We start from the raw sequence: 72,089 nt of genomic DNA, 5'->3' as shown, positions 1-72,089 counted from the left end.
AGGTTAATAGGTTTGCATGCCTAAATATGTAAGTCAAAGGAAGAGACAGACCCCCATGCAAGACTAGACTCAGTGCAAAACAAGGAGGAAAAAGACACCAAGAAGATAAGTTTGGTTCTTCCCCCCTCCCATCTAGAATAATGCACCTTTTAGGAGCTTAGGAATGAAATCAAATGCCTTGAACCCCAAGTCTTTCTTTACTGCCTCACTGTCTAGACTAGCCTCAGGAGAAGTCCTGGAGTTCAGATGGAGGAATCCAATATACCCCCCCCCATGAGAGTAGAAGGGTCTTTCCCACTTGGTCCCCAGTCCACCATCCCAATGAAGATCCCCTGAGACCTTTTGGACAGTGACCCTGGAAATTCAATCTTGCATAGCTCATGGACTCCCAGACTAAATGAAGGTTGCCTGGGATGCTTCTAAAGTGATGCTAAGGATGCTTGTTGTTGTATAGTCATTTCAGTTGTGTTCAATTCTTTTGGGGTTTTCTTGGCAGAGATGCTGGAGTAGTTTGCCATTTCCTTCTGCAGCTCATTTTACAGATGACAGAACTGAGACAAACAGGGTGAAGTGACTTGCCCAGGGTCACACAGCTAGGAAGTATCTGAGGGCAGATTTGAACTCAGGTCTTCCTAACTCCAGGCCCAGCACTCTATCCACTGCACCATGCTCAATACTGAGGAAAAGATGGGATTAAACTACAAAATTAAGACCTCCAATCTCAGAAGCAAACCTGAAATTAGAGACACTGCCTCCCACAAAGGCCAAGAATTTATGACTTGACCTCAAAGAAAAGTTCTAACATGACTCTCCAGAAAGATAAGGAAAGAAAGCAAGCAGTAGGGTTGATGTACTGCTGTCTATCCTGGGCTTGGACAGCATGAGCCAAGCTGCTGCACCATCACCTTAACAACTAAACTTCATTCCAGGCCCCCCAGGTCCTCCAGGATCTGCCTGGTGGGCTCTTGTAAGAGCCTTTATAATGAGCAGGCTTTTCCTGTGTCATTGTTCAATCTTTAGTTCACTTCCCTGTGTTTAATGGCAGTACGAAACAATGAACTTTACAAAGAGAATGATCCAAAAGAAGGCTTGAATGCATTCACCACACAAACAGGATAGAAAGCACAAAGAGAAAGGCAGAGTACTGATTTTTGTCATCTTCCTCCTCAACTTATTTTATTATCTAGAAAAAAAATTTTAGTTGCCATTAACCATGCTACTATATTAATCTCCATCCTTCAAAGCCTTTCTCAGGTCCTGCAAGAGGCCTTTTCTGACTTCTCTCCCCACCTCAATCCCTATTTGGAAGGACTCTGTCTCTTGAAAGTTCCTAGTAGGTAGGGAAGCTGCAATGTCTCCAAGCTAGGGCCCAGAAGTTCATCATTTTTGAGAAACTCTCATATCCGGCCTCATGAGCAAGCAAATGCAACTCCTGTTAATGTCCTTGCTTCAAGACAGGCACTAGCAACTTCTAATGGGGAAGAAATACCCTCCAATACACCCCACTATCACCACCATGACCCAACTCCACCCTTAGCTTTGCTGAACTCTCAGCATTTGTACAGAAGAAAGACAATAGGTGGAAAAGGGTGGAAAATGGATGAAAACCTGGGTATCTGGCTCCTTCCAATAGAGGAAAGTAGAGAGGTGTCTCCTCTCACAACATTCATGCCCCAGGAATCTGGATCAACTTACTCAAGTATATCTCATCAGTGAAACAAGACCTTCAGAATATTCCAAGCTGTACCCTTCATAGGAAGACACAAGTCCTAAAGACTCACCAATCAACAAATTCATTAAGTTAATTAGGGAAATTCCGTTGATAGCCTCCTACACAGTTCTGCCCCATCCTCAGTATTTATAATTCCTACAAATTAAATCTGGGTTTCCTTGGGTCCATTCCAAATCCCCAATTTTTGATAGCTATCTAGGTTAGTACAAAGAACAGTGTCAAGAAATTTACTCAGTGGAGTAGTTTCTGTTTGTTTGTTTTTATTACCACTTCCCTCTCTTATATCACACCAATCCCAATCTCCAATAGTACTCAGCAGTATCCATGAAGGGCAATTCTTTGGATGTCCCAAATTAATAATCAGCTATGATGGTCTGTACCACCAAAGGCCGGCTTGCAGTGTATAGCCACCAACAATTCCGCTGTACAAGCTTTCTCATAGATTCCTACCTGGAATGGTTTATCTGAAATTCAAACACCAACAAGCTATAAAAAAAAGTAAAACATATAACCAAGGAGACACATAAACACACACATGCACACAATATGTATATTTACACATGTAAATTCACATGTAAACATTATACATGCACATTCACATATATAATACATGCATGTGTATAGACATCCACATTTGCATTTCTATGCATGCATGCATATAAACACCTATATACTGACTCAAATACAGGTATATATATATATATATATATATATATATATATATATATACATAAAAATGCAAAGTACATACATTAGCACATACACACATGTATAATATATTCACACATGATGATGATGATGATGATGCTTGACACTTCTTCATGAAGACCATGACAAGCACATGAATTGGATTTGAGCATGGGGGTGCTGTACTAAGTCACCAGCCTCACTTTCTCTAGATATGAATCAGGATAACTAGAGATAGCCCTGGTTGTGAGGCAATTGAGGTGAAGTGCCAAGGTCACCCAGCTAAGAAGTGTCAAGTTTCTCAGACTAGATTCGAACCCAGGCCTCCTAACTCCAGGATTGGGGCTCTATCCAGTGTACTATCTAGCTAGGTGATAGAACGGATAGAGGACCAGGTCCAGAGTCAGGAAAATTCATCTTTCTGAGTTCAAAACTGGCTTCAGGCAAGTCCTAGCTACGTGACCCTGGATAAGTCACTTTATCCTGTTGACCTCAGTTTCCTCATGTGTAAAATGAGTTGGAGAAGGAAATGGCAAACCACTCCAGTATCTTTGCCAAGAAAATGGGGTCAAGAAGAGTCAGACTTAAACACACACATATACATACACACACACACACACACACACACACACACACACACACAAACATACAAACAGGTCCACAGCAACTAATTGACTTTCCATAGGTCAAATGAGTAACCTGATGCAAAGTGAGTCCTTAAACCCAGGTATTAAGATTGCAGAGCCAGTCCTCTTTCCACTCTACTCAGGACTTTGCAAATGCAAAAAGCATCATATATACGTTAGTTACTATGAATAAGAAAAATGGTAAGCTCATTCATTTGCTGAGGGTTGACCCAACTTTTATTGTGGCCCTGGACAAGTAATCTACCCTGTGGAGGGGAGGGAGAAGATGCCAGAGGCATGAGTCAAAGCAAGTGCCCGGAGGTTCATGGCTTTGTTCAGTCAACCTTCCTCCTCTAGTGACCAGAAACAGAAATAACTGGAAATCTACCAGACTTGCCCTTCCTGTGATGGAGCGTACTGACAAGACCAGGGATTAGATTCAGCCGTTTGCTTGTGGACGCAAAGAGGAAAATATCAGAAAGAACAAAGGACCTAAAACCCAAAGAAGATCCAAAAGAGACAGTCTTGACAAGCTGGGTACAGATCTTTTGTTGGGGAGGGAATAGGAGAATAATTTTTCATAACTGAGGGAAGAAGATACTTAAAGAAATTCAGTGTTGAACTATTCTTTTTTTGTTTTTTTTGGCAATGGGTAATGGGGTTAAGTGGCTTGTCCGGGGCCACACAGCTAGGTAATTATTAAGTATCTGAGTCTGAATTTGAACTCAGGTCCTGAGCCACCTAGCTGACCTGAACTATTCTGTAAAGCAAAGATTCTTTTGATGACATTAATGATACTGTGTGACCTTGGGCAAGTCACTGGTCCTTTGTGGCTCTTAGTTTCTTTATCCTAAAAAGCAAAGAGATGTCTAAAAATAAATCCTTCCTAATAAAGAATGCCTCTCTGAGAGGGGTAGAGGGAGGGATAGGAAGAAATTCAGGCAATGTAAAAACAAGATATGAACACAAATCTATTTTTTAAATGAAAGTGTCAGAATTGACCTAAGAACACACCCTAAGTTTAGGATCTTCTAATCCTAATTGAAGGGTAGTTTTTCATTTGGAATCAGATGACTTGGTTCCTATTCTGACTGTCATTTACCAGTTACAAGATGATGGACAAGTTCCCTTCAGTTTTCTAGGCCTTTATTTCTTCATCAATAAACTGAGTGGGTTAGCCTGAACAATTCCAAAGATCCTTTCCAAGTTGAAATCCTATAATCATATGAGCTAGGAAAGACTTCAAAATGACTTTGGGGGAATTCTGAATCTTAGGAAGTCTTTCCTGTAATTGTGCCTAAATCAGGGGACCTCCAAAACCCCCCTTTTGGCGCCAAACAGAAGAAATTGAATCCCTCTTCCATGAGACAGCTTTTCAAATATTTAATGCTTAGAAAGCCCCCAAGTTCATATTCAGGATTTAATTGAAGGGAACTACTATATTTATAGTCTCTTGTGGAATTTCAGTGGTCCCCATTTGGGAAGACCTGAACCAAAGGTTTTTTAAAAAATATATAATAATGCCCTCATTAGCATCAAAGGGTCTTGAAATCATCGAACCCTTAAGTCCTTTGTATTTCACTCTCAACCAAGAGGCAAATTTTTCAGAGAGAGACAAAGACAGAAAAAGACAGTTATTTGCCAGAAGTTACATGTGAGGGAATTGAGGGGATTAAAACAGCAAGTGGTTAATTGTGGGAACTGAGTGAACCACACTGACTCCATCTTGTGACTCAATTCTGGGGCTAGCTTAGTTCCCTTTCTATTCAATTATGGGTCTAGTCCAAATTCTGTCCTGTGAGAAAAGTTTATTCAATTGTGGGAATTGGGAGAATACTTTATTGTATTGTTTCAAACCTAACCCTGGGGGGCTGGGAAACTGAACCACCTCTCCCTGCCCTTTAGAGACCCTTAACCAAGGACCTAGTTTCTGCTGATCAGAAGCCCACTCAGCTCCAAAGACTGATGCAGGGAGTTTTCTCACAATTATACATCTCAAGCAACCCCTATGTCTTATCTGAAAACTGGCCCCACACTGGTCAATTAGTTATTGTTCCCCTGTTCCTTTTAATACAGACACTTGGGGGGAATGGGGCACTTCCTTTTCTTTTTTCAAGTAATTGTTCCTGTTCACTCTCCCTCTTCCAACATGGAAAGTGCCTAATCTTTCCTCCAATTAGAAATCAGGAGACTTAATGTTGTAACCAGATTGTTTTCTTTTAATTGATTGGTCTTATTGTAATTATTTTCAATGTATAAAAATCTGTTTCCTCCTCTTTTCACAGTCTAGTTCTAAGACAAGGAAGGGGCCTAGTCCAGCTCTGTTAGGCAACTGGTATGCGTTGCTTAAGTAAATCCCATATGCTAAGAAGATCAAACCTCCATTTTCCTCAGTTATTTCATCTTTTACAAACCATCACATGTCTCTCGTGGAAAATGCACAATTTCAACTTTCAGTTTTGTTTTTTTTATCAGTCAGTTATTTGTTCATTGTTTGTTTTGTTCTGTGGATGTGGGGTTTTTTAATCATCACCAAGTGAATGAGTTCTACTCCTAAATCTAAGACCATCAAAATGTATTGACCAAATAAATAAGTTTGCCCACATTGTAAAAGTCAAACTTCATCCGTTTTTATTGACTCCAAAGTTTCTTCCATTTCAAACATTTTAATCAAAAATTACAGAAATTTGAGATAGTATTTTGTCTTGTAAAATCCACTTCCTAAGAAAATGTGGTCATGCTGAGAGAGATAGTTTATGAACTGAACACTTAAGAACATTAAAACAAGCAAAAAAATCACACTTAAAAATGACACTCCCACCCTGGTGGAAAAAAAAAACAATAAAGAAACAAAAATTCCCATGTCATTCTATGTCATGGGTTCTTAACCTGATGTCAAATAAACTATTTTTTTAGAAAATATTTGATAACTCTATTTGAACATAATTGGTTTCCTTTCTAAAACTATACATTTTATTTGAGGTGTTTAAAGATATAATTTGAGAAGGGGGTTCACAGGCTTCTCAGATGCTAAAGGGGGATAGACCTCAAAAAGCTGTGGTAAGACTTTACCAATTCAGTATCTATCAACGCAAACCAATGTAAAACATAGAGCGTAAACATGGAATAATGAGTGGAGATTTGGGTCCTGACTCAAGAAGGCCTCACTTCAAGTCACCACCTGATCTTGAGCTCTCCAGCTCCTTCCAGGCTCCTTCGACAATATAGGTCGTCCTCACTGCCCACCCCACCCCCCAACAGTTGCCCAGTAGAATGGAAGTTAGAGATTGTTTGGGTTTTCCATATTTATGTCTCTAGGACTTATCAAGGTCAGTGCCTGGTGTAAGGAAGGTGCTCAATAAATGGGCAGCACCTGAACCTCTTGACATTTTAAGTCACAAATAAGTTGAAGGGAGAAAAGGGAGAGGTTCTATATCAGGAATTTTCCAGCTTGATGAAATCACAGCTCAAGAACAACAATAAAAGAATAAAACAAAGTCAACCTTCTTCAAACAGCTAGCATCCGCACTTTGATGTTTGGAATGCTTCATGATTCTATTCCACTAATGCCATAGATGAATACAGACACCTGCCTTCATATAAGAAGTGCTTAGATTTTCTTTCCAACATCTATGAGGAATTGACTGGATGAAATTCATCCTTTGTGACTAACCCCCTCTAGGGTCTTTAGCTTAGCTGATACCTATATGCATGACCTGTTACAAGTTCCCTATCTAAAGCTTTGGCCATGTTCACTCAGCTGGCACAGCCTTCAAGGATCTAGTGATGCCTTTCCAAGACAAAACAAAAGCAGAAGACAATAATAGAAAAGCTAGGTTCCCAAAGGTCTTCGATAAAATTATTAGCTCTAGTTTGATCATAAATGAGATCTAACTATATGGGACTATGGTTTACTTTCTGATTTTCTTTTTGGAGACAATTCAATGGCTTCCCCCACAATTATGGTTAGAGGTAGCAGTACTGACACATAGCATTTAAAGCCTTTAGGCTAGAGCCATTGTAGGAAGTTAGTAATTTACGGTCAATTACATGAACTCATGCCAGGCTTTCCTATTACCTCATCATGTGCCAATTTAAACAGGAAACTGTTTAAAAGCATCTTGGGTGATAGAGAAAGCATCTCATTCTAGATTTGGTTTCTTGAAATCTCATTAAGAAATCTCACAGGACAGTGGGAGCACATGTGAGTTATAAAAGATCAATTATAAAAATATCAGTTTGGTTTTTTGGAAGAAAAGAAATGGGGTTAAACATGCCCAGACTCCTTAAGCAAAGAGGCAGCATTGGGCATATAGGCTGGGCCAGATGAAAGAGGAAATACATCAAGTAAAGACAGGTATGTGAGCTTCCCCTGTGTTAGGGATTAATCTCCTCAGCCCTTCCCTTGGTTCCATTTCTGACTTAATATGCAAAGCCTGCAGCTTCCCCACTGGTGTTGCTGATCCTAAGAGCAACAACCCAGCTCTAACCTCTGCTCCTGGCCTTGTTTCCTGTTTACTGTTTCTGCTCTCTTCTGCCCTTTTAGAGTCTCCTTTTAGCACATGAAGGTAAGTCAGAGGCCATCTCATCCAATGCCCTTCTTTTATAGAAGGGGAAAGCTAAATGAAATGACTTAGCCAAGGTGATAAACCAAGTAGTAAGCATCCAAGGCCCTATATTTCAGCTACCCTAGTTATTGAGAGGTTCACATGAGATTATGCAAGTTAAAGCTAATTGCAAACTGAAAAGCATGTGTCAGTACATAAAGCACATTAATGAGAGGTAGACCCCACATCAGTGTGATGAGTTGTCCCCAATCAACAGGGTGAGTTAGCTACAAGCATCTGTGGATGTTGTCCAAAGAGGCACACTCATGCACTGATACCTTTTTGATTCAGCTTTAAAGATTCTGGCATGGTTTGCTATTTCCTTCTCCTGCTCATTTTTTCATGAGGAAACTAAGGCAAATAAGATAAATAAGTTCACACAGCTAGGAAGTATCTCACAACTATCTGAATTGAGCTCTAGTCACTGAGCAGCCTAGTTACTCCTAGGCTAAACCCCATTTGGTAATTATTTGGGTTCTGATTGGCTCAGAGTGAATGTAAATAGAAATTGATTCCTATTTTTGATTGGGAACCCTAAGAGTCTTCACCTCTCAGACTGATTTTTTTAACTATGCAAAGAGGTCATTCTTTGCTTCATTTCTTTTCTTACCCTGCCTAAGTCTCTTAAGTGGGTGTTGCTTTAGTGAACCTGAAACCTGTTAAAATACCTTAGCTTAAAAAGACCAAAGACTCCCTCTGCATCCAGAACCATCTCCAGTTGTCCTGATCCATATCTGGCCATAAGACCCAGATGACTCCAGAGAAGGAAGTGAGGCTCATGACTTTACACAGCTCCCCCTAACTTAAATCGAATTCACTTGCAAGTCATGGCATCACATCCCTGATGGAAAATGAAAGACAAACAACAATTACAATTCAGCTTCAGAGACTGGAATTCTTTCCTACTCAAGAAATAGTTGACTGAAGCTCAGGAAGATGATGCTGCCCCTTGGTTGTTTATGAGTGCAAGCCCTGTATGTATTTTTCTCTGGTGGGGGCAATATGAGGTGGTAAACTCAAAAAGCTGCCCTCATTCCCAGTTGCTTCCTTTGCTTCATGGTTTGGTATGATCAATACTGTACTTTAACCTGATTCTGATAAAAGCATTTTGAACAACAGCTACATGGGAGAACTGGTGGGGAAGCCTCTTGTCAGAAGGATGGTTGATTATGGGTACAGAAAGGATGCTAGACGTAATCAATGGGATGGTCTGTTTTGCTTAACTGTACTTTAACCTTGGTGGGCCCAGGGTAGAGGAAGGTGGGCAGGGGAAGAAACAGCTATGTATTTTTCAAAAGTACATTAATAACACACTTTAAAAAAAAATGGCTGCAATGGCTAGACTACATGGCCTCCCAAGATGACAGTTAGTAAGATGTATAAGTTCTGTTGTGTTTGTTAAACAGTTTCCTTACTTTCCAGCCATAGCTCATCCATGAAAGTAAGAGCCTCCAGACACTTGAACCTGGAAGAGAAAATGTGAAGAGGCCCCGGACCTATGGAAGAATACTGGAGGCCAGGAGTGTGGTCAGAAATGATGGAAAGCATAACTCGACTTCCTGGAATTAGGATTCTGAAATACTTTGTTCTCTTTCCTAGGTATCTATCCAAGTTGCAGAGTCTGAGTATTCACAGAATAAAACTGATTTATAAAATATGCTATTAATTTGGGAGGCAAATGTTGGTTGTCACAGAGAGGAAAGAATTTTGTAAATAAGTGACTCAATTTTTCTTTATCTGCTCTACCTCCAGTCTTCTAGTTCTCATTCAAGGACTGATAACATCTCTCATCATACAAAAGAATGATGCTGCCATGTCAACAAATGAAGAAGCTAAACCTGAGAAGCCCGACTGAGGCAGGCCACTAAAAGGATGACATTCTGTTCCATTATTGTTAAAAGTCATTTTCTGTTTGCCTCATTGTTTGGGGAAAAAAAGAACCTAAAGTCATATGGCTTAAGTACTTACTTCTGTGAATTTCAAACTAGGGTCTCACAGAAAGGAAAATCAATACCTCACAAATAGTCTCCCCCATGGTGAGAAGTTACCTGGATGAGCTCAGAACTTAGAAGTGGTGGGAGGCAGAGTAGCACCTGCCCATGACCATGCAGACAGGTCAGCATCTAGTAGGGATTCTCAAAAGTTGCCCAACTCAAAACCCCCAAGTTCGGGAGAAGCAAGTTAAGTCAGTCAAAAGGTTGACTGTTCTCCCTCTCCTACCATTTGGCTTCAGAATCTCCTTTGAACCTTTTCCAGCTTCAAATTCTTCAATCCACAGTTCAGTCATTCATATGTTTCATTATTCCCCAAAACTCTGGGAACTGACCTGGACTGGTTTTCAGATTATCTCTTCCCTGTTCTCTCAAGCCCTTCTGCCTCACTCTATTACATGGGAGGTGCTGTGCTATAGTATATGGGAAGGGGAAGGGGAAAAGAAAAGAGAAGAATTATACACAGAAGAATAAGCTAGAATCTCTGCCTTCATGGAACTTACACTTCAGTAGGAGAGATCAGGAACTGAGAAGCACACAAATAACTGAAATGCAATGGAGAATTTGAAAATATCTTAAGAGAGACACAATGATTACTTGTATCCCAGAGGACCAGGAAAGAGGTGAGCTTTGAACTGGATCTTGAAGGATGGTTAGAAATTAGATTTTTTCAAAAAATCAGTGAATCCTCTGGAGCCAGCAAAGACAAATGATCAACACTGGAGCATCTAAAGGAAAAATACCAGGACCTTAAATATACCAAAGAAAACTGTGATATGAATTTTTGCAAGTAGTTTTCTATTAAATTGTAGCCAGTTTGGCTCTCTAACAACTTCAAGCTAGTGAATGAATTATTCAAAAGCACAAATTAACTTTTCATGAATAAACTTGAAGTGTGGCACATCATCATTAGTTCCCTGTAGTTGTGACCCCAGGGTGGCAAGGCACAGGATCACAGTGTCTCAAAGTCCGAAAGGACCTCAAAGGGCAGTCAGGCCAACAGCCACCTGACTAAGAATTTCCTCTTCAAGAGAGACCTCCAAAGTGGAGACACCCACCTCTGGGGTAGGATAGCCCATTCATTTCACATATTTGCTTATAACTACATCTTTCCCATATTATTCTTCGTTCCAAATTCAATTAGTTGAAGACAACTAACAAGCTCATCTTCTAATTCAATCCAACAGTAAATTCAGTTAGATTCATGTTGCTGAACTGAGTAATGAGCATTCAAAGACCACAATCAATCAGATCCTGCTTTCAAGAAGTTTATGATCTACTGCAAGGCTACTGCTGAAAAAAAGGAAAGCAATAACAGAGGGTAGGGAGGAAAGGGAGAAAGGGAGATGTTGGATAAAAATGCTCTAAGAGAAATCCAGACAGGAGAGTACTCTAAGAACTGTGTGATCAAGGGAAGGCTTCAAGGAGTTGAACTTAAAAGAGGTTAAGAATTCTGACTGCTGGAGGTAAAGAGAGAATTCATTCTGGACATGGGCTTGTTTATACAAATACACTCAGTAATAACTAGGAAAGTTCAAGAAACAGTAAATAGTACAGGTTATCCGGAATATAATGTGTAAAGAGGAATGATATTAAGTAAACCCAAGAAGGGAGGAAGTTGTGAGCCAGATTTGGATAGAACTTAGGTGCCAAAGTGAAGACTAGAGATTTGGTCGTATATTCACTAGGGAGCCATGAACAGTTTTTCTGTAGAAGGGTGAAAAATGATAATACCTGTGCCTTAGGAAGATTCTTTTCTCAACTGTGTGAATTTTAATAAAAAGGCATTTAAACAGCTATGACAATATCCAAAGGGGGGAAATGATGAGAGACATCTGAGTTGAAAGACAAGTACAGATGAAAGAGATAGGATGAGGCAAAACAAAATTTGGGAGATGGGGGGGGAGAATAAGAAATGACCTACAGATTATAACTCCAGATGCTTTGAATGATAATTCACTCAACAGGAACATGGAAATATGAAAATCCGGGCAAAGACAATTGCTTCTCTTTTGGACCTGTGTTCTAGGTAGAGACCACACATCCAGGTAGACATCTCCAGTAGTTAGCTGGGGATATGGAACTAGAGCTCAGAAGAGAGACTGGAGCTGGATCTATAGATGTGAGAGTCATTTGCATAAGGATAGTAACTGAACCGAAAGCAGATGAGATTAACAAGGGTCATATGAATACCCTAAGGAGGCAGGAGATAGAGGTGATGGTCTAATGAAACTGAATAAGAAAGAGAAATGTCATGGAAGTCAACGGAGGAGAGAAAGAATAGAGGAAAAAGGTAAAAACCCCAGTGTTAGCCTACAGAATTCCCTTTTGGCCTAATCAGTGGACAAAGGAAGATTCAATCAGGGCTGAGCAATTATAATGGACTCCTAATTGCTGTTTTTGCCTTCAGTTTCTCCCCTTGCCAATTCTTTTTTCCACCTAACTGCCAAGCAGATATTCTTATAGAATGTCTAACCATGTCATTCACCTAAGGGGGCAGGAAAGCTAGGCCAGACCAGCAGAAAGATCTCTCAAGGCAGTTTGCCCCTTAATCAAGCTTATCTCAATCTGGATACTCATCCATAACACTAATGATAATAATTATGAGAAAGAAGATGGTGATGAGGATGATGATGACAATGATAATGGTAAAAACAGTACAAGGGATAACGTCTGAACCAGTGGGTTTATTAACACAAGGAATTCGTAGATGAGAAAATTCTGTCAATGATGATGATGATGATATTTGTCCTTTATTCTTGAAGAAGACCATGTTATCAGGGAGGTGATGTCATGGCAGGTACATGAATTGGATTTGAGTTGGGGGGGTGCAGGTGCAATAAATCACCAGCCTAACTTTTTCCTCCAGAGCCATCTGGGTCCAGTGGCCAAATATGAATCAAGATGACTGGAGATGGCCCTGGATGTGGGGCAATCAGGGTTAAGTGACTTACCCAAGGTCACACAGCTAGGTGCTTATTTAGCGTCCAGGGCTGGATTTGAACTCAGGTCCTACTGACTCCAGGGCCGGTGCTTCTATCCACTGCACCATCTACCTTCTTTAGGGAACTTGAAAAAATTCCCTGTCAATGAAAATCTCTGCAACTGATAATCTAGCCTAAAGTATTGAATGGTTAAAATTACTTACCCTGAGTCTCATGACCAAGAGGTCACAGGCAGAATTTGATTCCAGGTATTCCTGGCTTTGAAATCACTCTCTAACAAACCCTCTTCACTCTCAATCATTATAGCCAATACTGCTACAGCACTTGAAGGTTTGCCAAGTGCTTCACATATTTAGATATTCCCATTTCATCCTGACAACTACGTGAAGTGGATTTATTTATCATCTCTATTTTATAAATGAGGAAACAGGTCAAACCCAGACTCACCTAGCTGGTAAGTATTTGCAACAAGATTCCAACTCAAATCTTTCTAACTTAAACCTGCCACTAGTCCTTACAGTCATGTCTTGTAAGCAGACAGACTTCAAACATTCTGGCATTTGTCCCAGGGGCTCCTTGACCACAGCTGAATCGGAATAAAAAAAAAAATGTGGACCAGAGCTGAAACCACATCTATCCCAGGTCTAGATGAGAAAGCAACATGTAAGATTCAGGGCCAATTTGGCAAGCAGGCAGCATCTGGCACTGTGGGTATTATAATGCACCACCAAAGATTAAATATTATATATACATATATGTATATTATATCCTTGACTTTAAAGAAAAAATGTATTATCTGTATTTACAGTTCTTAGCCATTCACTTAGATCAATTCTGGGCTTGATTCAAGTAAAAACATTTTAGAAAATCAATCCAAAGGGATAATCCAATCCTCTCTGAATACAGAAGCTCATCTATACTGTTATTAATGATGTATTAAATGCTCTCATTGTTCTAAGCACATTATAGAACTCAGAGAGACTTAGTAATGCCATTGATCTCCAGTTGATGGCGGAATGGTAGATGGCACGATGATTTCATTGCTCATTTGATTCATTATGGCACCTAGGTACAACAATGAAGGGTAGTAGGGAAATGCACAAAAGATAAATAAATAACTTTACACATTATGGAATTGGAATTAGAGTGGGGTATGCATTTGATTTCCTGGCAAGTTTGAGAGAAAGTCTAGTTGTCCATAGAGGCTGCATGACCACCACCATATTTCAAATAAAAGAAAGAGATTTTGGATTTGGTTAATGATGAGCAAGTGCCAATAAGACAATGATGAAGATGGGAGCAGATGAGGCAACTCCTTCTATCACTGCATATCATTATGTTCTCTGCAACTTTCAAAGAATTGGAAAGTTGCCTAGAGCAGAGAGATTAAGTGACTGGCCCTGGGACACATATGAACCCAGTTCATCTTCCTGGCTCTGAGATCAGTTTTCTTTCTACCCTGAAATGCTTCCTCCATGCTAAGAGAATACGACAAGACCTTAAACAAAAGAAGTTATTACTACTTACTATGCGCCAGGTCCTGAGGAGACAAGTGCAAAAATGGAACAGTCTCTCCCCTCAATAAGCTCACATTCTAATGGGAAAGAAAACAAACCCAGGAAATGGTGGTCAGTCATTACTATCACATATGTAAGCTTTTCCATCCAAAGTGACCTCATTGCTGCTTTTATCACCATGTCTTTGCTGAGGCTATTCCCCCATTCCTAGAATGTACTCCCTCTTCATCTCTTTTCTGAAAATCCCTCACTTCCTTTGAGGGACAACTCAAGTTATTGCACACTCCAGTCACTAGTGTCTTTTCTCTTGAAATTACTTTCATGATGTTTTGTACATCAAAGTAGCCTGACCTAGTGAATAGAGGGTCAATAATGGAGTATAAATGAGCTGGGTTCCAGTACCTACCTCTGGGCCCTATTAGCTGTGTGACCAGGGCCAAATTAATCAGATCTCTAAGACTCAAAAGTTATAGATGAGTTGCAGGTCTATAAGTGATGAAATCACAGGCATAGATTGACTGTGTAGTCTATATGTCTTTATCTGTTTGCTTTCCCCCAGCAGAATGAAAGTATCCTGAAGGTATGGGAAGTTGCATTTTTCTCTGTTTCTCCTGCCCCTTGTCCATAGACTAGCAAAAAGGTAGACATTTAGTGCTTGTAAAAGTAATGATTGGGCAGTACATTCAGTTTCACAAGCTTTACTTCAGGCCCTTTATGCTCCTTCATTTTTACATCTAAGAGCTCCTCTTTTTGAAAAAAAAAACCACTTCCTATTACTCTGATCCCCTGGAGAATGGAGAGTTTCTTCCTCAGCACCTGGATCTTGTCTTCTGTGAAGGAAATTAGCCCTCCCTTTGGGTGGGACCAGCATCCACTGAGTCCAGGCAGAAAGCAAACAAATGCAGGTAACAGGAAATGTTGCCCAACTCCCAATGCCTGCTGTTCAAGAGACCTTCAGTACTTCCCTCTTCTGCCTGGCCCGAATTATCCCAGATCACATAGTTGGTATCTATCGGAGGTAGAATTCAAACACAGTCTTTCCTGACTCCAAGGTCAGCTTTCCAGCCACAAAAGGGAACTTCCTAGAGGTTAAGTGACTTGCCCAGGGTCACACAACTGGCAAGAGCATGAGTCAGGAACTTCTGACTGACTTTTCATCCCAGTCCAGCAATCCTTCCAACTTCCCCAGAATCAGGCTGTGCAACACTTTTTTCCAGGGTACTGGTAGGACACTCCAACTGCCCCCCAGTGTACTAGAATTCAGCACTGGGAAGAAATAGGTAAATTATCTGGAATTATTAGTTCCAGGTGTCTCCACACAGACCCTAACCATGTCTCTGGAATTCTATGCAGATTCCAAAAGCAGCGAGTCTTCTGCAGGGACTCAACTGTTCTCAACTCCTTTGGGTTTCGGTTGTGGGGCAGGAAGGAACAGCTACTTCAGGCTCAAACTGGGGACAAACAGTAATGTCTTCTCTGGGTTCAAGCTTTCTGTTCTAGTTCCCTCACTGGCCCTGACCTTCACTAACAGCATTTTTATTTATTTATCAACAGCAACAACTGTTGGCAATTGCCAAGGCCTATCTCAAGATTTTGATTTAAAAATAAGGATAAACAACAGTAGATGTTCGGCTTGGGCATTTTCAAAGAGAAACTATAAATTCTTTCTCTCTGATAAATTTTCTGCAATTTGTAATTATAGACAGCCGCCATGGCCCAGAGCTTCATCTTTATAAAGGAGGCTGCTTCATACAGCCAGTGAGAGAGTTTTCCAGACAAATAACCCAAATCAATTTAGCCCTTCCCCTTCAAGGGACAAAAGAGAAATTTCTCTAGTGTTTCCAACATTGCTGAAAGCTGTCACAAGTCCAATTGAGAGGGAAACTTAGTACAAATTGTGTTCACCCAAGCAATCAATTGCCAGAGTTGTTTGTTCTCCCCTCCTTCCAAAAGCAGTGCCTTGCCTTTGGTGCCATTATTCTTAGGTGAATGCATTTGCGTAAATAGCAACATTTCCAGTAAAAGTTCTCCCCCCAAAGATTTCCCCAAGCCTTCAGTTTCCTGAACATTTCCTTGGGAAGAGAAACTAGTGAGCCAACAAAACTAGTGAAGAGATTGACTTGGGAAAGTGGTGATGAGTGGCTAAGGGACCAAAGTTCTATAGGAGTGGAAAAGCCTAAATCTCTAGGTTTAGCTATCCAAAACATCCAACTAAGAAAAGTTCAATTTCCCAATGGATCAATGGAATGGAAATGTGCTGACTTTAGAATATTTGATCTCAGCAGAGAATCAAGGAGCAAGAGAGTACATTGGGAGCAGGACATTGGTTTTCCTTGGCTCAACTGCAAAAGAAAAGTAAGCAGAGGTGAGGGTTTGGGACTTCTGCAAGACAGACTCCTGGACTGGGGGTGGTAGGGTACAACTTCAACTTCCTCACATAATCACAGACCAAGATGATGTAGGCAGTCTAAAGAGGAATAACAGGGAATCCTGTCTTTGGACTTCAGGTTGCTTTTTGACCTTCTCTACTTCAGCCATGATAGCCACCCTTGGAATCTTTTACAACTGTGAACTATACACAAATGGCATCTGTATAAATCTAAGTTTACTTGTCTATGTAGGGCTCAACTAGAACACGTATCCTAAGGACATCCAAGCAAACATCATGGAAGCCAAGTCTTACCTGGCCAAAGGCCCAGAATATCATGGACAGCTTTAGAGGCAAGGGCCCTTGACCTAATTTGCACTCTTCCCTCTTTTCATCACTTAAATTTTTTGCCAAGGAACTATAAGACCCAACTACCAATTCTCCATTCGATGGAAGGAAAGAAAAAAATGTCCAAAGAAGGAAGTTCCACAGATACCTGCATCTCTGACCCAAAGTACTTTTTAACAGATAGGGTTACATTTTCTAGGGAGCTACAGTCTGCACCAAACTTTTGTTTTTTGAAGATGTTTCTCTGCTCTCCTCCTCTGATAAGGAATCATAGGAACATGAACACTGTCTAAGGAAATGAGAGCCTGCCTCTGCTACAGTGGAGCTCTATGACCTTAGACAAGGCACTGGGTCTCTCTCTCTCTGGGCCTCAGCTTCCTCCTCTTCCAATAAAGGGATTAGATGAGATCATCTCTAAGGTGACCTTTAAGTCTCTATGATTTCTCTGTTGTGTTGAGCTCTTCCTTCCCAATTCCTCTTCCTCTTTCTACATTTTTACCTCAAAGTACAAAGGGAAATGGAGAAGGCAACTTCATCTATGAATTTAAACCTCATGGGACGATCCTAACACCTAACTTGACCCACAGGAGCCATAATAGGCAAGAGTACGTGCTGCAGACATCTGTTGTGATCTCATCACCTGGATATTTGTCCTGAATTTCTAGGCATGGCTTTGAAAAATTAATTCTTTAAAAAGACCACTGATTTCTTCCTAGAAACTAGGCCAGTTTGGTACATGGATTTGCCAGTAGGGGAAAAGTTATGGATTAGCATTCAACCCAGGAAATTATGCTTTTTCTCTAAGTGTATTATATTTTTCTCAAAATAGTTGACATGCATAAATATTAATCATTAAACAATTTAGAGCAAGACTTCAAGAAGCACACATATCTCAGTATAATTAAATTGAGCCTTTCTCACACTGAACTTTAAGGGGAGCTAATGACACTTAGGAATCCTTAGTCCAGTCTAAGGAAAAACCTTTCACTTCTCCTTGCTGCTTCTAGGGAGTAGTGTCACACAGTGCATAGACTGCCAGGAGGGTCTCCGAGCCTGGACTTTTGATAGAAGAAGAGTCTAAAGAACCAAGCAGAGCCTGGAGGATTCACTCTGTGCTAACTGAAAAGTCCCAAACCTCAGACATAATTGTCAGTCATTCATTGTAACCTACTGCTCCTACTTGGGGCCTACTCAGCTTGGGCCTTTTGGAGTTTCAGAGCAGTGAGCATTGAGGGTATCTGTCAGGAAGGCTGCCTCCTTAACAATCTGGTGGTCAGATAATTTCTTCTAAAAGCTACATTTCCTTTCTGACCTGGTCTTCTAACAGAACAATACCCCTCTGATCCTTTGTCTTCTTTCCATCATTATTGACAGACAAACAGAGTCAGAGACAGAGAGGAGAGAGAGTTCATACATCTGCAGTCCCTGTGATCATCCTGTTTCCAAAAAACATGATTTCTCTGCACCTGATCCATTTTTTTTCTTGCTTAATCCCTTTTTTCTTTTGTTGCAAGAAAAATTAATTTGCATCAAATTGCTTCAGGTGACACATTCCCCACCTGGGCAGGGCATTTTGAGCCAATAGAAAGCAAGAGCCCCCATTGTCTTTGTAACATTTTAAAACTCTTTTAACAAAATCCACCTCCAGTTTTCCTGACAATAGAGCTAAGCAGTAGTGCACTCACTCCTCTCTGCACAACTCTAACACGTGTGTTACATACACACAAACACACTTCTCTTCAGGAGAAACAAAAAATATATAGAAACAAGTGAGCTTGGCAAGAGCTCTAAAGGCAAACCTTGTCATCTGGGGGAACATTTGGACTTGTCTCTCTTTTTCATGCAAATTCAAATGCCCCACAGCTTCAAGTCACATTGAATTGCTGTTTTTAATGAAGGGTTTCATGCAATTTCCTTGTGCCCTCTGACCTCATTCTGACTTTTGAAAAGTACCCTTCTGGCAAATGAGGCCGGCTTCTCTGGCTTCATCAGAGGATGGCAAGGACAACCGGTCAATTAAGTGAGTATCTCTTTATTAGGCGTCCACTTTGACCTGAGCAGTGAGCTAGGCAATGGGAGTCAAAAAACCCAAACTAGCAAGTGCTTATTCTCAAGAAGCATCCTAAGAGGAGAGAAAATATTTAAACAAAGAAATAGAGGACATTGTCTCTTAGAAGATAGTGCAAAGGGCTGCCCATATAGTCAGGATTTCCTGATGTGGTTGGAGTTGGAGGAGGTGCCCCAATCACTCTTTCAGTTGGAAAAGGGGGCAGATTCTCTTGGATGATGACATCCTGAGCCTCTGAAGAATGTCTTCAACTTCTCATGTATCCCTAGTTCACTCCCCTCTCTCTACTTGTTCAGTCATCACCCTGGTTTCGGATCTTATCCAAACTACTGCAGTGACCTTCTTATTAATCTCCCCACCTCCAAGCTCTCTCCATTCCAATTCATCCTCCACACAGCTGGAAATTATACAAATGCCTTCATCCCTGGGCAGTCTGGTCCAATTCACCTTGGAAATGGTATATAGTGTAGGTCTGGCCTAAACCTCAGAGACCAAAATGACACATTATCCCTTTTCCACCAGCAGGGTCTCAGATCTCTAAAGCCCTGAAAGTCTGAAGTATGAAAATCCATATTGATTCGATGCTCAGTTATCACAGAACTTAGAGGGTGAGTACCCCTTTATTTACTGCTCATTCCTTATCCTAGGGGAAATACCTTCCCAACTCCCATTCTATCTCTGGGCTTAAGGGAGCTCCTTGGAATAAAAAGCTTCTCTTCCTATAATCTCATTCTTATCCACTTCATCTCTATCCCTTTTTAATCAGTATCAACCTTTGCCTACAGCTATAGTAACTGATTCCTCTGTGGAACCCTCTGGACTCCTCTTGTTCCTGTTAACCATCTTCTTTGCCCTAGAGATCTTTACTTCACTCTGTCTGTATTATTGTTCTCTAGGGTATGTGGCTCTCCCTGGAAGACACTGCATCTATGGCCATTCTCTCTGAGATGCTGGGCTCTTCTTGTGTTTCTATGAAGCACTGGGCCAAGAAGAGAATTAAACAAAATTCTTGTGCTCTTAGACTGTCCCTTTGTCATCACATTTCAGAGATCTCTCTCTTTGAGAATCACTTTATCTTAATTGCTTTGTCTAACTCCTTGTTGCAGTCATCTGAAACCTTTTAGGCCATTTTTGCTCTTTTCTCAAGGAGTCCAGTAGTTCTCCTCTCCATCCCAATCCCTGATCTCATACTTTGGGACCCCAATATGCAGGTCAAACTCCCTACCTTACTCTTCATTAACATTCCAAACTCCCAATACCTCCATTTTCACTCTACATTAGTCACACAAGGGTGGGTAGACCCTTGAGCTGACCATCACCCATAATTATTGCACTTCTATGAACCAGAACTCTGAAATTTCTCTTTCCAACCATAGCTTCCTGTCCTTTGATCTCCCCTTCTGCTTTACCTCTCCTAAACCCCTTCTCTTTCCTTACCATCACCTTTAGTCCTTTCACTCTTGCCCATTCTTCCAATCCATCAACTACCTTCTGACCTTTCTTACTTTACTTCAGTCTTGACTCTCTGGTTGATCAATTCAACCATAGTTTCAGCTACCCTTGAATCCCTTACCCTCATGTCATGTTTTGCCAAACCCCAAATCTGGGTAACCCAAACCTTTTCTATTTCTACTCAAATGATGCTAAATGCAACTGCATTACAAATTTATACTCCCATTACAACCAGTCCCTTGCTACCACCTAGCAATTCTTTTTTGTTTTATAATTAACTCCTTTTTATAAGTTTTATAGCAATTAGTCCAAGACTTCTTTTTCCTCAGACCTCCAACACAATAACTTCTCCCTCCTCCTCAGCAGAGAAACTTGCTCCCTATTTTTCTAAGGAAATAGAGACCCTTCATCTCAAGCTCCCTCTTCTTTTTCCACTCCATATTTTAAAACACCTCTTTATTAACTGCCATATTATCATTTCTTTGCTCTATTCTCAGATAAAGAGTAGCAACAAGTCCTCCATTTGTGGTCATGATGCCATTCCTTCATTCTTGAAGCTTGTCCCTAAATTATTTCCTCTCTTCTCTTTCATCTGCAATCTTTCTTTATCCAGAGGCTCCTTCCCTTATATCCATGTACCATCTCCCCTGGAGGATGAGGGATGAAGTTGCTTTCCTTCTTCCCAACTTTAGAGCAGGTGGAGATCTCCTCTTACTGCATTCTCTCTGCCTTAAAGATATTTTTACTTGACTGATAAGCTAGAACTCTGGGATACACTAAAGGACCAATGCCTGCCCTTCAGTCTTTTCTTCCTAATGGCCTTGAGGCAGAAAAAACAACTCTCCCCTCCTTCGGTGAGTACATAACCTCCTAGGCAAGCCTGTGCATGAGATGGAGCTGAAACACATTTATCTTCTTTTCTTGTATGCAAAGCCTTGTGAGATCTCAAAAGGTGACTGGCATCTTCCCTTCTCAGATACTTAACTAACTGGTCCACTGAAGGATAAGGCCAGACAAGAAAGAAAGAGTTGCCCACAGAGACAAAGTACTGAGAAGAAAAGAGGCCACTTGAAATTTAATGGGTGGACTCAGTAGAGGGGAAATGTAAAAGAACTAATGAGCATGCCTGTTCCAAAGGACCCAGAGGGACCTGCATGTTAGCCTCTCAACTGACTATAATCACTCTTGGAGTTTTGATTACTTACTTTTCTGTGCAAGAAAAAAAACTACTTGATTCAAGTCTGTATTTTGGGGACTTGTTTAGTTCTCTCCCATCCCCAATGAAAAGAGCCTTCAGAAGAATGGGAAGTGGGAGGGCATTTGGGCTCCCCTCCTGAGAAAGCAAGGAATCCACAGCAAACCTCAAGGGAATGGAAGGTCACTGTGCTCAGCTGATCAAAATTTCAAGACCTTTCCTTTTTGAAAAACAAACATTTGCTGGGCCCAGCTAGCTCCTCAAACAATACTTCCACGACTCCCTTTCACAACTCAAATTCTAGGAAGACTTGTCAGATTCCTTTATTTCCTCACCTCCTAATCATTTTTCATTTCCTTCCAATCAACTCGACTCCACACTGACTCTCTTCTCTTCAAGGTTACCAATGACCTTTTCATGTTGAGTCTAATCCTGCTCAGCCTTCCTGTAGCTTTGGACACTGTTAAACATCTTCACTCTTTTATCTCTGCTTCCTTGAGTTCTTTCTAGCCTGAACCACATGGTCCCCAAATGCTGGCATGCCCCAAAGCTTTTAACCTGGATCCTCTTCTCATCCCTTCTAACACTGGGTATTCTGATCAGTTGCCTCGGCTTCCATTATCACTGCTATGGAGGCGACTCCCAGATGTCGTGCCTTCATCATGCTCTTGAACTATAGCCCCACATAACCAATGCCTTGCTAGACATCTTCACTTGGATCTCAAAAGGAGTGTGTTCCAAACAGAAGTTATTATCTTTCCACCGAAATCCTGTCCCTCCCTCCTCCAAACTTTGCTCCTGTTGTTGTGGGCATACCATTCATCCAGGGCCTCAGTTTCTCAATCTTTGAGTCTCCTCTTACTCTTTACTCTCTCTCACTCTCTTATATTAATGTCAGTTGCCAGGTCTTATGAATCCAACCTTCACAACCTCTTGGACCCATCCCCTCCTACCCACTCACACTCTTTACCCTCGTTTATCACTGCTAAAATACACCACAGCAATAGTCTCATAACTGATCTCCTTGCCCCCAGTCTCTTCCTACCTCATGCTCCACATAGCTGCAAAGGTGACATTCCTAAAATATCAATCTGGTTCTGGCACTCTGCCACTACCACCACCCAAAAATTTTTCAAAGGCTCTTGGGATAAAATTCAAAGTCCATAAAGAGAAATTCTAAATCCTACATCTGGCTCTCACTGACTTTTCAAATCTTATTTCACATTTTCCCCCTTCACACACTCCACATTCCAGTCAAACTGGCCTACTAAATTGTTCCTCTACCTCCATGCCATTGGACCCTCAAGTCTGAAATGTACCTTCTCTTCCTCCTCTCTCCCTCCAAGGATCAAGTTGGACCTTCTACCTGAAGCCTTACTGCATTCATGACCACCTCTCTGTATTAGTACCATCTTGAAATTATACAGAATCATCCCTTCATTCTAGTTGTCTCCTTTCACTCTTGCATCTAACCTGAGCACCTGAGTCTTCAACTAAAAACTGGAGTTATGGACCATGTGAGTAAAATGCCAGTTGCTAAGCAAACTGAACTATGCATTCCTTAGAACTCCTAGGTTTGGAGTGACCTATATTATTTCTGGAAACTGTGTGGGTCTTGGAAAGGTTTTGGAGGCCCAGCCAAGTGGTAGATGCTTTATTAGGTATCATTTATGACTTTTAGGCCAAGAAAAAAAATACTGCACACTATCCAAACATGTTTTCTCTGTTCCTGTGGGAAGGCAATTGCATTAAGCCAAGGTCATGAAACCAGGGCTCAATTCAATACAAGTACAGAGGTGAGGGCTCAACAGCCAATTCTGATTGGCTAAATCCATAAGAACCCCACAACCCCCAGATAGTAAATTGGCATGGCCATTCAGAGAGATACCAATCTGGAGGATAGGCGGTCTTCTACTTCCTGAGAACCATAGAGAATTTTGTGATTTTCTAGAGATTCCATTTGACTGGATGGAAGAGTGGATCTGAGGACCCCCAACTCCTGAAATTTCTTTTTGAAATAAGAGCAGAATAATGGCTACCAATGCCAGAAGGTGATTAAACTTAAAATACAAACTCCTTAAGGACAGGGACTAACAAAAAAATTTGCAGAGAGTAGGTACTAAAAACACTTATTGGGTGAAGTAAATTGAACAAAAGTAAAATAGCACATAAACTCATCTGCCATACTGGAAGTTCAGGAAGGAAGTGTCATGAACTGCTGAAGAAACCATTTATGTGATTGTTCCAGCCTGAATGTGGTTGATAGAAAAGTCTTTATTGAATGAACTAGAAACCTGTCTATTTTGCTTCTACAGCAATTGATTAAGATAATGATATCAGCCAACCTCAAAAAGTACCCTGTTGTGCTTGGCTCCCAGTGTTCCCTGGGGCTCACTCAGAGCTTTTAACTTCAGTATCCTAGAATAGATTCCTCTGAGGAAAATTAGCAATTTTACACTAATAACATATTGTCCCTCGAATAAGAAGGGGAGACAGTGTGGTGCAGTGGAAATGGCCTTGGTCTGGGAAATGCCCAGGTGTCATAATTCTTATCCGGCTCTATCACCAAGGCATTTTACCTCTTCATGCCTTAATTTCCTCATTTGAAAAAATAGAGAAGTTAGTTGTCTAAGGTTCCTTCTACAAAGAGTCTATGAATCTTGTCCAGAAATGGGGATGAGATCATAATCTTTGACCCTAAAAAGAACCTCAGACTACAATCAGGAGAATCCCTTCATTTTACAGCTGAGGAAACTGAGGATCAGAGAGATTACATTGACAACCCACAGAGAAACAGAACTGGGATTTGCATCTCAAGGCACCCCATCCTAAATCCAATGTTCTTGAGATTTATGTGTACTCTTTGCCACTTTCCCTCTCAAGGTCAACAGTATAGATTTACAAAATGGTGGGCAAGCTTTTAGAAATAGTCTGATGCCAAAGAATAAAGAACTACCTAACCACGTATGTATCAAACATTCTGAAAATCAAAGGGAGCTGCTGCCCATTAGGTAGTGGGCTTCCAGTTAATTCAGCAAGAACATATTTGAATGCCATATATGTGATACAAGGACCAAATCAAAGCACCTCTTTCCTCAAATTCTGCTGGTGGTTACTTAAAGCATGAACAGAAGCAAATAAATACAAAGTAATCTCAAGAGTGAGAGAGCACTAACAAAGTGGAAGATGCAAAAGATAGAGATGGCACCTGAGCTCTACTTGGAGGGAAGATGGGAATAGGGAATACAGAAAAAATAAGAAAGAGAATTCCAGAGAAGGGGGGAGGCATATGGGAACAGGCAAGGAAGTGGAAAATAAAATCTCATTTACAGTAGAACAGAGAGGAAGGGAGGGGGAATGGAAAGGTTAGTTGGAGCCAGACTCTAGTCAAGCAGAATCTGAGATAATGTGACCTCCTGATTCTGCTGTATTCTTTGTAGGCCAAGTATTTGGGTAACAGCCCTAAACCTTTCTTTCTGGGATAAGAGAAAAACGAATGGAAAGCACTTGGTGATGTTAATGAGATTACTTTCCTTCCTGATTAAATTCAGAGATGTAGAAATGTGGCCTCCATCCCCCAAAGTGGCATCTGAGGCTTCATTCCTACTTTGATTTATGTCTCTCAGGATACTTCTGAAGTTCCCCTCACTGATGGGAAAACAAGAATGACATTTTTCATATGGTTATTACACTGAAATTACCATCAGAAAATTAATGTATTTAATAACTGTCAAAAAAGCAGTGAAAAATGTGTCTGAAATCTGAAGACAACTAGATTTCTGAATCCCTCCAACCTCTCAGGAGCATCAGATAACCAGATACTTAGCATTATTCTTTTTATTCAGAACTCTCTTTCATTGGAAACTTAAGTGAAGAAAGGCTGTCTTCATTTAGCTGGAGCTGAGAATGCTGAAATAAATAAATAAGAGTCAAAAGCTATATGGTTTCCAGTTTGTTCAGGAGTGAATATCATTGGATTTGAAACATTTGAAAAATTAGTAAGCAATAAGCCATCACTGGAAGCTTTTAAAAAATCAGATCAGGGGCGGCTAGGTGGCGAAGTAGATAGAGCACCGGCCCTGGAGTCAGGAGTACCTGAGTTCAAATAGGGACTCAGACAATAATCACATAGCAGTGTGGCCTTGGGCAAGCCACTTAATCTCATTGCCTTACAAAAAATAAAAAAAAAATCAGATCAGATCCTAAAAAAGAGCTCCCAGGGTAGAGTGCCCAGGAAACCTTAGATTCAGTTCTATTTAGCAAGCATTTATGAAGCTTCACAGATATTCCAAGACCTGCCCTCAAGAGCTTACAATCTTTCTTTGGAAAGGACTGTATCCAGGGATGTGCTGCTCTGATAACCTTTTGGGTATGCTGGTAAATTTAACAAGCTTAGGTGGAAGGGGGAGATGAGGATAAGAGTCTCTGTCTGTGTGTGTGTGTGTGTGTGTGTGTGTGTGTGTGTGTGTGTGTGTGTCTGTGTCTGTGTGTGTGTCTGTGTGTGTATCTGTGTGTGTGTAGGCAAAGACAAGGAGGTGGAAAATAAAATCTCATATACAGAGTAGAACAAAGAGGGAAGAAGAAGAATGGAAAAGTTAGTTGGAGCCCCACTTTGCAGATTAATCTAAATTATAAACAGTTTCTTAATAATAAATCATGCATTGAATTTGCAGATTTTCATTGAAAATCAAACCATCCATTCCAACTGGTTCCTGATTGTACCCATTGATCTACTGTAGAATTCCTGGTTTCCTCTGAAGCCCAGCTCAGGAATGTAAGCTCCTTGAGGGCAGGGGCTAATTTTTTTTTTGTCTTCCTAGCACAAGAGTAAGTACTTTATTTAATGCTTATTATTTACAGAATTGTAAGCCATGAAATGGGTCAATGTGGCCACTAGGAAAGAAGTTCTATCTCCCTAATTTCTTTATCCTATCACCAAACTTTGACAATAGCAGGACAATAGAAAAATTTCCCCACCTCACTTCCAGATTCTTAGCTTTTTTTTTCCACTTTCTGCTCCCATATACAATCACCGCTTTATTTCAGGAAACCTCTAGGTTAGTTCCAGTTGCCTTTTCTATAGTCAAATATGGTTTATAAAGCAGATTTACTTGTACCCACTCACAGGCCATCAGGTTATTGCCTCTGATTTGACCTCCTCCATTCTGACCTGAGCTCACTTCTCTTCCCTTTCTTTACTTTCTCCCTTAATGATACCATCAAGTTCCACTGGTTAAATGATCATCTCTAAGCAGATGACTCTTAAATTGACATATTTATCCATTATCTGACTCCTGAATATGAACAAATCTCTCTCACATAACCAACTAGTCTTCTAAGCATCTCCTTCAGGCCATCCCATCATCATTTAAAACTAAAGGATTTTAAAAGTGAAAATTAGTTTCACAACTTCAGTCAATCCTTCCTCTTCGACTCCCCCCAACCATAACCAATTAGTTCTTGAGGTCATTTCTCCTATTAAGCCCCTTTTGTCCAATCAGATCACCTTAATTTGGCTCCTCATCAGTTGTTGCATGAACTATTTTTCTCCTAATTGATCTTCCTGTCTCTAGTCTGTCCTCTGTTCAATCTACTCTCTATACAGCTGCCAAAATGATGAAGTTAAGGCACAGGTCCGAACATGCCACTCCTTGGTTCAAAGGAAACATGACATCCATAAGTTTAGAGTACTCACCCCAGGGTACATAGACTATTTGTGCCCAACTTGTGGTTAGAACCCTCCGAGCTCATATTGATCTGATCAACCACAGTCTGACATACTGTCATTTTTCTTAAATATAATGATGTAACTTTGGTCTTCTTAGATAACAAAGAACAAGAACCAACCAACCAACCCTGGCTCAGAAAACATCTGTGCTTCTTGCTTGCCCATAGGGTTGTAAATGATGCCAGTTTAATTCCACATTGTTGCTGATGTTCTTTGTATTGAACAAGATCATGACATTAGCAAATTATAGCATGAACATTATGTTGATCATAGTGAGGGGGGTGTTGTGCAAAGACCTTCTTCTCACTGCCTTATCCAGAACCATCATCATCCTGTGGTCTAATATAGTAGGAAATAGGACTTCTGGGGATGGTCTGGATGCTGTGGACGTCCTTGGCCTTTAGGATGTGGGTCCCTCCCATATCAATGAGGCACCATGACTCTAGTAAGGCAATCAGTTTCAAGACCTGCTTGGATCTATAGCCAGAAGGGAGTGATTATTGGTGGAAGGGCTTTACTTCCTTGGTGATGGTGACTGTACAAGGTGAGTGTCCCTTGTTGAAGGCTATATAGAATGATAAGTAGGGGGCTCTTAAATTTGAAGCAATTAAAGGAGGATGGTTCAGGGCCAAACTCCCAATTTTTCAATGGAATTTGTTCAATTTTGAAACTGGTACCTTTTGTTGCTAATCAGTAAACATTTACTAAACATCAATTATATTCTAGACACTGTGTTAAGAGCCAGTAATAAAAAGAAGACAAGAGACAGTCTGGCATTAAGGAGCTTACATTTTAGTGAGAAACAATATGTAAACTACTATGTACAAGTTTAAGTTTTATCTGGGATAATAGGAGTTAGTGAATGAAACAAGCTATAGGAAGACTGGAAAGGGTAAATTATGAACAGCTTTGAACATCAAACAAAGGATAGTATAATTGATGTTAATAGTGATAGGAGGTTTATTGAGAAGGGAAGGTAACATGATTAGACTTGCATTTTAGAATGATCACTTTGATAGTTGAAAGGAGATCTGACTGTAGTGGGGAGAGACTTATGGCAGGGCAGCTTATTTCAATAGCCTGTGCATTAAATGATAAGGGCCTTCACCAGGGTGGGGGCAGAGTCAGAGGAGAAAAACAGATATATGCAAGAGATGTTATGCAAGTAAAATCATCAGTACTTGAAAACTGGAAACAAGATCGGAGGGGTGTACTGAATGAATGATAACACTTGGTTATGAGCCAAGGATAATATTTTGGTTGCAAATCTAAGTAACTGGGAAGGTGATGGTACCCTCAAAAGTAATGGGGAATGGGGGCAGTTAGGTGGCTTCGTGAATAGAGCACCAGTCCTGGAATCAGGAGTTCAAATCCAGTCACAGACACTTAATAATTACCTAGCTGTGTGACCTTGGGCAAGCCACTTAACCCCATTGCCTTGCAAAAACAACAAAAAAAGTAACAGGAAAACTACAAAGAGAGGATTTAGGGAACATGGTGAGTTTAAGATATCCATGGGACATCCAGTTCGATATATCCCAAGGGCATTTTAAGATGCAAGACTAGGTCAGCTAGGAAGTTAGGGCTGGATAAGAAGATTTGAGAATCATCAGCCTAGAAATGATAAGTGAATCCACTGAAGCTAATAATGTCATCAAGGGAAAAGGTATAAATGAAGAGGAGGCTCAGGACAGAGTCCTATGGGACACACACATGGTTAGCCAGCATGATTTTAAATGAAGCTCTGACCAAGTAGGAGCTTAGACATGGAGGAGAACAATGAGAAAATAATGTCAGGAAAACTTAGAAGAGAGTATCAAGGAGAAGAGGGTGACTGAAAGGGTTAATGGTTACAGAAAGGTCAAGAAGGATGAAGATTGAGAAAAGGCCTTTAGATTTGGCCAATAACATACTTTTTTTATTTTGATGGAGAGAGTATTTTGAATGAAAAGGTCAGAAGTCAGAATGTAGAGAGTGAAAGTAAATAAAGTAGAAGTTTCTATTGTAAATGACCTTCTGAAGCAGTTTAAGTACAAAAGGGAGCAGGAATATGGGATAACAAATTGGATGGATCAAGAAAGAATATTTTGAGGATAGGGGAGAGATTGACATATTTATAGGGAAGGAGCCAGTAGGCAGAGAAAGATGGAAGATTAGTGAGAGAGTGGGGATGAGAGAGGAGACAATCTGATGGGGAAGATGAAATGGAATTAATAGTATATAAAGGGAAGATGGCCTTGTCAAGGATTCCAGTCAGCCTTTGGACCAAGGTTAATAGTATCCTAGCTTAGCACCACACTCCTGTTTTGTTTTTAAAGAATATTTTCCCAGAACCCCCAACTTCCTTATAGAATTTATTGGCTTTCTTTTTCAAAAAACTAATACAAAGCCTGTCTTTCTGTCTTGTGATCTGACTCTGGTCAGACACAGAAATGAAAAGGAACCCTTGCCCATTCCAGCACATCATCTTGTCTTTTTATTTTTGCAAGCTGCTTTCTATAGGTTCCTTCTTTCTTTTTTCTCTATACAGGTATTTTGTGCTGCCACAGAGAATTTATCAGTGGTACCAAGGACTAGCCATCACTCTTTAGGACTTGGGTCTTTTTTAAACCTAATTTAGAGAGAAGGTTAAGGGGAGAGCATAATCGACTCCAATAAACTATTTCTCTTCACCCTCTTTTCCCCTCCCTTAAAAAGAACATTATGAAAACTAGCCCAAGGTACTGTTAAAGTCATTTTGTCGACTTCTCTCTGTGGTTAACACAGGCCAATGAGTTTTTGCTTGAAGGTCCTCATGCCTTGATTTCTTATTTTCTTAATTTGGGGCTTCTGGTTAGGAAGGTATTTAGTTTTAAAAAGTCACTTTATGTTGTTCATAAATCCTTCCTCATTTTCATTCCCAGACCCATTTTTCATCTATAGCTCATTTCAACCTTTAAGCCCTCTCCAAAGTAATCCTAACATACAGAAGCCAAGAAGCAAGTAAGCTTAGATCCTCTTCCCAGACTAGCCTGTATGTTAAATTCCTTTCTGTCTGGTCAAAAAAAAAAGAGGAGAGAACAAAAACCACAGAAAAATCCCAATCTGTCTATGGCCTTTTACTTGGATTCTTTCATCTTATTAATTTATCCTCAATAGGGTGACTAGGGTCCCTCAGTTGTGGTTGGTGAGTCCTGGGGAGATGGATCCCTCTAGGGTTGTGCCCTACTAACCATGTTGCCACCAAGGCACTGAGTGGTGCTAAGGTATAGATGACGATCCTTAGGTCATATTTAAGGAATCCTAATAAATTCTTGTAGATTGACTCTACAGTAAAAATGGAAGCCTCTTAAGGGGCAGGAACTGTTTTACATTTCATCTCTGTATCCTTTGCACATAGTAGGTGCTTCTTAGATTAGATCAGCTCAAGAGATAGTGACAAAAGATGCTTTTCTCCTGGAGCTCTGATTTCATTCTCACACTTTGTACATCCCACATGGGTAGCCACATTATCCAGGTAAAAAGTATGAAAGAAGTCATTCTTCCAAGCCAGAGGTGGTGACTGCTGCCTTCAGATCCCTGAAGAAGTATCCCATGGAAAAGGGACTCAATTTTTTCTACTTGGTCCCAAAGAGGGAAACTGGGGCCCAAGGAAGGATACATTTGTTCACTGCAAGTGTGACCCAGAAGTGAGTTGGGTGACCCAAGGGGTAATTGGCCTTCCATCCACTAAAGGACTTCTAAAAGAAGCTGGGTGACTCAGTTTACTGGGTATGATATAGAAAGGATTCCCACTTAGTCAGAAGTGTGTCTAGAGTAGTACAGTACAACTCAAATAGAAAGAGAACCATATGAGCTGTATGTTGACATAGAATATCATATTCACATGTAATTCACATCATCTATGATTTTTATTAATTTTATTAAACATTTTCCAATGGCATTGGAATCTAGTGAAGGTGGCACTCCTGTCTAAAGTTAGATAGCTCTAATTTAGCTGGCCCCTTCCAACATTAACATTTGGATTCACTGATTCTGTAAAAGAGGTTCTGCTTAGTCTTCAGGGATAACTTTTATTCCAAATATTATTATTATTGTTAGCAATAATAATAATATTTACATAGCACTTTAAAGTTTGCCAAACCCTTTACCTACGTTAAATCATTTGAACCTCCCAACAGGCTTATGAGATAGAGGCTATTATCATTCCCACTTTCAGAGGAGGAAACTGAGACTGGGAGAGATCATGTGACTTGCCCAGAGGCCCACAGTTGAAGAAGTGTTTGAGGCAGCAGCTAAATTCAGAGCTTTCTGATTCCAAATCCAGCCCTCTATCCATTGCGCCACCTAGTGACAGGTCAAGACTTCAAGGTGCAAAGCAATCCACTTAAAAACAGATGAGTTCACCCAAAGAATGGATTGCTAAGAGGGACTTTGGAAAGGGTCATAAAAATGAGCTCAGTCCTGAAGCAATTCCTCCTTTTAAGAGAGCCAGAGTTCCAGAAACTTAAGAAAAACTCATCTGGGTTTATGTTAGACCTGTCTAATCACAGCACTAATTACTACCATCAGTATTCAGCCCCCTACCTCCAAACACACAGATCCACTCCAAAAGTTTATCTGGAAAAATCTGAGTTGTCCTTATACCAGCTCCAAAGCCTTGGGATTTATTCCAACCTCAGTAAGAAATATGTAAGAAGCTTCTGAGCTGTGCCAGCATTTTCCTTAAGAATCAACAACACATTCAAGGCCTATGAGACCTTCACCCATTTGCAAGCAACTATTCCAAGGAGTCTAGGAAAAGCTCTGAATGATGGGAGCAGGAGAGGGGGGAGAAACACTTGCCATTTTTCTTCAAAAATGTTATTCCATTGCTTGATATAGTATATGGAGGTCAGAACTGATAAGAGACTGAGATTTTAGTCCTCTTAAAAAAAGGTACAATCTGGTATCAAACTATACTGTCAATACAGCAACTTCATACAAAGAATATTTTTATTTAAATTAAGGCCAAGCTGACTGACTTATAGACAAATACAAAGGGGACAATTTTCATTTAGTCAGTTAAAGAAATTTATTGATTGATATTTGTTCTTTGTTCTCAAAGAAGACCATGACATCAGGGAGGTGAAGCCATGACAAGCACATGAACTAGATTTGAGTGTGTGTGTGGGGGGAAACTGTGCTCAGTCACAAGACTCACTATCTCCTCCAGAGGCATCTCGATCCAGTGGCCAGATGGGAATCAGGATGACTGAAGATGGTCTTGAACACAAGGCAATCATGGTTAAATGACTTGCACAAGATCAAATAGCTAGTAAGTGGAAAGTGGCAAGTGTCTGAGGCCAGATTTGAACTCAGGTTCCCCTTACTCCAGGGCTGGTGCTCTATTCACTGTACCTCCGAGCTGTTGGTTAAAGAAATATATGAGCATGCAATCACAACCCAAGAACTTCAATATTCAATTTGGGACAAAATTGTGATTGAAATGAGGCACTGGTGAATGGAAGACAATGCAGTCTTACTCTGGGAGCCCAGACTCATCTGTGACAGTGGGATTTGGAATGAGGTTCCTCAGAGTGTACCTGAGCTACATAAAAAAGAGTCACACAGTCAACAGGAAACATATTAAGTTATAATTTATTGATTATAAAAGGATTCGGTTAGAACCTAGACCATCAACTCAACAAGCTTGCTAAGTGCTAGATTCTATGCTATTTGCTGTAGATATAGAAAAAGGCAAAAATAGTCTCTGCCTTCAAGATGCTCACATTTTAATGGGAGAGATGAGAGACAACACACACACACACACACACACACACATGCACACGAACACGCAACAAACTATGAATATCCAAGATATAGACAGGGAAAATCAGAAGTCAACCCAGAAAGATGGCATTATCTAGCATTGAGAAAGAAGGAAAAGACCTTCTGCAGAACATAGGATTGGAGATGAGACTTTAATAAAGTTAGGGAAGCCAGAGAGCAGAGTTGAGCCTGTACTGATTCAGGTTAAGTCACTACACTGAGAGGCTCAATTCTTTTAGGATGGCAAAATGGTTCAAAAGACTTCCCAGAATGGGGTTTAAACTGTGGTACTACATAAGCAGTGGTACTATAATGGACAGGAAGCTAGGTGGTGTTGCAGAGCATAGAGCCCTAGGCCTGAAGATCAGACTTGTCTTCTTGAGTTCAAATCTGGCCTCAGACACTTTCTAGCTGTGTGACCCTGAGAAAGTCACTTCACCCTGTTTACCTCAGTTTCCTCATCTGTAAAATGAGCTGGAGAAGGAAATGGCTAATTGCTCCAGTATTTCTGCCATGAGGTCACATACAGGTAGGACATGACTGAAAAACAAGTGAACAACAACTCTAATGAGCATTATACTAAAATATGGGATCCCATCAGAACTTGGGTTCACTGTAATGGTTAATAATGGGTTTATGCCACCCTCCCAGTCCATTCTCTACCAATAGACCAAGTAGATGACAAAAAAATCAAATAGCAAAGCACTTAATTAGAACCAATCGCAAGTTGAACAAATGGAAGACAAACATCTCAGCACTAATTCTTGATTGAGTATACCCAAATCTTTGAATTCTAAAGAGTAGCTTTAGGAGACAACATGGAATTTGTTTGACTGTGAGCAAGTCCTTTTTCTGGGCCTTAGTTTTTTCCTCAGTAAAAATGGGGTACAGCCTGATTCTTCCAGAACTATGTCTGGATATCTTGAAAACTCCTTTAAGACACCTCACAGCCCTGATATAGTGCAGACCTGTATTCATCTTCTCTCTGAAGATACTCCTGAGCATGCTCCGGAGCCAATCTATAACTAGATCAGACTGTCCAGAGCTTTGGCCCAAAGTGTTAACATCTAGGAGTACCCTTCGTCTTCATCGTAATTCATTATTCCTGGGCCTCAACATTATGGAAACACAGGGTTTAGTCCAATTCGAACATGAAATGATTTCCTTCTATCTCATATCCAAGAAATTATCATCCAGCCTTTGATCATCTGGACTTCTAAAGAGGAGAAACCAACTCTTTCCCAAGGCAACCCAAAAGTGTGTTGGTAAATGTTAACAACCAACTCTATGGGGGGGAACTATACATACAACACACTTTTATGGTTATACTGAATTTTTCCCACTATTTTCTTAAGTCTAGAAAATCCTAAACCAAGGCCTGATTTGTAACATTTGCATATTTTCAATATAGCAATGTTCATATTGAAAATTTAACAATCAGCCCTCTGGAGTGAGTTACATCTGGCTCCAGCACATCCTTGCTTCTAACTGCCAATGTTCCCTTGCCGAGTTGCAACTTTTAGTTCTTGTTACTATTTCCTTGGGGCTACACCAGTCCAACTCCTCTGCCTGGCATGAAACCATCATCTCCCTACCCTTTATAGTCCTGTCATGCAGGCAGCCCAGAAGCACCCCAGACTGTTACATCTTCAGAGGGCATGGGGTCTCAGCCTCCACCACCATCCCTATTACTGGAAAAGGTCAAAAATCCCAGCCACAGCTCTTTACAAAGCAGCCAATGACTTGACAATCTACTGTGTTCTCTCTGGCACAGGCAGTCAGGGGAAGCCAGTTCCATGGGAATCAAGATTCTGCTGGCACTCCCAGGCTCTGTGACAGTAGGGATGGTTCATTGGCTCTTTGCTGTCGGCAGCCTTGGTTTAGCCTCTGCAGCTCCTCAGCACTGCCAAGGAGGCTGCCCAGCTGCTGTACGCATTGCTACAGAAGGCTTCTTGGGCCTGGGCCTCTGAGCAGAGGTAACCCCGACCCCTCCAGCTGACTGCGGGCACAGAACTTATGTCCCCAGCTTTTTGCTACTGGTATACAAAAGATTGGGGGTATGGAGAGGAAAGAAAAGAATCTTCAAAAAGCCCAACTGCTTTCCCAAGAGACCCCACTGTATTACAAGGAAGGCCGGTATATTTCCAAACATAGAACTCCAGGGCCAACAGAGTCTAGATAGACAGACAGTTGACAAATAGTGGATGTGAAAGATACTAGATGGATAGATAGATGGCATGAACATTTATTATGGGCTCACTATGTGCCAGTTACTATGTTAAACACTGAAGATACAAAAATATAAGTAAGACAGTCACTTCCCTCAAGGAATTTACATTCTAATGGGCAAAGACAATATCTAAAATTGGGACAGACAATGGGGGAAAGGGGAAGTGTGAGAAGAGGCATGAAAGTCAAAACTGGCTTCTCAGGGTTCCAGGGAAGGCTCCAGGGGTGAAAGTTATGAATGTTGAATCACCTAGAGAAAGATGACTTGGTCCAATTCCTTTGGTGCTCTGTGGTTATACCTACTGATCCATCCATTGCTCCAGGTCTTTTTGTCTACTTGTCCCACCTCTTCCTACTACAGAAAAAAGATCCTAGTCTACCTGAAGCTCTTTAAGTTGATTCTCAGCAGCTGTATGGCCCACTCCCATCCCCCCACCCCCAGCCCTTCTGTACAGTGCAGGTTCTGGTAAGCCTTCCTGGCTTAGGGTCAGCCTATCATAAGAAGACTAGCTCAGCCAGGGTCAAAGAGGCTTATGGCCAAGTTAGCTGCAAGTGGCTGAGGTTCCTAGCCACTGCAACTCTAGTTATTAAAAGTCATTTGCTCATTGAAATGGCATCTAGAAGTTAATAATGGTGTTCAGTCTGCAAGAGAGCTGATCCTAGAGACATTGGAGCACTGATCCCTCATCCCAACAGGCAACTCCAGAAGGAGAAAATAAATACCTGCTAACATGTGGGCACAGTGGTCTCTGGACAGAGGTAAGGGAAATCCTAATCACTTTCCTTTGGTAATGGAGGGTGAGGGATGGTAAGTGGGAAAAGGGGGACTGAACTCAGGGGGTACCTCATCTAATTATATGTCCTTGAATCCCCCTCAGGTCTTCATTTAGCAAAATTTGGCCTAGTCACTCACACCCTCCCCCTAACTCCCTGTAGCAGCATGAGACATCAGTCCTCAGCCCAGCACGGTGCTTTCAAGAGATCTCTGTGCAGGCAAGCCTAGGCTGCTATCTATCAGATAGACATGGAGCACTGCCTAGAGAGAAAAGTTAAGCACAAAGTGCTCTACAAAGATGCTCACATGACGATACTTTGGGTAACCAAGAAAACCCAACTTTCCCTTCTTACAGTTCTCATAGGCTCCAAATCACAGCTATTTCTGCAAAGCACGTGCCTCCTCCTGAGCCCTTGGATGGCCCTTTGTGCTGAAGGAGGTCACTAGAACTGACTGACCAACTGACATTTCAAAAAATATATTTTGCTTAAGATGATTGTTATTAAAAGCAATTTGGTGTCCTCTTTTTCTCCACGACACACAAAAAACCTATTCTGGAATAATCATCCCAAGAAGGCAAATAAGTAAAACAATGCCAGCAGTAATCAAATCCCTTTACAGGGAAAGCATAAAATTGAGTTTTCCAATTTCTACTCAACTCTAATGTTTGAAAAAATTTTCAAAATTTTAGAGAAAGATAAAGAATGTGGTGATAATGACATTGTCAAAAACCATTTCCCAACCACCAAGAGGAAAAAGTGACAAAAGGAAACAGGAGAAAGAAGACTGGCCTGGAAGAAAAAGTAAGGATTCTAGTCTCAGTTCGCTAATTCACAATGCAACCTTGAGCAAAGTAAGCAATTTTCTCTCAATAGCTCTCCATTTCTATCTCCATGATGTAAGTAGGGGACCCATTCTGTGGGTCTATGTCACTTTCGGGCAACCAACCAGACTTTTCTAAATATTCAAGAGCTTGTCATCAGGCACAGAAAATATCTGGAAAAGTGGTTGACCTACTTTTCATCTGGGAGATGTTTGGATATTGTAGAATCATGGCCTTACGGTAGAAATCAAGCCCACTCCATATGCTCCAGGTTCTTTGAATGAACACTCTCCTACATGGTTTTTCTGATATCTATTTTTATATAGACTTTTTTCTATATGCTCTAAAATAATTTCTAAGGCAAAAAACTTGTTTTATATAGTTCAAATGGGTTCATACCAGTTCAAGCCAGTTTTGCCAGGCTGCAGGAGGTTCAAAGAGGTTTGCTCTAGTTCAAAATTGTTTTGACCAGTTCAGACAAATTCAGACTAACTGGATCAATAAACAAAATGGATGGCTGTTTTTTAAAGGTCAATAAAACTGATTCAAAATAAGGGAAAGAAAAAAATACCCAAAATGTGAAATGAGGAAGTAAAAATAAAGAAAATTAAAAAATGATTAGTCAGTCAATAGTAAATAAGCATTTTTTGAGTGCCTATATACTAATGTACATGTACCACCCCCCCAAAACCCTCTGAGATCCAAGAATATAAGAAAAATAGTCAAAACAGGGAATGATATAGTTAAATAAACCAATATCAGAAAGAGAAATTGAACAAACTGCCACCTAAGAAGCACTAGAACCAGATAGAAGCCCAAGTAAAGCTTGCCATGTTGGCGTCTTACATAACACACTTCCCAAAGCTGGCAGCACCCCTTTTCTTCTTTGTCCCAGTCACATGGGCAGGTTCCAGGAATTCCACAAGGTTGAACTCCCAAATCTGCAAAGATTCTGTCACCACAAATGCTCTAAAGTCAATGGGTCCAAGAACTGTGAGGGTGAGGTCAAAAGAAGAGGGAGTAGAAGAAAGGGAGGCAAAAGAAAAGGTTACCTGCTGAAGAAAAGGGAAGAGAAAGAAGACTCAAGTCTTGTTGTGGGGCTACAAAAGTAGGAATGGAGGTTTTGCCAAGCTAGTATGTATCAAGTGTCTGAGGCCACATTTGAACTCCTGATTCCAGATCAGTGCTCTATTCACTACACCTCAGATATATACTAGCTATGTGACTCTGGGCAAGTCATTTCTCTTCTTTTTACTTCAGTTTTCTCATCTGTAAAATGCAAATAATAGCAGCATTTCCTTCACAGGGTTGCTGTGAGATTCAAATGAAAGTATATTTGTAAAGCATTTATGTGAATCCTTGTACATAATAGGTACCATAGAAATTCTTATTTGCCCCCTCTTCTCTTTCATAATCATTTGCTTTCAGTTATGGCTGATTCTTTATGACCCTTTTTGGGGTTTTCTTGGCAAAAGTCCTAGAGTGGTTCCTTCTCCAATTCAATTTGTAGATAAGGAAACTGAGGCAAAGCAAGTAAAGTAATATGCCCAGGGTCACACAACTACTAATATCTGAAGCTGGATTTGAACTTAGGTCTTTCTGTCTCTAGGCCCAGGACTCTATCCACTGAACCATCTAGTAGTTAGATATATTTAGCCTAGTTATTCCCCTAGATACACCTAAATTCATAATTCAGTTGGAAATAGTCATCTATTCATATTTCTAGCTCTGAGCCCCCACTGATTATCTCCTCATAAAAGTTCAAGTCAGATAACACAAATTCAAAGCAAAAGACATTTAATGAAGTACAATAGCATCGTAATAATACAGAAGCAAATCAAGTATTAATTCAAGATGGCTGCTACCACATATCTTCCAGAAGTGGCAGTCTTGATCCCCAACTAACTCCTTAGACTCTTTATAAATAGTAGGGGAAAGAGACACACATCAACATGCTCAAGACTAGTGGATAGAAAAACTCACTGTGGCAGGCTCTACTATATCACTTCCCTTTCCATCCTGGGATAGCAGTATCAGAAAGAACATTTCCTTCTCAGCATGACAACCAGAAGTCTCTGGATATCTCTATAGTACTGACTTCTTGGCATGGTAACCATATGAACACAGAAGTTCTTAGCTTCTTCACATGTCTGCTCCAAGGAGCTACTATACTGAGACTGCTATCATCTCTCTTCCACGTCAGTGCCAATCACCTGATAGAAGACATCCAAAGAATTCTGTGACCTCTAACAGTATCCATGTTGGCTCTGTAGGGAAACTAAAGTTGTACCTAAAAGCTCCCAATTAGGAAAATGATTTATTTTTAAATCAGGGGCAACCAGTCTCTGAACCTTTTACATCAAAAAGCTAAGATTCAAGACCATATCTCCATTTTCCCCTTGATTCCTATTCTCACAAGCCCTCATTCAGGAGCCCACAATAACATGAATTTCCATAGATCTTCTAAGCCAGCAAAATAATAAATAAATAAATGATAAATAATAAATAAATAATAAATAATAAATAAATAAAATAATAAATAATAAATAAAACCCAGCTTCCTTAGGCTCCATTTTGCTCTTCATCATCACTGTTTCTAAAACCATTCTACCTTAAAATAAGGGAGATAAGACAGCATTATAGTGTGAAGCGGGAAGATATGTAAAGCAACAAAAACTTAGATGTTCACTTTCCTTCCCTCTGAAATGCAGTTGAGCTTAGCTTCAGTCCCTTCCTTGACCAAAACGGACTCATTGACAAGTGAGAACAACTATTTGGTTTTTCCCAAAAGGTCTAAAAATGAAAAAGTAGTTGGAGATGTGGAAGGGTCCCCAGGCCACAGCTTTCCTTCTCAAGTATAGTAAGAGAAGTCAACACTAGTTCAGTAACAGGAAAAAATGTAGAGAGGTTGCAAGAGGCACAGGGAACCACAAAGGACAGTGTAGTTTGTAGAAGACTTATGGAAGACAAGAAACAACACTTCACCTTTACAAAAGCTTTGAGCTGGAAAACACAAGAAAGGAACTGGCAGGATTTTGCAGGTCATTTTCTATAACAATTACCATTCAATTAATTTAGTAATTTAGAGTAGTGTTTCCTAACTTATAGATTGTGGCATCCCAAGGGAGGGCTACAGAGTTATTTCAACTGGTCTGCAAATCAGCATGTGGAGCAAAAGATGCCATTTTGCCCTTCTATATTGTGTCAATTTAAAACATAACTAGCATAACTTCTCTCCTATGAGGATGGATCTTGACATTTTTTGACATTGAAAAAGGATGACAATACTCAAAAAGGTTTGGAACTACTGATGCAAATAATTGGAGTATTGTTACCATAATTATTTTCTATTATAGTTTATAATTAAAGTCTCAAATAAATTTTAATAACTTTCCAAGGATTTTCAGCAAGTTTTAAAATTCAAATGAACTTCTTTAGATAAATGTTTATTTGTATTTATGCAATTTTGATTTACATTTTCTAGGATCCATCTCTTTTCTTTCTTTGCTTTTTAAAGTCAAAGAAATACTCTTTATCAATCAATCCACAAGTTTTTATCAAACACAATGTATCCAGTGTTGAACTAGGTGCTGGGAATACAAATAAAAAAGGAGATTCAAGAAGCTTACAGTCTCGCCAGAGAAGATACATTTACAAATAAAGGTATAAACAAAATTGTTATAGGGTACCATTGGGGAGAAGACACTAGAAGCTGAAGGGATCAGGAAAGACCTCATGGAGAAAGTGATACTTGACCTAAGGTCTGAGGAAAATTAGGAATTCTGAGAGATGAGGTGAAGAGGGAGTCTATTCCAGATAGGGAGGACAGTCAGTACAAAGTATAAAAAGTAACAAAAAGGCCAATGGGAATAAATCACATTATGGGGGTGGGGTGCGGAGGAGAGAGATATGATGTACTACTGGAAAGGGTAGAAAGGTAACTTGTAGTCTGTGCATAAAAGGTTTAAATGCCAAAGAGAATAGTTTATATTTTATCATAAAGGTAATATGAAAGTCATGGATTTTTTTGACTAGGGGAGGAGCCTGGTCATATTGCACTTCAGGAAAATCTGTTTGGCAAGTGTTAGAAGGATGGATGGGAGATGGTGATCAATCTGGAGCGGTGCACCCCAAGGGAGTAGAGCTTGTTGAAAGGGGAGGGCAGAGGGCGAATCAGAAAAGAGCAATGGGAAACAAGGATTATTCCAAATCCTATGCCAGGAGCTACTGTGTCAAGGAGCATGAAAGAAAGGGAAAGTAGCACTGGAAAGCAAGGTCAGGCATCCAGCATTGCTTTTCATTTTCGGAGAAACACTACTGCTGAGTGGTTATGACTTTCCCAACATAAGGAAGGAGATCTTCAAATATGCTAGTTTAGTGGCAGTCATAGCTATTTATAATATTAAATATAATATTACAATATTAATAACTATAATATTAAATTATAATATTATAACATAATATTGAAGATATTTAATTTCATCCCAGTGCCTTAATTCTTAGCTTTGTGTCCTACATAAATGCAGTATTTTAAAAAAATATTATGGCAGCTAGGTGGAGCAGCAGCGGCTAGGTGGCACAGTGGATAGAACACCAGCCCTGGAGTCAGGAGTACCTGAGTCCAAATCCGGCCCCAGACATTTAATAATTACCTAGCTGTGTGACCCTGGGCAAGTCACTTAACCACAGTGCCTTGAAAAACAAACAAAACAAAACAAAATATATGTTTAGCTATTTTAAAAGTGTTTTTAATAGAGCAAGAATATTGAGGTGAAAGGGGTATGACTCCATTTTCCACATCTAATGGGAGTTGAACGATTCTGACAAAGTCCAAAGACAAGGCTCCAATACATCCATCAGTAAATGACTTCCACATGATGAACATCAAGCAACTAGAAGGAAATGGGCAGCTTAATGATACTAACCTGGCAAACAAAAGTCTATAAGACAATGGCAAATTTGCCAGGATTTAAAGGCCCCTAAGTTTCTTTGAGTTTGAAATGGTTCTCTTTTGTATCATCACTGAGACTGCTGAAGGCAGAAGAGGGAGTAGCAGTGACATTACCTTGATCTTCTCTGTATTAGCTACTGGATGGGACATCTGCCATTGATAAATGGACCTTCTCATTAGATTTCCTATCTTCTGGGTCAAAACATGATTTAAGACATTATATCAATTGATAATTTTGGGTGAGGAAAAAAAAAAACTTTGAAAATTTGTTGCTATCCCAAAAGAAATTCCCATAATGAGTAAATGATTCATCCTTCTTCTCTTTGTCCCTTATATTACTGGCAAAACCATGTGATCCTTAATCCTTGAGAATGTGAGATTGTATAATAACTTAATCATACAGTATGAATCACAAAATTTGAAAGTTAGCAAATGAATATTTATGTATTGCTAGTTAGAAAGATAGAGCGATCGATCGATCACATGATGCTAGGTCAAGATTAGCTAGAAAATAATTGGAAATATTTGAACTGATTTCTGCAAGATATTTTTGGTTGAATTTGAGTCTTCAATGTGAGCAGAGAGAAATGATGACCTTTAAATATCCTATTCATTTTAAGCCTGCAGTAGATGATTTTAGACCAATTAATTATAAGCATTATAAGTAAATGAGTTATTAGCATTCATGAATTCTATAACAGCCAATTTGTTCCTGTTCCTAAAGCCTTGAAGAGGCTATTTTACAATTTCTTTGAGATGTAACCATAGGAACTAAGTGGTTGCCAACATAAACCTTTATAATTAATGGAGCTAAGTTTTCACCTTAGTGAGTCCTATTGCACTATGTACAGAATCGAGGAGATGGACCTCAGGACTAGGGTCTTAGGATAACAGAAAAAACAGAATCTAGTATTTCAATCTGGAAAAGGAATATCCAGATCATTCATCTAGTCTGGAGTATTCATTTTTGGAAGAGACCCAGATAAGGGAAATGATTTGCCCAAGGTCATGCAGGCAATAAGTGTTAGAGCTGGGAATTCAATCCAGACCCTCTGATTCCAAATTCAGGGCCCTTCTCATGGTATCAAAGCAAACATTGCCTGAATTTAAAGGTGTGTTTATTCTAACCAATATTTATCAGGCATTTACTAGGGTCATGGACCCTGAAGCCATGTCCTATCACATATACAAAACTTATTCATGATTTAAGTCAAATGCCACCATTTCCAGGAAGCTTTATTAGGCCCCACTTGGTCTTTCCCTCTTTGGAAAGACCCACCCCAGAAGTATCACGTATATGCTTCTCCTCTTTCAACATCTCAGCATCTTTTCTCTTTTCCTAAAGCATCATGTTATCATCTCAGTGCTGGAAGGGAATGGAGAGTTCAGCTAGAGCACTGCCCTTGTTTTATTATGGAGAAAATCGACACACATCAGGGAAACCATTTACTCAAGGTCACACACCTGTAGTAAGTGGCCAAGCTGGGATCTGAATCCACATCCTCTGCTTCCAAATCCAGTATTCTTTTCCCTATGCAAATTCCTCATGGGAAGATGTAGTAAATAGTTGACAGAATATTGAACTAGAAATTAAGTTCCAATGAGTTCCAATGCTGCCATAGACAACTACTAGCTATGTAAATCCAAGTCTACCAAAAAAGTGATTCCAGTTATGCCATTTCAACTATGTGAGTTACCAATGTGGTTACCAATAACACCAACCCTATAGAGGGGTTATGGGTGTTCTATGAAGCAGATGGATGTAAAGAACATGCATGCTTTGGAAACGTAAGCTTTGGTTATTTATTTATTTCATTATCCATCTCTGCATACATCACAATACCTAACATGCTACCTTACTCGAAGGTAGTTAAGTCAATGTCTATTTACTCAGAGGAAAAAAAAAAAGAAATACATACTCGAGAACATACATTAACAAAATAGAAAACTAAATGATTCATGAACTGAGTAGGTCAAAAAAGAATTTTAAAATCACCAAATCAACAAACTTCCCAAAAAAAGTACAAAAGGAAAATTATTGAAATCTAGAGGGAAAATAGATCAATTGAAAAACAAAAGGGCTACTGGACCGATAACACTAAAAACTGATTCTTCAAGAAGACTGAGAAAATCAATTAATCTGTGGGTAACCTGATTAAAAAGAAAGGGTAAAAATCGAATTAACAAAATAAAAAATGAACAAAATGAAATCACAACAGGAGGAATTAAAGAATTAGTTATATGCCACTAAAACTGAGAATTTGAAAGAAAGTATTAGACATTTCCAACTTTCCAACAAAATACCTAAATTAAATAGACCACCAAATAGACATTTTAAACCATCCAGTTTCAGAAAAGGACCTTGAACTAGCTGTGAAGGAACTAGCAAAGGGAAAAACAAAACAATCTGGTCCAGATGGTTTTACAGGAGAATCTCCTCAAACATTAAAAGATTCACTAATATCACCCCTATACAAATTATTTTCACACAAAGAGAAAGAAGATGATTTACCAGGAAAGACTAGAACAAAAGAAAGAGAACTAGAGATCAAATAGCCTTAATGAATAGTGTTTTCATTTTTTTTCAATCTGACAAGAAAGATGACTGCAATCCAACCAAATCAGGGTGGATTTCTATGAGGGATGCAAGGATGGTTCAATAATTCACACAAGTATATTAGAGACAAAATCATGGAAAGGCACATGATTATTTCAGTAGATGCAGGAAGAGTCTCTGTGAAAGCATAAAGTTTATTTATCAATCGACAAGCATTTAAGCACCTACAAATGCCAGAGACTTTTCTAAGGTTTAGGGATACATAGAAAAGCAAAAATACAATCCTGGAACTCACAGAGCTCACTTTCTAAAGGGGAAGGGGAGGAGATATAAACTATGATGTGCATAGAAGATATGGTGGACCCTGTAAAGATTTCAGAGGGAAAGGCAGAAGGATCATTTTAATATGATCAAAAGTCATCTATAAAACTAAAATCTAACAATCATTTTCAATGGAGAAACATTAGAAGTTTTTCAAAAGTAAATGCAAAAGCAAGAATGCCCCCCTTTTGTTTTGTATACTGTCACTTTACTGAAATCAGTCTCAATTTCTTCATGGATTCCTCTAGAATTTTCTAAGCAAATCATCATGTTGTCAGTCCCTGTGGATAGTTTTGTCTCTTCTTTGTCCAAGTTTATAATTTTAATTTTTTTCTCTTAGGTAAAAATACATTCAGTGACAAGTGAACTCAATAGTCCACTATTGGCTAAATCCAAGACTTACCTGAATTATCAAACAATTACTTGAGAAAGAACTCCCTATTTGACCAAAACTGCTAGAAAAACTGGATAGCAGTTTGGCAGAAACTAGGTTTTGATGAACATCTTATACTCCAGAGCAAGATAAGTTTAAAATAGAAAAGGATCTGCTTCACTTTTGTCTTTGTACACATAGCAGATGCTTAATAAATATGTGTTGCTTGATTGAGATTAAAGATCACATCATTAAAAAATTAGAGCAAAACTCTATGAGGGATGAATATGGGTAAAATTTTTTAACCAAATAAGAAATAAGGGCTAGAAGATAAAATATGTCATTTCAATCACATGAAACAGAAAAAAACCTATTGTACCAACAAAATCTATGCAACTAAGATAAAAAGGAAAGCAATGAATTAGAAAGGACTTTCTTAACAAATATCACTGACAAGTGTCCACTATCCAAGATATATCTCAGATCAAGAACCACTTTACAATGGATAAGTGATCAAAGTATATGAGCAAATGATTCTCATAAGTGTAAACTACCAACAACCAAAAGAAAGTTTTCTCCAGATCACCAGTCATAAAAGGAATGGAAATTGAAAAGCAACTCTAAGTTTCCCCTCACATTCAGCAAATTGTTAATGATGACAAAATGTGGAAATAAACAGTGTTCACCCTGGTCTCTTTCCAACTTATTCATGAAAAATATGCCACCAAAACAGAATTTGAAAGAGAGGATTAGCCATTTCTAGCTTTCTAAATAATAACAGTAGCTAGTCTTGATATAGTAAATCCTACAAAGGACTTTACAAATATTCTCTCCTTTGATCCCCACAGAAACCCTGGGGGTGGGAACTATTATACTCATTTTCAGATGAGGAAATTGTGATAAACAGAAGCAGTTAAGTGACTTTCACAGGGTCACAAGTCATGATTGTTTGTGGCTCAGGGTCTCCTTTTGATAATCCCAGCCAAATGATATGGGTTATCAGACATCTATTTCAATTGTTTAATTCTATAGAGGAGGAAAAAATCCAAGGGGGCAGTAACTCACTCAAATGGCAATGTTCTACAGTTAGCTTAAGAGGACTGATCTCACTACATGAGGAAAAGGAAACATGTAGAAAAAGAGAATATCTAGGATCCAGAGTTAGGATTCACAACTAGTTGTGAATTCATTAGCTGAAGAAACCTTTTTTCTTTTTTTTCGAAACCAATTCTGTCTGTCTCTGTCTCTGTCTCTGTCTCTCTGATCAGAAATTCAGTAGTCATTCACAAGCTTGAATCCAATACTAAAAATTTTAATCTGTTCTGTTTCCCTGACATAGCCTGGTTCACTTGTCCTTAGGCAACTCTCTTAGGTAACCCTCTGCTACTGGAGCTCATGATATCAGTGACAGACTTAGTTTGGACACCTGATCAACTTTAGCATGTATGCAAAGCAGAACGTCTGAACTCAGGTGATCCACCAGCCTCAACCTCTCCTAGTAGTAGAGATGCACAAGCCATCTCTTCTTCTGCCATGAGGAGGAGTGAATGATGATAGAGCTTGTGAAGTCTGAGGTAATCTCCTACCAAATGGACTTAAAGGACACTGTAGGCAAAGGTGAATAAAATGGAACACTAACTTGCTAATATTTCAAAGGTGCTAATTCATCCCTGTTCAGCCGAGGAGTTACTTCCAATAATTCTTGTATGTTCATATCCAGAAACTGCAGACTGAATCAGATTGCTAGAACTGCTGATAAACTAAGATCCCCAATTCTCTAGGACACCTTGAAATCAACACTATCTCCAAAATCACTAAAATTAAGAATGGCACCCAAAGTGATTCTTTTGGCAGGAGCCAAGGACCTCAGGGAATTTAGAAGGTGGCAGAAAAAAATCAGATCAATGAATAATGAAAATAAAAACAAATGAATGAAAACAAAACAAAATACATGTAATTACAAAAGAGATGTTATAATGAAATTGGATGTTCAAAACATTAGCAAAACTAAATACCATAGATCTCAGGTTAAGAATTATTGTTGAGATTTGTCTGGGGGGTCCCTGAGAGGTAATGGTGACTCGCTCAAGGTCAAACAGCCAATGTACCAGAGATAAATCTTGATCCCTGGACTTCTTGACTTCTGGGGTGTTTCTTTATCAAACACACCATGCTGACTCAAGATCCTGTGATTTTATGAAACAATATGCCAGCTAGTTGAAAATATTTTTGAACCAAAACAACTGTTGGATTACATTTTCTTCCTGTGAAAATGGTAGTTTTGAAGTGCTGTAGCCATGGCTACCAGAGCTGCCTCGTGACTGGTTTCTCTTGGCAGTCACCACATTTCCTTATACTGCTGCTGCCCACCCACCCCTTTTTGCCCCTATCCATGCCTTGATCTTCTCTCAGTTTGAGATTTAATTAAGGAAGAGAGCCAATGAAAAAGAGTGTGATAGCTGCACCCTGGTGACAGCTTGTGACTTGGAGATGAATACAGAAGCTTGGTGCTCCCAAATTTTCCAAAGAATTTATGTTCTTTTTCTATTTCTTCCAACACTAGATAATTGAGGATAGACACTTCTCTAACAATGTTTCCAACTTTGGATGGCCCCGAAACAACACTAATGATATGACAATTTGGGCTTCAGAATTGTATGGGCCCTCAGAGTGAAGCAGCATTGTATGGTATAGAGAGCTAAGAGCTTAGAGTTAGGAGGCATCTCAGTTCAAATCTTGCTCTGATACTTAGTAGTTATGTGACCCAGGGCAAATTACTTTGTTTCTATGTTTACCTGCAGGTAGAGCTGTAGAGCTTAGGACCTCCCTTTTCTCATTATAGCTCCTGGTATTGGTGGAAGGAATTCTTAGCTCCTTAGCAAAACCATCTAGGCTTTGGGGGGGGGGGTGTTTGAGCAATGCCAAATTTATTCCAAAGCACTTGATCATATGGACAGTTTGAGTTCTCAAACTACAACTACTAAAACTCATCCTCAACAGAAAGTGAATTTCATCTATCTTCCAATAAAACCTCAATACAAGGTCCAATAAATGAGAAAAATAAATGTGATACAAGGCTTCCATGCCACCTGGTTCACTGTCATCGGCAATGTTAACCAAAACTTCACACAAGAGGCTCACCCAGATGAAAGCAGATCAGCAGCACACTATGTGAATGCCAAAGAACTGCTATTCCAACTGTGAGAGTCATAGTTCTTGCATGTGTCCAGACAAGCTGGCATGGCCTGCCCTGCCATGCAATCAGTCCCAAATCCATGTCCTCTGGCTTCGTGATGAAGGGGACCTTTTCCAGGACTCTGAAGGAAGAGGGCTTTGTGGAATGTCAGGTAATCACCTGCCACCGTGATGGAGCTGTATGTTTGTGTGTGTGTGTGTGTGTGTGTGTGTGTGTGTGTGTGTGAGAGAGAGAGAGAGAGAGAGAGAGAGAGAGAGAGAGAGAGAGAGAGAGAGAGAGAATGCAGCATTCAATGCTGTGGAGGATGGCTTTTGTCCAGCCCCAGGGTTTTCCCTTCAAACTGGGAGATCACAGTTTCCTGGATATCAGACTGGTGGGCATTTCCTCAAACTCATTGCCTGCCATCATATAGTCACTCTAGGATGGCCCCATGTCCTGGTCATGGAGTTTGTCATGTCTGAAGACAGAGACCATAGGTCACCACTGAAGCCATCAGGTTTGGCCATGGACTTGCTGTCGGCAGTCATGTTGGAGGACTGATTCTACTTGCTCTGCATTGCTAATAGGTAATGCTCATCATGAGGGTCCTTGGGGGTCCACCTGCTTTCTCTGGGGCAGCGTGGTCATTTTCTGGCTGATAATGCCAAATGATCGCATCAGAGGCTATAATTTCTCATCCCCAAACTGAAACTAGCAAAGTAACATTGGGGAGTATGGGGGTCAGATCTGAAACTCGTGGTCTTGGAGGCCTAGGATGTTCTAGTCTATATGACAAAAGTTTTCTTTAAGTTTCTGCAGGAGGAGGTGTTCCATCTTGTTGCTTAACTAGCAGTCTTAATAAGGGAATCCAGCTCACTGCAGGAAGACATTGGATCCCCTGTAGGTGAGATAAAAATAAGTGTTCTGATGGGAAACTCCATCTTCCACACAACACACACTCGTCTTGTAGTCCCTAACATCTATGATGCAGGCATTGCCCAAGCCACTCCCAGAAGTGACATGCAGTGTCTTGATGGACCACAATGCCCCAGATACCCATCTTCATGAAGGTCATAAGCAACACTTGCTTCACATGTTGTTTGTTGCAAATATGAGAATTAATAAGGTGCATCTATAATATTTTAGGTCTTTCAGGGAAATTTCCAAATATTTTTGTCTTACATGTGACCATATTGCTTCCAGATCTGACAGGATGGCCATAAGGAAACCCACAAGTCTATGGTGAATATTTAACTGACCTCTACAGATAGGTCATGAATATTGTAAGGGTCCAGGGGATTAACATACAAAGCCTCTTCCCCTACTAAATACTCAGGGTGATGTGAATGTGTTTGTCTACTTATTACCAGGCAGTGATCTAGAACTGTTGGCCACATCTGCTCATTATCGAATCTAATTTGGTCAGGGGACACTGGGATTCTTCTTGCACTATTACATATCTTTTTGGACCAGATCACCTGGTCTACCATCTTAAGGTAATTTTGTCACTGCTCACCTTTTGGCTTACTGAGGCCTTCCTTGGGCAGTGAGCTATTCTTGTTCATGGGCTGACCTGGTTACTTGGGCCTCCCTGTATATGACAACATGGAGGACATTAATTGGGAGGGTGTCTGTGGTGTACCCCATTCTCAGCCAGGGTGGATCACAGTGATGAAGTTTTGTAGTTGATCCTGCAGGGATCCAGGTACCAGCTCAGGCACAATGGGCCACTTCAGGCCTGCTGCTCCTTTTTCTTCTTGCTGCCCTTTTCCTTGCCATTCTCTGGGTTTCCCCCCCTGCCTGGGTCATGGTTGTCACAGTTGGCTGTAGAGGGAGGGGAGGGGGAACAGGGTGACCTCACTGCACAGGTGTAGCATCAAGAAGCATCGATCTTTCTTGCAAATGACACCAATCAGTTTGTTGACTGAAAATAGCAGGAATAGAGCAATAGTTTGCTTTTTACATTTATTTTAAAGTTTCAAGTTTAAAGAAGTGCTTTCCAGAAACAGATAACTGTTGTTCAGACATTTCAGTTGTGTCTGACACTTTGTGACCCTATTTGGTGTTTTTTGGCAATGATACTGGAGTGATCTACCATTTAATTCTCCAGTTTGTTTTATAGATGAGAAAACTGAGGCAAATGGGGTAAAGTGACTTGCTCAGGATCATACAACTCCAAAGCATCCGAGCCTGGATTTGAACTCAAGAAGAGGAGTCTTCCTGTCTCTAGATCCAGCACTCTATCCACTGTACCACAGAGGTAGTTTTAGATAGATAAGTATCTATAGATAAATATTACATTTCAAAGCTGCCTGTCTCCTTAGAAGTAGTCTCCAAGGTATAACTGAAAAAACATATTTGCGCTTAATACAAAACCAAGCTCCTATCAGCATTTAAGGGAGAACAGGCTTGCCGTGGCTCTTCTGGTCCACTAAGGAGCTAACTCTAAATGAACAGGGGTGGACAAGTAGGAAATAAAAGATACAGACATGGTGGTGATTGCTGCTGCCTTAATCTTTCCAACAAAAACAATGAAAACTAGAAAAGCAAAAATGCACACAAGTCAAGCAATAATTAACCTTCATTAATACACATACTGCTCAGTAAGAAGGGATAGTCCTTTGCCCTCTGCCCTGGTTAGAATTCATCTGCAATACTGAGTTCATGATGAGTGCCATGTTTCTAGAAGGAAGGGCAAACAGGACAGTGAAGAGCTTTACATCCATGCCACACAGGGATTAGCTGGAGGAACTAGGGCTACTTAACTTAGAGGAATAAAGATTCCGGGTCTCAGTTGGTGTCAAGTATGGGAAGGGTCATCAGGTGGGTGGCCCCTAATCTTATCCCTTTGAGACATCACAATTACAGTTTTCTGGCTAGATTTACTTTGAAGTCCAAATGACATTTGGCCAAACACATACTATCACCCCAAGTGGGTCAAATAGCCTCAGTGTTTCTTTTCATTTCCCCTGAAAATCTCAGAAGTCTATCCTTGAGAAGATAGCTGGGTTTTCAAAGGATGAATGATAAAGAGGAAGGCAGTCAAGAGAAGTAATGAGAAGCTCCAAGTGCCCAGACCTTAGGCCAAAGTAATTGGTGATTTTTCAACAATCCTTAGACTTCAGAGAGCTGCAATAGATCATCTCACCCAACATTCAATTTACAGAGAGAAAGACACAATCCCAAAGAAGGGATGAGACTTGTTCAAGGTGGTGGTGGCAAGACAATATCCTTAGCTGTCTAGAGTTCTTTTCATTGCACCAAGACTCTTTCAAAGAAATTTTGAGAAATCCTGAGAAAGCAGTTGTTGAAGAAGATGGATAAAATTAAGAGAAAAAGAGTTACTTAGGTGTATTAGAGCAAAATCAAGAATATATTCATTTAAACCAATGACTTCTGGAACTGATCTCACTCCATCTCTATTCATCAATATGCCATCAGATACATGGTCTATCAAAGTGGGCAATCCCCCTGACATCCAGACTATTTCACAGCCATACCATTCTTGCTCATGGCCACTATTCAGTCTTCCTAGAGATCCCGTGAAATGCACTCTTTTTATCAGCCCATGGACAGCAGGGCAATATTCGAGCCTCTGTGCATCTCTTTCCAGATTGGCATGCCTGTCCAGACTCCTTCACTGATCATACATTGCCTGGATGGTAACTTCTTAAGTCATTTTCTGTACACATTTGATCTTCGTGACTTCCGAGAGGGAAGCAGAATTCCTATCATTAGCTCCATTAGAGGGTAATATGCAGAGGCAGTTGGTAAAGCAGTGGATAAAATGCTAGACCTGGAATTAGGAAGATCTGAGTTCAAGTCTGCTCCCAGACACTTACTAGCTATATGATACTGGGCAAGTCATCTAATGACCTCTGTCTGCCTCAGCTTCCTCAATTGTAAAACAGGGATCATAATGCGACCTACTTCTCAGGATTGCTTGGAGACAATATTTGTAAAGCAGAACTCAGTGTAGCACCAGACATCTAGTAGGTATTACATCTTATCTTCCTTCTTTCTCTTGCCCCTCTCTTCCCATCTCCTCCAATAGAGGAGGAAGTTAGCGTGCTCAAGATCACATAGCTTGTAAGCAATGGACTCCGCATTTTAATTTGGATTCCAAAGCCTGACTCTTCTGACTCCCTTCCCATCTCCCTGGTCTTATTTTTTCTTTTTCTCTGTCACAGTGTAACCTGGTCTAAGTAGCAAAGGATGACCAAAGGAAGGGACAGATCATGAGAAATTAAGAACCCATGTGACTCTGGAGCCATCAAAGCACCAGTTTTTGCTTTTTTTGTTGTTTTTTAAAAAGGGGCAGCTAGGTGCTACAGTTGATAGAGCAGTAGCCCTGGAATCAAGAGAACCTGAGTTCAAATCTGGTCACAGACACTTAATACTTACTCAGCACTGTTATCATGGGCAAGTCACTTAACCCCACGGCCTTCAAAAAATCCAAAAAAAAAAAAACCCCAAAACCCCCCCAAAACAAAATTGACTTATTAATGGCTGTCTCCCCTAGAGTACCTAAAGCAAGACTTTACACAGGTGCTCAAACAACTTTAATTGAATGAATAAAGCTTGTGAGAAATAGAGGCAGGTTTAAATGATCTCTCCTATTGGGAAGACAAAAATAAGGACACTGAGATGCCTCTTATGGAAAAAAAAATTAAAGGAAGCACTAGTAGGTGATTTGAAAGCTCTGATGAAATAAGGTGTGGTGTGTGAAAACCCTTTGCCAACTCAAGGACACTAGCCTCACAGAAGGCTTTATGATCCAGGATCTCCTTTCTTTTAAGGTTTTAGTTTAATAGCTTAAGCTCTCTGAGTGTCAGGGAGGAAGGAGCAGAAAGTCACTGTAGTTCCAACTCCTGTCATCCATGATGGGAAAGTACACTGTAAAAGAATGAACCTGCAGATAGTGGGTGTGTAGGGTTGAGGGAGGGGGGATTTATGCAGGGAAGACTTTTTTTTTCAAAATAGGGAGAGGAGAAATGTGAAACAAGACAAAGATGCAAGTGGAATACAGCTTTCATCTAGGTGACATTTTACCAAATAATTTCATGAATTTTTGCTTCATTATTTCGAAGAGCTTCCAAATGTCAGGTCAGGGGATTTTCTCCTTGATTAAAAAATTTCATCTGTCAGTATGTAAAATCTTCTTTGGGGGAGGCTTTGCCTGGTTCTACACAATGGTTTTAGCACTAAGAGGTTTTCATAAACAGTCATTCTAATGAGTATTGTTTGTTAGCAAAGAGCAGGAATGATAGGTAATTGTAAAAGATACCCACAGGGAGTTATAGGTAGACACAACCACTCAAGAAATCTAGAGGGGTTGTAAGCAATGTAGAGAAAATCCCCACTGTTAGTATAGGATCAAGGAGACTTCAGACCCTATACACACAGCAGGTTTGCAAGAAAAACCGTGTCAACCAAGACAAAAAGCTGAGCAGAAGTTCCTTTTTGTCTTCCCTCTCTGCAGGGAACTTTAATTTTAAGACTGCTCTAGATAAAATTGTAGAATCATAGTTTTAGAACTGAAAAGGATCTTGAAAGCTCTGAAGTTCAACTCCTTCATTGTATAGGTGAGGAAAGTGAAGGCCAGAGGGGTTCAATGACTTTCTAGGATCACTGTGCCTGGAAGTGTCTGAGTCTGGATTAGAATTCAGGCTTTTCTGACTCAGATTGGACCATAAAATCACAGGGAGAAAAGGCACTCAATAAAATTCAGTTAAATCTCAGGATTGGAGTAAGGAGAAGAGGAGTCTTAGAATTTCTGAGATCAAACACTGTCATAGTCAAAGACAGATACCTATGGTAACTATTAAGGAAATAGTAAAGAAGCTTAGAGGCTATTTAATATTTAGTAGAAAAGTCCAACTATTCCTGGACTCTCATGAACTCAGGTTCAAATTGTGAGGATGTTCAATTGCAATGTACCTATCTGGATCATTTCCCACCCCCCACCCCCAGTTGGAAACTGGAACTTTTTGATGATAATGTCAGTCTAAGTATTCCATTATTCACTCTATGTAACAGACTCAGACAAGAAATAGCAGTAAATCATTTTTATCAAGATAGAAATAAAAGATAAAGAAACAGAAAACTCAGAGTCATAGAGTTAAAGAATTGGAAGGGTTCTCCCCAGCCATCTAGCTGATAATGAGGTTGTTTTGTCTTTTGTTTTCAAAGAAGACCATGACATCAGGGAGGTGATGCCATGACAAGCAAGTGAATTGTATTTGAGTGAGTAGGTGCTGTGCTAAGTCAACAGCCTTACTTTCTCCTCCAGAGCCATCCAATGGTCGTATATAAATCCGAATTAATGGAGATGGCCCTGGATGTTAGGCAATCAGGGTTAAGTGACTTGTCCAAGGCCACACAGCCAGTATGTATCAAGTGTCTAAAACTGGATTGGAACTCCTATCCTCCTGACTCCAAAGTCAGTGCTCTATCCATTGCACTGCCTAGTTGTACGTTGTAACCCTAAGGGCTATATGGTACAGTGGATAAAGTATGGGCCCTTGGAGGCAGAAAGACCTGAATTCAAATCCAGCCCCAGTCACCTATAAGTTGTATTACACCAGAGAAAAAACCATCTAGTTGAATCCATACTCCAAAAGAGTCAGCTTCCTACCATACTTGACAAGTGATCAAACAATGTCTGCTGAAAAACCTCCAATGAAGAAGAATGAAAGCCAGTGTGGTAGAGGGGAAAGAATGGTTCCTTTGGTCTTACATCCTGCCTTTCTCTTTTACTTCCTCTGTATGTTATTTCACTTTTCATTTTCTCAATGCCCTTATTTATAAAATGAAGGTGTTATACCTCAGAGGTACTTCCCAACTCAAAACTGATGATCCTCCAACCTCTTTAGTAGCCTATTTCATTTCTGGACATTCCAGATACTTGAGAAATATTTTCTGATACGAACCCTAAATTGGCCTCTAACTTCTGTTCATTACTTTGTAACTTCTGTCTCCAGAGGTCGAACAGAACAAATGTAATCTTCCTTCCCCATAACAGACCTTCAAATATTTAGCCATGTGGGCATCATGCATGCCCTGACCCCTTAGTATTCTAAATATCTCCAGTTCCTTCAACTTACACACTTTGAAAACGGCCTCAAAGTTCCTTCACTGATTTGGATGCTCTACAGCTTATCAAACTCCTTTGTAAATATTGGTCCAGATCTAACCTGACCAGGATATGGTATAAAGGACCTATCAACTCCTGACTCCTAGAAATTCAGCTTCTCTGATGGACACAGCAAAGCACTCCAGTATCTTTGCATAGAAAGAAAACTCCAAATGGGGTCATGAGAATTCAGAAGTGACTGAAAAATAACAGAACAATAAAAAGCTTCTTAGTGCAGCTAATGATCGTATCAGATTTTTTTGGCTACCATATCACATTGCTGATTCAGATTGAAGTTGTGGTCCACTAAAACCCCTGACTCTTTCTCACACCTCCCTATGCTTCCCTTCAGGTTGCACTTAGGAACTAACTACAGCTTTACATTTCCATGTAAATAAACCCAGTTCATATTGGCTTTCATTCTAGAATAATCAGCCCAGTGCTCTAACCTGTCATGTTCATTTTGGATCTTTTTTGGATTCTCTCATCCAAGATGTTACTTACCCCGTCCAATTTGGTGTCATTTTAAGATTTGAAAAGCATAGCAATTACAGCTTTATCTAAGTCATTACTATAAATATTCAACGGAATAGAGTCCAGTAGAGGTGCCAAGTTAACCCCTTTTCCCTCAAAGTAGTTTGGAAAATAAGGCTCATGAATCCAAATATAAAGCATGGGCAAATTCTCTCTCTGCAACTGAGGGGAAAAGAGCTTTACTTTCTTACACAAAGCTTTGATCTCTATTAGGACTCTTCTATTGCTACTCTATTTGGACTCCTCATATTGCCAGCTTGCTACTTGTTGCTACTTGGTGACTCCCATTTTCCATGTAGTTCTTGTCTTGGCTTCAGGCAGCTCACTAGGAAAAATAGATTGGGGATCTCATCAGTGGGAGTCCTTCCTGCACCAATTCATACCATGACACACATGCCTTCTCATCCAGCGTAAACCTCATACAGACCTCCCCAAAATCATCTTCCACAAAGGAACTCTGTGACATGCTGGAAGCCTCAGGTAGAACACTCAAGTTTAGAAGGGATCTAGTTCCCTAAGTCAGTGACAAAATTCACTTTAAAGGTCATCTACTTAGAAAATACCAGATTGAGGATGTTTTGATCTTTTTGAGATTTGGATCTCCACTTATCTCCAAGGCTCCTTGGGTCTTCTCCAAGATTCTACATACTCTGGGACTAGGATAAGGGATTTGGGAAGGGAGACCTCTGGCCCGAGTCTTGATGAAGTCTTGGTCCTGGGATTAAAATATACAAGGGTAAGCCTAAGGTAAATGCATCAGGGAGTTTAACTTAAGTGACACACAATCCATCTCGTTTTCTAAAGATTCTAGAATCTAGAGCTTGCATAGGGATCCCTATTTGAAGGACAATGGTGAACATTTTTTTTAAAAATGTGGAACACCTACAGCACATACAGAAAGTGGAGCTTGCTAGGAAGGAGCTGACTAGCATTGAGAAAGTGGGAAGGGCCAATGCCCTAAGGATCTTCCTAAAATCTCTGCAAAAACTGAAAGGACAGGATGTGCACAATGGGCATAAGAAACTTCATCACTCTTCATAACTTTCCCTAAAAGCCTGGACCATTGTTTAGCTATAATTATTCACAGAAACAGAATCAAGCTTGTGGGACTCAGTTATAAGACCTTCCATGTGGATGGTGCTGATATATTGAGTCTCATTTTCTAGCATTTAGAAGCCTATCTCCTTTGGGCCTCTACCTACAAAGAGTAGTATACTTTATCCCCATGCAATCATGCTTACTCCCTAAGCAAAAATAAGAATCTTAATTTAAACAGTTAACCATAAACATTGACAATACTATGGACTACTTTTATAAAGAAAGGAGTTGAGATTAGAAAGCAAAATTTAAAGGATTGAAAATATCCTATAATTCTCAATTTTTATAATTCATTGCTATGGCTTCTCTGATGTCATGGTCTTCTTCAAAGGAAGAAGGACAAACATCAATCCCTATGTTAGAATAAGAGAGTTCTTTCAAATCACTTGAATCTTTTCACTGAGGGTCAAAAGTATATAGTCTATGCCTTCTGTTGGGAGTGGTGGGGAGAGGGGAGTGTGATTAAGGGAAAAATTGTAAAATTCAAACCAAATAAATAAATAAATATTTCCCAAAGGTATATAGTCTAGGGACAGCTATGTGGCACAGTGGATAAAGAATTGACCCTGGAGTCAGGAGGACCTGAGTTCAAATTTGACCTCAGGCACTTGATAATTGCCTAGCCGTGTGACTTTGAGCAAGTCACTTAACCCCATTGCTTTGTGAAAAAAAAGCATATAGTTTGAACACTAGTCCTGGAGTCAAGAGAAGCTGAATTCAAAGTCAGCTTCAGACACTTGAGACTGGATTTGTATGATCTTAGAAAAGTCACTTAATCCCCATTGCCTCACCAAAAAAAAAATGTATGCAGTGTGGGAAATTATTTACATGCACACACATACCTACATATACCATCTTGTACTTCCACGCCTTCATTTGTTGTCAAAATCCTTGATCTGTCTATGTCACTATGGAGAAGCAAATACTCAGACTTAATCTAAAGGTTATTGCTCTGTTTTTTTCTTAATTGCTGCCCTTCTTCTCTAAGACAGACTGGAAAAGGCAGTCTGGAGTCCCTATCTCAGATGTCCCTCTTCTCTCTCTTAGCTCTTCACCCTTTGAAACTGGGGGACCTGCCAGTAGTCAAAAGATCTCTTTCTCAATATCTCACACACACACACACACACACACACACACACACACACACACACACACTAGCCAAGCTTCTCAGTTATGATAGAACAGTCATTTTAAAAACTGAATCTAACAAGGTTCTTGAACAGAGCTATAGAGTACAAAGTCTCTGAAATGAAAGCACCCTTGAAAGTTGTCCAATGTACATTCTCTCATCAGATCCTTACAATGGCCCTGTGAGTTGAACTGGTTACTACTTCATTCCCTCTGATGACTCTCCCCACCCCCACCCCCAACACAGACACATACACAAACAGAGTTTCTAGGGGAGGAAGGCCTGAGGTCATGACTCCCAAGTCCATGTCTTTTTCCATTCCATATCCACTGCCTCCTACTCATCACTTGGCCAATCTAATTAATTCAGATGAATAACAGATTTATTGTTTACAGACCTCAAAAGCATCCAAAAAGTTCAAGACCACATATTCCTAATCCTTCTTTTAGTCCCAACACCTTTCCTTCCAAATGGACACATCATAATGTTAATATGCACAAGAGAGCAATAATGAGAAGAGACATCTAGCGATAGTCCAGGGCAAGTACATCTTGCCTCAAAAGACCTTATTCAACTACTGAACACACTAGAAACAGTTCATAATGGAGGATGGCTGAGAAAATGGATGCTTTTAATTCCAAATTCAGCTGGCAATTTGCAAATAAGAAATAAATCGACAATTCATCAACTTGCAACACAGATAGCTTTTGTTCAGATAGCGCTGCTGGGCAGGCAGAGCCATCATTGAAGCTGAACATTTTTTTTTCTAAAGGGATTTTTAATTGAATGTGCTCCTGGAGATGCGTCCGACATCATAAAATGAACACTCTGTTATTGTTGTCATTTGCTGCATTTGCCTCAGGATGCACCTATAATATGCAAATCGTTTTTCTTGGCCAGCCAAGAACACCCATACAGATTATCTCCTACCCTCACATACTTACTGTTGCTCCTGGCTACTGAAATTAGTCCAGTGAACTTCACAAAGGCTTTGTCTCTGTCAGTGTCCCTCCTCAGACTCCTCCAGAACAGTCAAACTTGACTTCCTGCAACTGTCCCGATCAGACTCAGCTCCCAACTCAATCATTATCTGAGGAAACTGCTTCACAAGTAGCCCTGGATGAGTAGTTTGCAGACCCTACTTAGTTTTGCTCAACCAGTCTTTAAGTCTTGTTATTCCATTCTGGCACCAAGTTGAGATTAAAAGGCAAAACCAGTAGGGTGATTTCAATGATTAATTCATCAGGTTTCAAAAACTGGAGAAAGTGTCTCAGAGTTCTTTTAACAGGTACAAGTAAGTCTTCAGCCTTTTCTAAAACAAACAAGGATATAAAATGCCTTTTATATGTCAGAGTCCCAACTGAGAAATGTAGAGGGATGGCAAAGAATGGGATGGAGTGGAGCTTGCACTGAATGTGCCAGAAGTTAGATGATCTGCATTTGAGGCCCAGTCAATTACTATCTGTGTGATGTTGGGCAAGCGACTTCACCACTCTGAGTCTCTGTTTCTTAGTCTCTGAAATGAAAGGTTTGGAATAAGTTGTCTCAGGATGATTGTAGTCCTAGCATTCTGCACCCATATCAAGATGCATGTTTTTAAGTCCCAGTTCCCATCCCAAAGAATCATTTCTTCTAGCCCTAGTCTTTGGTTATTCTATAGGGAGACAGGCACAAACACAGGAAGATTAAAATAGAGGACTAGAGGCTCTGGTTGGTCCTTGAAGAGTAGCACTGAGACTATTTTCCTCACTTATTACTCATCATCTACATGTCCTTCATTTTGGCCTCATACTTGGTAACATCACACTTCAGGATTAAGGAAACAAGACAGTTATGAGTCATGAAGCTTTCCCTAAAACTTCATTATGGATTATCATATTGTGGTTCATCACCATTATAACTATTCTTGATCTCGGGGCTTCTCAATTGTGCCAAACACATTTCTGAGGAGGTGGTTTTCACAGTCTACCCTTTGGATATAGACTGGCATCATGGAAAACTTGAAAATGCCTGCAAGCTAGAATTATTTTCTGCAAAATGAATCCTATTCTGCCAATCAGGCCTAAGGGCCCCACTGGCATCCTAAAAATCAGATTTTGAAATTGCTATATTATCTCCTACTTTGTGGAGCTAGGCTATATTAACACAACCCCATCTATCCAACTGTTTTCATGGCTGAATTAGTGGCTGCAGTCATCATTAACAGTCGTACCATCTGGTCAAATGTTCAATAGTTTGGCAATCTTTCCCCCAAATGGCCAGTTCAATCAATTGAGTTCACCCAACCTCGGGCCCCCCAAAGAACAATCCCCAGGTACTATGCATCTCCGAGATACAGATTATTCTAATGCTTCATCAAACTAAACATACCATTTTTTTCAGACTCCCATGGCAAAGGCATCTTTAATAAATAATGACAGTTCAGGGCTGATACTGGTTGAGTTCCAGGTTTTTAAAAATTAAAGTTCACAAAACACCTATGCAAATGATGTGCCAGTTTTGTACATTATAGAGATTAGTTTTCTTTGGTCATCCATAAAATCCAGTGTACATTTCATTCTATGACTAGAATCTTAAGAAGAAATGAGCCAAGCAATGAAAGCAGTGAGATATGAATCATGCTGAATTCTAAAAAGGCCATTATTGGAATATAGAACACAAAAGGAAAAAAAAACAACCAAACACTTCCATTGTGGAAAATTAATTATTTGTACACATAAACTTTTTGGACCATAAGATAAGGAATTTTTGAGACAGAATAGGCATTCTAGAAGGCACAAGCAGATCATAAAACAGTGATTGAAATCTTCTGAAAATTCAATGGAATTATACTGTGAGATAATGCAAGATAACAATAATGTGAATGAAAACCACACTAAAAAGGCAACCAAACTCCTATTTGTTCCAATGGCCAATTTCAGATGAGAGAAAAGAGGATATAACATGCTTCTCTCCTTTCATTAGAAAGAAGGGGAGCAATGGGATCAGGATTCTCCATATACTCTAACACATGCTTTATTGGGTTGGCCAGGTTTGTTTAAATGGTGATCTTGGCTACCTGGGAAGGTTCTATAGCAGAGGGTTGGGAGTTTGATAAATGACTGTGATGTGAAAAACAAAAGGCGTCAATTAAACTTAACAAAATAAAAGAATTCCATAGTCCTTTTTAACCATGAACCTATCTATTAGAACAAGGCTTATGTAAACACCATTTGTATTCTTTGCCAATGATATAGGGAGGCTACAATCCTCGTGCTGCCATCTTAAGATTTATTTATTAGGCACTACATATGTGCTTATGGTTGTTATCTCTTGTGAGGGAGTCGGGTGAGCAACATTATTTCCATATAAATTTGGAACATCCTATTTCACAACTTAAAACTGGGTCATTGCAGCCAGAAAATTCACCCCAAATTGCAGTTCCTGGACACACATAGGCAGACTTGTCAAAATATTCTCATCAGCTGAGTAAATTTTGCTCAGAGTAAAAACAACAGACTGGAAACACAAGTGCCCTGTAAGTTCTCAATTAGCCCACACATCAAGATGGACTCATGTCACAGAGAAATTGTGGCAATGGCATATTCAGAGAAATGGAGCTTTGGTTTGCCTCAGAGAAATAGCATTTTTAAAGGGAATAATCTTTGGCAGAAATCCTTCCAGATGGCTGGGAATAGGGCAGGAACAGCTTTTGTTCATTTCAATCCAAGCCCAAGAATGAGTTGCCTTTGAGAAAAGAAAGTCTTATGCAGTGCCTCTGGAATGGAGATAGTTACAACCATGCTTTCTCCTATCACTCAAAGATCAGGGTGAATTACTATAGGGAAATGAGCTGGAAGTTGATATGTTGAGCACTGGTATTCTGGAAGAGGTAGACAGGATGGATTGAAAGGGAACCCTTGAGACATTGAGACTGATTAGAAAGCTACTGCAGTAATCTGGGTGAAGAAGGAAAAAGGACTGGAGCAGGGACTGGCAGTAAGAATGGATAGGAAGTATCTATCTGAGAGATTATGATGAAAGAAAAATTGACAAGATTCAGTGAAAATAGGGGATGAATGAAAGGGAGGAGCCAAAGATGATTTCATGGCTTCAGACCCAGAAGACTGGGAGAAGGTATTTGGGTGCCTTGCTTCTTGCTTTGATTTCTCTACAGAAAAGGCTTAGTAGAGGTGTAACCAAGTCAAAAGTTATGTGTAAGTTAGTAAATAATATTTGGAGCTAAGTTTTAAATTGCTTTCCAGAAAGAGTGGACCAGTCACAACTGGGCCAACAGTGCCTTAAGGTACCTGTTTTTCCAGTCTCTGACATTTGTCACATTCCTCTTCTGTTATCTACATCATTCTGATGGTATGAGGAAGGACTTCAGAGTTGTTTTAATTTGCATTTGACTGTTAGTGATTTTAAAACATTTAAAACATTAAAAATCATGTGATTGTTGGTAGCTTGGGTTTTTTCCTTTGAAAAGCATCTGTTCATATCTTTTGACCATTTATCTCTTGTGGAATGGTACTTAGTCTTATACAGTTGAATCAGATCCTTATATCTTAGAAATGAGACTTGCTGCTCCAAAAATATTTCCCCCAGATGCCTGTTTCCTGTCTAATTAAACTAAATTTGTTTGTGCAAACACTTGCATAATTTTATAAAATAAAAATTGTCTATTTTCTCTTCAGCAATCTACTCTACAACTCATTTTGTTAAGACGTGACCTCAGGTGGCTAGGTGACACAGTGGATGGAGCACCGGCCCTAGAGTCAGGAGTACCTGAGTTCAAACCCAGCTTCAGACACTTAATAATTACCTAGCTGTGTGGCCGTGGGCAAGCCACTTAACCCCATTGCCTTGAAAAACAAGCAAACAAACAAAAAACCTAATAATAAAAAAAAAAGACGTGACCTCTTTCCCTATTCATAGACCCAAAGGTAACTTCTTCCTTTCTCCTCTTTTCATGTCTAATTCATATAGTCATTTAGACCTTGACTTCGCAATATGGTATGAGATATTGGTCTAGACTTAATTTCCACCAAACTGTTTTCTGGCTTTCCTAGTATTTTCTGCCAAAAGGTACAGATTAGGTGATTCCTAATGCCCTTCAAGCACTAAATTTTAAGATTGGGATAAATTTTTGTCACTGCAGAATAAGAACAATAATTCCTTAAATTGTCATAGAGCTATTTTCTTCCCTCTTTTGGCCCTTACTAGTTGGGGGGTGGGGTTCTACTGTACATATCTTCATAGTTCTTTCTCATCATCAAGTTAACCAAACAAATTTCAAATGCAATTCCAAACAACTTTTTACATCAGCACTTACCTTGGGCAGCAAGGTAGCGCCATAGTGCACAGAGTGCTGAGCTTGGAGTGAGAAAGGCTCATCTCCCTAAGTTCAAATCCAGCCTCAGAAGCCAACTAGCTGTGCGACCCTGGGTAAGTCACTTTAGCCTGTTCGTCTTATTTTCCTCATCGGTCAAAGGAGCTGGAGAAGGAAATAGCAAACCACTCCAGTATCTTTGCCAAGAACATCCCAAAATGAGGTCAAAAAGAGTTGAAAATGACTGAACACCACCTTGTGCAGAATACTGCACAGGAAGTTAGATACAATGAGGAAGTGAGGTTCCACTTCTGAACTCATAGAGCTTCAACTGCAGTTCATTTTAAGAAACTCAGAAAATCTTGTGCCTCATGCTATCTCTCTTATCCTTCTTTCTTCAAGTTGATTTATCCTTTTGGCCCCTCTCCTTTCCCAGATACAGTTAAACATAAATATACAAACTTTTGGAGTTCTGTTCTCCCATACAGGCTTTGTCTTCAAGAAGAAGACTTGGTTCTCTCCTCCTTCCTTTTAATAAGGTCCAAGAGAGACATAGATTAGCAAGGAGGTATGTAAACTATTCCAATGAATTTATTATTTTATGTTTTGAAGAAAGACAAAGAAAAGAAGATCAGAAAACAAGAGGGGGTAATGGAGATATGTGGTTTTCCAAAGAACCTTTCTGTTCTTTGTGTGTGTGTATGTATACATAATATATATTATTTCATTTATTATTTATACATGGCTGATAACAAGGTGATGCAGAGGATAAACTGTTGATCCTGGAGTGAAGAAGAATAGAGTCTAAATTGTATCTCAACACTTTTTAGTGGAATGGCTATACAAGGGTCTTTTAACCTCTCCAGCCTCAGTTTCCTCATTTGTAAAATAGGGATAATAATATTTACTTCACAAAGTTGTAAAAGAAAATCGATTACCTTTGCAAAGTGCTTTTCAAACCTTAAAGAGATATAAATTATTATCATTGAATGATCGTGTTTATTAATATTTGTCAAGTTCATAATGATTAAGAAGAAAAACAAGCCCAAAGACTATATTCTTAAAATCAAATTGGATATTAATTGTCCTTATATATTATCTAAAAAGGATAAAGTCAGAAACTTCTTTTCTTTATGTGTGTTAACATGCTCATTCTGTTCACCACCTTCCCCCTTGTTCTACTCCCATATTGTTGGTTAATTGGCTGTACCAGTCTTGAACTAAAACTTTTGATGGGGGTTATTAGGCCTCTTCCTCTGTTCTTTCTCCTGATTCATATTTTTAATCCAGTTTGAACTACTAGTTTGCTATGTTACATGTTTTACATAAAACCTGTTCCTACTGGTTTTTTCTTTCCTTTAAACTCTTAAGCATCTTATTAATATCCTTATGAAAGTCCTTATTCTCAAATCCCTAGAGGTCAGGAAGTAGATGAATTTCTCCAAGACAGGTAGGGGGCGCCATAGTGCACACAGTATTGGGCCTGCAGTCAGAAAGACCTGTTTAAATCTGGCCACGGAAGAGCTTCCTAGATGTATCATCGTGAGCAAGTCGCTTAATCTGTCTGCCTCAGTTTCCTCATTTGTGAAACAGGAATAATAATACCTTAATCTTTCAGTGCTCTAGACTCTATAGATGTCAAATAAGTGGCTAACAACCATTCCAGATTAAAATGTAATTGTTAACATTTTAAATTACATTGTAGATTAATGACACTGTAAATGCAAATTACATTGTAAAATATAACTAACATTAAATGTAATTCCTGGAGTAAGGAAGACCTGAGTTTAAGTTCACACTCAGATAACTGGTTGTATGACCCTGGGCAAGTCACTTAGCATCAAGATCCTCAATTGTAAAATAAGAATCATAATTGTACCTACCTCACAATCCTTGTGAGGATGGATCACAGCGGATGCTATGTATAAATGTTTAGCACAGAGTTGGAGACAAAGTACGTACTACATCAAAGGTTATTTCCTCCTCTTGACTAATTGAGAAAAACTGAACAAAATAAATAAAAATATAAGAGAACATAGATAATGTTAATATGTGGTTTTCCAAGTCAATCTGCAGTCACTGTGCTTCTCATGTACTGTTTAGTGGCGTGCATTTGATCCCCTGCTTTAGGCAACTCTTTAGATATTAGTTGTAGTGAAGGTGCCATTTTGCACATATAGAGGGAGTTTCTTCATCTACACCTAGTCTTTGTGGTTATAGGTAGCTACTGGAAGTTACTGAGTAGGAGAATGAAATAGACTGTTCTTGGGAACACAAGTTTGGTAGCTGCATAGAAGAGAGATTGAGGGAGAGAGAGGCTTGAGGCCAGGAGAACAACTAAAAGGCCATTGCTATAATCCAGAAGTAACAAATTCCTGAACTTAGATGGTAACCTAAGAGACAGAGTCAATGAAGAGATACAACAGAGGGAGAGTCCAGAGGTTACACCAATCTCTCCATTTTCAAGACAATAAAATGAGATCATGTTTATAAAATGTTTTGCAATGTTGTTGCAAATGTTGTGGTTCAGTTATTTCAATAATGCCTAACTCTCCATGACCCCATTTGAGGTTTTCTTGATAGAGATATTAGACTGGCCTGCTATTTTCTTTTTCAATTCATTTTACAGAGGAGGAAACTGAGGCAAACAGTGTTAAGTGACTTGCCCAGGATCATATAGCTACTAAGTATCTGAGGCTGAATTTATTCTCAAGACTTCCTGCTTCCAGGTCTGGCACTCTGTCTACCCCACCACCTATTTTCTCCATATAGATGCTAGCATCATCATCATCATTTTTATTCCAGAAATGGCAGTTTGCCAAACAGCACCCAAGAGCTGTCCCTAAGTTATCCCATAACAGGCCTGGCACCCAAATGAGTCAGCTATATGATTCAAACACTGCACTTACCTTCTAGACAAATTTCTAGATAAGTTGCACACTAGCTCTCCAAGATATGTGAGATCAGTGAACGGGCCTGGTGAGTCTGCAGATATTTCTGGAATGTGGGTACCAATGCTCAAAAGCAGCAGATCTGAGAAGACAGCCTTCTAGCTCTCTCCCATTATTACAGATTGAAATCACAAGCTAGGGAGTTGAGGATGGGCAGCACTCAGAGTCCATCTATCACCTAAGTCCTTTACATAAAGAGCACTAAACTTGAGCATCAAACCCTGCTAGGCCAGTGATTGCTTTTTTAGAAAATTCCCCTTCTCTTCCTTTCTCACCCAGCTCTAGGCTGCCCAAGATTCTTTCCCCAATCCTGGCTCAACGTTAATACTCAACAATCAACTAGAAACCCACCCAGAACCTCTGACCCAGGCATGTTGGAGAGAACAAAATTGAGCTCACAGGACAGGTGCCCAAGCCCTGCAATAATCTCTGTGTCTAAAACCTGGGCAGCCAGTTCACAGCTTCTCTGGTTAGTTAGAGTAAGAAGCCATTCCCAGGGGTAGGATCCAAGCACTGTAACACAAAGTCACATGGGGACAACAGAGTCCTGATTCCACACTGATTTACCTTACTGAACTCTCACCAGGCTTCTTTTCTTTACCACTCCCTCCTTTTCCATGTCCCTCTTGGTTTGGGTCTCAGTTTCTCTGTTTGTAGCTCAATCAATCAACAAGAATTCATTAAACCCTACCATATACTTGGCAGGAAACCAGGCCATACTAGGGATACAAAGAAAAGAGGAAAATATCCCCAACCTACAAGGAGTCCATGATTTCTTTTTCTCTTTCTCCATCCCTCAAGGATGGTTAGCTATACAACTACACCTAAAACAGCTTAAGAACATCTAAGATTCAAGGTCTCCTGCCTTCAGAATGATATAGAATAAAGACTTTTGTCCTTATTAGTGCAATGGGCAATAGCTTCTGTCTTCTTCTGTCCTGCTGCTTTGACTGTGGTAATGTGGTAGCAGCCATAACCATGATGGAAAGCCTTGTTTTCTCTTTCTTTTTTGTTTTTTTTTTTGCAAGGCAATGGGGTTAAGAGACTTGCCCAAGGTCACACAGCTAGGTAATTCTTAAATGTCTAACCCAGATTTGAACTCAGTTCCTCCTGACTCCAGGACCAGTGCTCTATCCCCTGTGCCACCTAGCTGCCCCTCTTTCTTTCTTTCAGGTGACTATTCACATATGTTTATGTTAATACTGTTATTGGATCCAGTGATCCTGAGGATCACCAGGATCATACAATGTGCTGATTTGGGGGATCACTAAAACCCCTCAAAATCATCTACTAAGACATAGGAGGGTCACTTTCTATGTTGACAGAGAAGGCAACTGTCCTGATGTAATCACAGATACTGGAAGTATGAATGGTGGTGCTAGGTCTTCTTTATGAGCTCACCTTAAAAACCTGACACCCCTTTGACATCAAATTCAATAGAGATCAGTTAAAATAACTATTCTTTGACTAAACCTTTCACAAAGCTAAGTTCCAGGAAGAAATCTATGAACCAGATGCAAAACATTTAAAGAATAAATAATTACCTGTGCTATGTAAACTTTTTCATCAAAAATAGAGAAAGAAAGAAACTTATGAAAATCTGTCTATGAAACAAATATGCTCCTGGTACTCAAACAAGAGAGAGATCAATCAAAGAATATGATATCACTATTGAATATTCATTCATAAAAGTAAATAAAATGTTAGCAAAGGGACTAAGACAGAAAAATAACCATTATGACTAAGGTGAATTTATACTAGAAATAGAAGGATGGATCAACATTAAGGAAACTAGGAGGAATCTAAACATATTAATAAGAAACAAATTCAAATTATATGATGATATCCATAAATACAGAAAATTATTCAACTGAATACTGTATTCATTTATGTTGAAAACATTAAAAATCATAGGAATTAAAATACTTTGTCTTAATATAACTGAAAGCATGCATCTAAAAAGAAAGGATGATCATTTTTTGTAACAAACAGGAGTAACTGTACAAATAAGATCAGAAATGAAGCAAGGATGCCAACTGTTTTACTATTATGACATAACAGATTTTTCTAGTCAAAACAAAATACTTAAAAAATAAATTTAGGGAGTAAACATTGACAAAGAGGAGGTAAAATTGTATCATTTTGAGGACAATATCATGGTTTGTGCAAGTGAATTTTAAAAATCAATGCCTGCAGTAAAGTGGCAGGTTGTAAAATAAATGCACAAAAATCAATACCATTACCATATATGACTAGAAAAATTAAGTACAAAGAACATCCCCGTTTAGAAAAACTAATAATCATAGGCATCTTGGGGTGTATCTGAATATATAGAGGACCTACATTTTCAAAGAAAGAAAGAAACTCTTTAAATAAGTCCAGATCTATTCAATGATTAAGGCTCAGTCAATCCATAAAGTAAAAATGATAATACAATCCAAATTCATCTACAGATTTAGTGTTATACCATTTAAATTAATTAAGGTATATTGTATAGAAATAAGCAAAATAATAATAAAAATCTATGTGAAGGACAAAAAGGCCAAGATATCAAGGAAAATAATGTAATCATAATTATAAAAAAAAAACTGTTTTCTACTGGAGAAAAATGGAAAACTAGGTCAGTGAAATAGGTTAGATAAGAAAGACCTGGAAACAAAGACATAGATATTGTCTAGTGTTCAAAGAACCCAAGAGCATAACCTACAATGGAAGGGTTTCTTTATTCAACAAGAATTGCTGTAAAAAGTGGAAAACAGCATGGTAGGAAATATATTTAGAACAGCAGCTACATAAAATACCACAATAAATCTGGATAACTGGATAAATAATCAAAAAAGAGGTCCATCACATAAAATTAGAAGATAATAACAAATTATTTCTTTCTCAATTCTTAGTAGAAAAAAAATTTATAACTAGTCATAGAAAAGATATATTGTGCATGGCAAAATAGAAAATTTTCATTAAATAAATTTTAAAATCTTTTGAACAAACAAAATCAATTCAGCTTGAAAAGAATCACAGAATTTCAAGGTTAGAAGAGAATTCTAGTCGAACTCATACATGAAAAGAATCCCTATATATCTGGTAAGTTGTCATCTGGCCTCTGCATAAAGACCTCCAAGAAGTCAAGTCTACCCCCCTACTCTTAATGGAAACTATTTAAATTTTGAACAGATCTAATGGTTGGAAAGGTTTTCCTGAAACCATATTTGCTTCTTTTCAACTTGTACTCATTGCTCTGGTTTTGCCCTCTGAAGCCAAACAGAATAAGCCTAATCAATGCTCCCCATGTCAGCATTAAAAGTACTTGAAGACAACTTTCATGTCTTCCCTAGGCTAAACATCCCCAGTTAGTTAAAAAAAATAGATAAAATGTTAGTAAATGTCTTTCATCAACCTAGCAAATTACAGTTCAGTGGTGTAGTGGCTAGAGTACTGAAAGTCAGTCTCAGACACTTATTAACCATGTGACCCTGGGCAAGTCTTTTAACTCTAAAAAAGAAGATATCAACTCACAACTATCTAACTGGCAACTCACAACTATCCAACTGACAAAGATGCTAAAATAACAAAATTCAAGGCTGAAGGGGTCATAGGAAGACAGTAGCACAACCTTTATGTACATAATGTAAAGTAGTACAACCATTTTGGAAAACAAAATTATAATTATGCAAAAAAGTTATCAAAACTTTCATATCCTTTGACCCAGAGATTCTAATATTGGTCCATAGCCCAAAGAAGTTAAGAGCACCAAGAAAAGACTTATCTAAAATATTCATAGTAGTATTATTTGTAATAACAAAAGGTGACAAAAAAATCTGTGGACCCCATCACCGGAATATTTGTGGCGTATGGATTTAATGGAACTTTATCATGCTCTAAGGAATTACAAATATGAAGAATTCTGAAAAACATAGGAAGTCACAGATAAAGCAATACAGTGTGAAGAAAGAAGAACCAAAAGAACAATAACTGTAACTTTAACTACAACATGATAGGCGTAAGCCAACAAGACATAATCAATACAATGGAAAATTCAGTCGGTTCTTTTTCAGTCACGGTCAACTCAGCATTGGTAAGGTTATAAACAACTTTCTGTTTGTGTAAAAATCTATAGCTTAGTTTGAGAGTTTTAAAATAAGAAATAGCTGGCCCTTTTGGCAAAGCAGGAGACAAATTTGTAAAACTGAGATAGCAAAAGGAATGGAAAATGCAGAATTAGTGCAACAGAATATCTGTCCACTTTCTAAAAGAGCAGATGACAGGACCATGAGATAATTTGAGAAGAAGTAAGATCCAGAAGGCCAAAAACAGCATCAGAGTGATTAAACAGGTAACAGTGAAGCAATATGCCAGATTCTGCTATATGCTATATATTCATTCCCAGAAAACATTGCACTATTCAAAATAACACAATAAATGATGGCATTCTTCAAGAATTATAGAGTCAATTAAAAAACTACTTGAAACAATGAAAAGCTTTAGCAAAGTAGCAGGATATAGAAGAAACCCACAAATTTATCAGTTTCTATATATTACCAACAAAGCCCAGGAGCAAGAGAGAGAAAGAGGAATTCCATTTACAATAATTAGGAACAGCTAGGTGGTGCAGTGGATAGAGCACGACCCTGGAGTCAGGAGGACCTGAGTTCAAATTTGGCCTCAGACGCTTAATAATTGCCTAGCTGTGTGACCTTGGGCAAGTCATTGAAGCCCATCGCCATAAATAAAAACTTTTTAAAATTCAATAAAATAATTGAAGACAATATAAAATACATGGGAGTTTACCTTTCAAGATAAACTCAGAAACTATATGAGCACAATGGCAAAAAACTTCACACAACAGGAAAAATATTAATTGCCCATGGGTAGACTTAGCTGATATTTTTTAAATGACAATTCTACCTAAATTACTTTACTTATTCAGTGTCATATCAATCAAACTACCAAAAATTATTTTATAGAGCTAGAAAAAATAATAATAAAATTCACCGGGAAGAACAAAAGGTAAAGAATATAAAGGGAATGAACAAAAGAAATATGTGAAAGAAAATGGTTTAGTCTTGCCAGATCTCAAGTTGTATAACATTTGTAATCATTAAAACTATCTAATACTAAGAAATAGAGTGGGGATTCAGTGGAATAGATTAGTATACCATATAAAGTAGTAAGTAACCTGAGAAATCTAGTATTTTGACAAACCCAAAGACCCCAGTATGGCAGGAACTAGTTACAGACCAGAATTTTACAATGAATATTAAGTTAAAGTCAAAATAGTTAAAAGATTTAGATATTTAGGGTGACGATATAAGCAAATTAAAGGAGTAAAGAATGCTACCTGTCAGATGTGTAGAAAGCAGAAAGATTTGTCACTAAACAAGAGATAGGGAGTCTTAAAAGATATAAAACAGATAATTTGGATTATACTAAATTAAAAAGGCTTCGCACAAATACAATCAATGTATCCAAGATTAGAAGGAAAGCAGAAAACTGAGAAATAATTTTTATATAAAGTATTTCTATATATCAAATATATAGAGGACTGAATCAAATTTATAAGAACACAAGTTGGAATAAATGATATGGTCAAGGGATAAATAGGCAATTTTCAGATGATGAAATCAAAGTTGTCTATAGTCATATTAAAAAAACACTCTAAATTACTAGATT

At 39.4% G+C, this 72,089-nt stretch overlaps 1 pseudogene; it reads right to left on the bottom strand.

The window, feature by feature from the left end:
• Positions 1 to 34,934: 34,934 nt before the first annotated feature.
• LOC141503201 (actin-related protein 8-like) lies at positions 34,935 to 49,955 on the bottom strand (annotated as a pseudogene).
• Positions 49,956 to 72,089: the final 22,134 nt, after the last annotated feature.

This window comes from Macrotis lagotis, chromosome X (genome assembly GCF_037893015.1).
Source record: "Macrotis lagotis isolate mMagLag1 chromosome X, bilby.v1.9.chrom.fasta, whole genome shotgun sequence".
In the NCBI taxonomy this organism is placed as follows: domain Eukaryota; kingdom Metazoa; phylum Chordata; class Mammalia; order Peramelemorphia; family Peramelidae; genus Macrotis; species Macrotis lagotis.
This window is presented reverse-complemented; position numbering and strand designations above follow the sequence as displayed.